This window comes from Triticum urartu, chromosome 5 (assembly GCF_003073215.2).
Source record: "Triticum urartu cultivar G1812 chromosome 5, Tu2.1, whole genome shotgun sequence".
Lineage (NCBI taxonomy): Eukaryota > Viridiplantae > Streptophyta > Magnoliopsida > Poales > Poaceae > Triticum > Triticum urartu.
In genome coordinates this window covers 377725824-377797912 of record NC_053026.1, presented here as the reverse complement: position 1 = coordinate 377797912, position 72089 = coordinate 377725824, and the positions used below count along the sequence as shown (strand labels likewise).

The window sequence follows — 72089 nt, the reverse complement described above, 5'->3', positions numbered from 1 at the left end:
TCCACCTTGCCGGCGCCGCTCCTACGACCTTCTCGTCCACCGCGCCCCGCCGCCACTGTCTACCCTCCTAGATCTGCTTCCACGCCACCGACAGCCATCGCTACCGCAGCACCGTCAAATTCTCAGCAGATGCATACACGGTGCCGCACCAAAGGAGGTATTCTTTTGTATCTGCTCAACTTATTTATCACAGCAAGAAAATAGATTGCCACTGCTTTACTCTGATTTCTTGTCTTGGTTGCGAAGTTGCCTTTGTCTGGTTTGCACCTTCAGATCGTCCATGGCATGCTCAACACCATGCTCGCAATGCTTATGGTTTTCCCCTTTTATATTCCACGCTAGTTAAATTACAGTAGACTAAATTTCAAAATTGGGTCAGTCGATTTTTGACAGCTCGCCGAAGTTCGCCGGTGCGAAGGAAGGGGCTCGGGTGGGGACGGTGGTTGTGGGGGCGGTGGTGGGGCCAGGTCGAACGAAGAAAACTCGACGCAGGTGGGGGCGGGGGTGGGGTGGCGGAGGAACACAGGCGGTGGGGCCGGTGATTCGGCCTGCGGCCCGTGCGGTGTTCTATATGGGAAGCACAGTATGTTCCTTGTTGGGAAGGGGAGCAGGGACATCTGCAGTGAACAGCTGATAGAGCTGGCCTGTACGTGATCGATAGGCTTTCAATTAGTAGCAGCAATACAACACCGTAATTTCCAGCCAGTTCCACTTTCCCGATTTATATATCCTGGTTATGGTGTACCCCTTTTATGTACACTACGATCTGCCTAGTTGTTGTGTGCTCTTGTTATCATGGTTTGGCAATAAACTCTCTATACAGTATATTATGAACCTATCATCTGCCAACTATCCTTACTTCTGGAGCCTTTTTTTGTACTTGTGCCAGATTATATTAATGCACACACCATATTACACCACACATGGGCTCTCTCATCAGAATCCGGTGATAGCACACAAGGGTTTACAGGGGTGCCCCTATATTAGAATATCCTCTGCATTACAAAGATAATCTCACTACTATTTATGTTTTCATGCTTCTCACATATTATACGTAATCATAGTGAATATCAGAATCCGCGCATTAGAAGAATATTGTGGAACACTGCAACGACTTACAAAATTGGCACCAAGGCATTGAGTGCCATTCTGGATGCAATGAAACTCATACGCTCCCCACCTATAGATTCTTGTTCAGAATATGATCCTAATGACTATTCTAACCTCAAGGAGTCAAAGGCAGATGGCCTGTCATGTTCACCCATCAAGGTGCCTGTTCTAATTTGGCAAGGTTTTATTGATTGCGCGTATCTTGCATAAGTTATCTTGCATTTCCTCTACTTTGTAGAACCACCATTTCACTACTAGGAAAAGGGCTATAGATGGAAATGACACTAATGGCGCACCAGACATGTGGTGCGCCATTAGTATATACTAATGGCGCACCATGTGTTGGTGCGCCATTAGTGTCCAAATACTAATGGCGCACCACATCCACTGTGCGCCATTAGTAACAAATTTTTTTAATTTTTTTTCAAAACTACTAATGGCACACTGTGGGAGTGGTGCGCCATTACGTAATGGCGCACCGCTCCCACGGTGCACCATTAGTAAAAAAAATTTAATTTTTTTCAAAACTACTAATGGCGCACCATGGGAGTGGTGCGCCATTACAACTAGTAATGGCGCACCACTCCCACGGTGCGCCATTAGTAAAAAAAATTAATTTTTTTTTCAAGCCATTATTAGAAACTTGGCCAGCACTTCCACCGAATGCACCCCCCCCCCCCCCCCCCCCCCCCCCCCCCCCCGTCGACCGCCTTTTCAGTTTTTTAAAAAAATAAAAAAATGACGGAAATGTCAAAAAAATAAAAGAAAATAAGTTTCCCATGTGATATGTGGTCTAGTTGTTGTGAAAATTTACAAATATGAATTTCGACTTTATTTGTGAAATCTCTCAAGAATTTGTAAAATGGGCATAACTTTTGCGTACGAACTCGGATGAAAAAGTTTTTTATATGAAAAATCATCTACTCGAAAAGTTACATCCGAATTTAACATTTTCAAAATCCCCAAAAACCTAACAGAAAAAAGTTACGGGGCTTCTAAGATCTGGAGCCAAAAAATTCAAAACATTTCAAACTTACTAGTGGCGCACAGTATGCTAGGTGCGCCACTAGTAACAGAAAAAAATTGGTTTTGAAAAAAAATTTGAATTATTTTTCAAAATATGATACGTAATATGATCGGGAAGTTTGAAATATTTTTTCAAAATTTTATCATACTCATGAACATGAACAAAGTCCTAGACATCAGCAAGGTTTAATAGGATTGATATGATAGATATATCAACAAGTGCCTGTGGAGTGAGGTGGTGCTGGGGTTGGATAGAACTATGAAGTTAAGCGTGCTTGGGCTGGAGTAGTGTGAGGATGGGTGACCTTTTGGGAAGTTTGACCACAGAGTGCGATTTGACCTGAGATTAAGCATATTGACTTGAGATTAAGCCATAGTGACCCGAGATTAAGAAAAAAAAATAAAAAAATGATTTTTTTCAAAAAATGAAAAAAATTGAAAAAAATTTATTACTAATGGCGCACTTCTATGTGGTGCGTCATTACTAAGTCAGATAGTAATGGCGCACCTCTAGGCATACTAATGGCGCACCAGTGGTGCGCCATTAGTAAAAAATACTAGTGGCGTGATACTAATGGCGCACCAGTAGTGCGCTATTAGTAGGCAAAACTGGTGCGCCATTAGTAGGCCTTTTCCTAGTAGTGTTTGCTTAGTTTACTCATCATATATGTCAAGATACCATGCCCATCCATTATCAATACATATTCCATCTGTCATCATACTATGTTTTTTCACTCAAATGTTGTTCTTGTGCATCAGACATCAGAAAGGAAGAGTGCGATTTGACCTGAGATTAAGCATATTGACTTGAGATTAAGCCATAGTGACTCGAGATTAAGAAAAAAAAATAAAAAAATGATTTTTTTTCAAAAAATGAAAAAAATTGAAAAAAATTTATTACTAATGGCGCACTTCTATGTGGTGCGCCATTACTAAGTCAGATAGTAATGGCGCACCTCTAGGCATACTAATGGCGCACCAGTGGTGCGCCATTAGTAAAAAATACTAGTGGCGTGATACTAATGGCGCACCAGTAGTGCGCTATTAGTAGGCAAAACTGGTGCGCCATTAGTAGGCCTTTTCCTAGTAGTGTTTGCTTAGTTTACTCATCATATATGTCAAGATACCATGCCCATCCATTATCAATACATATTCCATCTGTCATCATACTATGTTTTTTCACTCAAATGTTGTTCTTGTGCATCAGACATCAGAAAGGAAGAGGGTGATTGCCGAACATGAAGGAGCACCAGCAAAGTCCTTGAAAAACGTGGTGGTGCCGGAGAAATCAGACGGCACCCCACTTATATTGGCTCTACAACCAGTGACACAAAATGTAGGACTGACTCTAGCAGACTGTACCCATACTTCACTAGCTACACCACTAGCCCCACCACATAGGACCTGCACTCCAGCAAAAGGTATGCCAATTTCAGTTGCCATAGCACCAGCCGTACCACAGAAAAATCCCACTCCAGCAAAAAGTATAGCAAGTCCACCAGCCGAAGACATATCCCAACTACAGAGACAACCAATTCCTGCAGATTGGAACCCCATTCCAGTTATTCCCAGTTTAAAAGACAATGCTTTCAATGTTGTTAGGGACTACGTGCATATATTCCCATCATGGGAAGATTATAGTGAAGACAAACACCATTTTCACATCTTCCTGTCCCACTTACGTGTAAGTGCTATAATTCACGGTGATTATTTTCCTATTTTCTGCTGATTGAACACATCAGTGATGTACATTACATTGTTGTAAGTAGGTGAGGGTCAATCTGGATAGTCATGACGAGCAAAGCTTGCTTGAGCTTTTCAAGGAAGCATTGCAGCAGTATCGATGTTACCTGAGGAAATCACACTTTGATGGAAAGTCTATAAACGAATTTCCGGTGAAGTCTCCTGTGCTAAATTCAGAAGACATTGAATGGAAAAACCTTGTTATGCATTGATCTCGTTCCCAGGATGAGGTACTGTCTATGAAATCACATGACGATTTGAACTTCTACTTTTCCGCATGTGCCTTACGGATCATTTTTGCAGGAAATCTGCTCGAAGAAGAATTCCGATTTGACAAGAACGACAAGATATCGCAAATATGCTGCCCACTGCTTTGCTCTTGTTAGTACATGTTGTCCTGTATCACTGTACTTGCATACATACCTGGTTCATTATGTGACAGCAGTATGCATGATAGCTTGCTTATCAATTGTTCGCTCCAAATTATCTGATCTGTATGAATGGTTACATTAGTGTAGAATATATCCAATGCCAATGTTTTTTTAGCTCTGCATTGTTCCTGTAAGTACATGCTGTCCTTTATCAGTGTACTTATAATGACAGGTAGTTGTTCATGTACCATCACTCTGCAGCTTATTTTCCTTTGCCCTCCATTTTCTACACATCAGATCTATATTTACTCTTACCATAAGGTTGGTACTGACAAAGTTTAGTTGTGCATTGCTCTTGGCTGTACCTTTTGCCTGTATCGATGCACTTACATTTATAGCTACTTGGTTATGTAGCATCACTCTTCATCTTATCTTAAATATTCTCCATTTTTTCGTATATTATCACATCTATATTTACTCTTAACAAAATGTAGAATAAAGGCAATGCTTTTGAAGAAGATTCTGTGGTAAACTTCTTGAATTGCCCCCCCCCCCCCCCCCCCCCATCAGCATGGACAAGGCCTTTATAGAGCATGTCTTCACCAATAATGTAAGTTTGTCCATCTCAAGCCTTCAAACTTTGTTGTATATATTTGGTTAGGCATGACTGCAACAGCTGTTTATTTTTGGTGTTTGCAACAAATTTCTTGTTTAATGTTTATTATGTAGTTCATAAACAAAAGTTTGTCCTTTCTCAATTTAAGTTTTCAGTTGTACAACCAAGTTCCTTCTTCATACCATGTAAATTAAACTATACAAAGCAAGTGATCTTCTTTTGCACTGCATGTATGCTTCTATTCTCCATCCGTAATCCAGTGGTGTGGTGAACCTACCCACTACAGCACAATGTCATATTCTGCAATGTCTTAACTATGAACAATGTCATATCATTCTACTATTATTTAAACCGTCTCTTTATTTGCCAATCTGAAATGGTATAAATTGACAGCACACTAACCATTGATACTTATGAGTTCTTGATCTATAATCCAGTGGTGTCGTGAAGCTGCCAACTCCTTCACAATGTCATTTACTGCCATGTCTTGACCTGAACAATACCATATTGTGTTAATGCAAATTTAAACAGTGTCACTTTATTCGTCAGTAAGAAATGTGATGAACTGTCAGCACTAATACTTTTATGTGCGAAACATGTCATCTGTCTGCTTGTTTATCTTTAAGAGTGAGGAAGATATAAGTGTTGAACAAGCGCAGTCTCATCATCTTGCTCAGCTGCTTGCGCTGCAGCTCTCCAGCAGGGCTAACCTTTCTTGAACTCTATTGAAGTGATGTCGGTTTTGTATATTATTTTGTCGGCGTGTTTATTTGCACTGGTGGCGATCTTTGATGCCCAGTGTATGTAATCTGCTGTCCGCTTGTGCTTTATTGTCATAGTGGAGAACTTTGATGCCCAATGGATGTAATATGCCGTAATTTCTTTATTGTATAGTCTAGGTTTTTTCTTATTCACGATGCTGCAGTTATTTTACTGTATATATATCCTGTCTTCGTAGTAAACCGGCCAAACCGTAAAATTATGGTACATAATCGGGTCATCATGCAATCACAATGTAGGTTGGGCCTGAAACATGCCGAACTGCTCACGGGCCGACAGCAATCCTAAATGAACCCCGGCCCATGATTGTGCGAATCAAATCACGGGCTTTTAACAGGCCAAAATTATCTCGGTCCTTGTTTGGCCCAATCAGATATCGGCTGCGAGCAGGCCGGATGCAAACCGGGCCGTAGTTAGGCCCAACTATATGACGGGCTTTTAACAGGCTGAAATTAATATAGGGCTGAAATGTTAAACGGGCCCTTAACATGCCAAAACAAATATCAGGCTGAATTACTAAGTGGGCCTTTAGCAAGTGGGCCCAAAAGCATAGTGTCCAGTTGACGGGCCGAATCTGATATGGGCCATAATTGAGCCCAAAGCCTCTTAAAGGGCCGGACCTGATCTGGGCCGTAATTTGGCCCAGAACGTGGTAGGCTTTAACGGGCCGGATCTCATATGGGCCACTATTAGGCCGGAGCATGGCAGGCCATTAATGGACCGGATCAAATATGGGCCGGCATTTGGCCCAAAACATGGCAGCCAGTTAATGGGCCGGCCTACTAGGGTCCTCAAAATCTTGTGGGCCTACAGCTGGGCCGGCCCATTAATGTCGGCGAAATCTCGTGGGGCCTTTAGCTGGGCCGGCCCATTATGATCCGCAAGAATCTTGTGGGCCTTTACCTAGGGCCGGCCCATTATGGCACACAAAATTTTGTGGGCCTTTACCTGGGCCGGCCCATTATGGCCCGCAAAATCTTGTGGGCCTTTAGCTGGGCCAGCCCATTATGGTCCACAAAATCTCGTGGGCCTTTAGCTGGGCCGGCCCATTATGGTTCGCAAAATCTTGTGGGCCTTCAATTGGACCGGCCCATTTAAACTTGATAGGCCGGTCCACGTGTCAACATATCATAGGCGCATCTCGCCCATTGGATGAGTGACACCTGTGCCAACGCGGACCTGACACGTGTCTCCTCCAGCCAATGATTGATTTTACACGTGGAAAATCCCCATTGGTAGGGGCTGTTAACGGGTTTTCGGATCCAAAACCCGACCCCATATCTTAACGGTGTTCCGTTATGGTGGATGCCATGTGTCGGTCACCCTTGACGAAAGCACTTCTGTGACGCGCGATTTATCGTCATGGAAGTGGACACTTCCGTGATGATAATTTTGGTAATGTCATGGAACACTTCTACGACAGCACAGGTATGACTATCTTGATTCTGTCATAAATTTGTCATGGATGTACATGCATGACAAAAAACGTGACCTACTGTGACAAACACATATCATCACGGAAGTGTATTTTTTTTTGTAGTGTAGTAGTGCTACTATCTACAAATCTAGACTTGTCGAAAAAAGGTTTTTTGACAAAGTTCAAGGTGTTGACTACGATGAGATTTTCTCACTCGTAGCGATGCTTTAGTCTGTCCGAATCATGTTAGCACATTGCCACATTTTATGAAATCTGGCAAATGGATGTCAAAACTACATTCCTTAATGGATTTCTTAAAGAAGAGTAGTATATGATGCAACCAGAAGGTTTTGTCGATCCTAAAGGTGCTAACAAAATATGCAAGCTCCAGCAATCCATCCATGGACTGTTGCAAAGCATCTCAGAGTTGGAATATACGCTTTGATGAGTTGATCAAAGCATATAGTTTTATACAGACTTGCGATGAAGCCTGTATTTACAAGAAAGTGAGTGGGAGCACTACAACCTTTCTGATAAGCATATGTGAATGACATATTGTTGATCGGAAATGATGAAGAATTTTCTGGAAAGCATAAAAGGAGTGTTTGAAAGGAGTTTTTCAAAGAAAGACCTCGATGAAGCTACTTACATATTGAGCATCAAGATCTATAGAGATAGATCAAGACGCTTGATAAGTTTTTTTTCCAATGAGTACATACCTTGACAAATTTTTGTAGTTCAAAATAGAACAGTCAAAGAAGGAGTTCTTGCCTGTGTTGTAAGGTGTGAAATTGAGTCGGACTCAAAGCCCGACCACGGCAGAAGATAGAAAGAGAATGGAAGTCATTCCCTATGCCTCAACCATAGGTTCTATAAAGTATGCCATGCTATGTACCAGATCTATTGTATAACCTACACTAAGTTTGGCAAGGGAATACAATAGTGATCTAGGAGTAGATCACTGGACAGTGGTCAAAATTATCCTTAGTGGAATAAGGATATGTTTCTCGATTATGGAGGTGACAAAAGGTTCATCGTAAAGGGTTATGTCGATGCAAGTTTTGACACTGGTCCAAATGACTCTAAGTCTCAATCTGGATACATATTGAAAGTGGGAGCAATTATCTAGTGTAGCTCCATGCAAAGCATTGTTGACAGAGAAATTTGCAAAATACATACGGATCTGAATATGGCAGACCTGTTGACTAAACTTCTCTCACAAGCAAAACATGATCACACCTTAGTACTCTTTGGGTGTTAATCACATAACGATGTGAACTAGATTATTAACTCTAGTAAACCCTTTGGGTGTTGGTCACATGACAATGTGAACTATGGGTGTTAATCACATGATGATGTGAACTATTGGTGTTAAATAATATGGCGATGTGAACTAGATTATTGACTCTAGTGCAAGTGGCAGACTAAAGGAAATATGCCCTAGAGGCAATAATAAAGTAGTTATTTATATTTCCTTATATCATGATAAATGTTTATTATTCATGCTAGAATTGTATTAACCGGAAACTTAGTACATGTGTGAATACATAGACAAACAGAGTGTCGCTAGTATGCCTCTACTTGACTAGCTCGTTAATCAAAGATGGTTAAGTTTCCTAGCCATAGACATGAGTTTTCATTTTATTAAACGGGATCACATCATTAGAGAATGATGTGATTGACAAGACCCATCCGTTAGCTTAGCACTATGATCGTTTAGTTTGTTGCTATTGCTTTCTTCATGACTTATACATGTTCCTCTGACTATGAGATTATGCAACTCCCAAATATCGGAGGAACACCTTGTGTGCTATCAAACGTCACAACATAACTGGGTGATTATAAAGATGATCTACAGGTGTCTCCGAAGGTGTTTGTTGGGTTAGCATAGATCGAGATTAGGATTTGTCACTCCGTGTATCGCAGAGATATCTCTGGGCCCTCTCAGTAATGCACATCACTATAAGCCTTGCAAGCAATGTGACTAATGAGTTAGTTGTGGGATGATGCATTACGGAACGAGTAAAGAGACTTGCCGGTAACGAGATTGAACTAGGTATTGAGATACCTACGATCGAATCTCGGGCAAGTAACATACCGATGACAAAGAGAACAACGTATGTTGTTATGCAGTTTGACCGATAAAGATCTTCGTAGAATATGTGGGAGCCAATATGAGCATCCAGGTTCCGCTATTGGTTATTGACCGGACACGTGTCTCGGTGATGTCTACATAGTTCTCGAACCCGTAGGGTCCACACGCTTAACGTTCGGTGACGATCGATATTACGAGTTTATGTGTTTTGATGTACCGAAGGTAGTTCAGAGTCCCGTATATGATCACGGACATGACGAGGAGTCTCGAAATGGTCGAGACATAAAGATCGATATATTGGAAGCCTATGTTTAGACATCGAAATGGTTCCGGAAGAATTCGGGCATTTACCGGAGTACCGGGAGGTTACCGGAACCCCCCGGGGAGTCAATGGGCCTTAATGGGACATAGTGGAAACGAGGAGGAGGCGGCCAAGGTGGGGGCGCCCCCCCCCAAGCCCAATCCGAATTGAGAGGGAGGACGGCCCTCCTTTCCTTCTCTCCTTCTCCCCCTTCCTTCCCTCTCCTACTACAACTAGGGAAGGGGGAATCCTACTCCCACCGGGAGTAGGACTCCCCCCTTGGGCACGCCTAGGAGGCCGGCCCTCCCCCCTCCTCCACTCCTTTATATACGGGGGAGGGGGGAACCCCATAGACACACAAGTTGATCATTGATCTTTTAGCCGTGTGCGGTGCCCCCTCCACCATAATCCACCTCGGTCATATCATTGCAGTGCTTAGGCGAAGCCCTGCGCCAGTAGATTCATCATCACCGTCATCACGCCGTCGTGCTGACGAAGCTCTCCCTCAACACTCTACTGGATCGTGAGTTTGTGGGACGTCACCGAGTCGAACGTGTGCATATCACGGACGTGCCATACTTTCGGTACTAGGATCGGTCGATCGTGAAGACCTATGACTACATCAACCGCGTTGACATAACGCTTTCGCTTATGGTCTACGAGGGTACATAGACAACACTCTCCCCTCTCATTGCTATGCATCACCATGATCTTGCGTGTCCGTAGGAATATTTTTGAAATTACTACGTTCCCCAACAATAGGACCCCGCTGCCATGGGAGGGTAGGACAAAAGACGTCATGCAAGTTCTTTCCATAAGCACGTATGACTATTTACAGAATACATGCCTACATTATATTTATGAACTGGAGCTAGTGGCGTATCGCCCTAGGTTATAACTGTCTCATGATGAATATCATCCAACGAGTCACCGATCCAATGCCTACGAATTTATGATATATTGTTCTTGCTAAGTTACTACTTGTCGGCGGTTTGGTGCGACATATGCCAACAGATGGCTTATCATGGTGGGGGCGAGTAGAACGTCGTCGGTGCCTGGAAACGGGATGAGGCAAAGACATGCACGCCGGCGAATCTTACCCAGCTTCGGGGCTCTCCGGGGAGATAATACCCCTACTGCTGCTCTGCGGGGTCTCCGCATGATCACTATGGCCAAGTGTTTACACGGTTGCTCCTTGAGCTGTTTTCTGGTGGTAGGCGATGGCAAGGCTAGCTCTCTCCCTTCTATATGATCTGGTCTAGAGCTAATGGGTTCCAACCCTTTGCATGGGTGCCTTGGGCGGTTTATATAGGCCTACCCCCCAGGGGTACAATGGTAATCCGGCTGGACGCGGGCCCAGCCGTCAGTGCCTCTGGCTTCCGTCTTCTCTGCCGACAGCTGGGGCCCGCCGACTGGCGGGCCCCACCGACTGGCCTGGTACGGAGCCGACAGGCCGCGTCTGCCGCGGGTGGGTCTTTCCGGCTGCTGATTACTGTAGCCGTGCTTCTGATGACGCAGGCTTGATCATGGGTCGTGGCAACAGCCCCACCGTCTGGCGGGCGATCACTGTTGCCACTCCCCATCACATCTTGATTAATGGCGCATGGGCCCCGGGGGGGGGGGGGGGGGGGGGGGGGGGGGCTCGGCCGACTCCCCCGGGCCGACTCCCGACGGGTCCCACTAGTGGTTCTCCTGCCGTCTCCCGAGGTCTCACTGACTGGTGGGGCCTGCTGCCTCCAGGCCGTTCAGACAAGCCGTCGTGGGTGCAGGATTCGGCCCTGCGGTGCTGATGTCAGGGCCGGCATGGCAATAGTGCCACGCCGCACGGAGATCTTCCGGGGTACGGCGTGCTGTGGCCATGCCTGCCATTGGTGAGGGGCGGGCGTGGGCTTCGTTGTAGCCACGCCCCTGCCTCGTCCCCTTTGATGAGGTCATGGGGTTTGTTGGAGTCGCAGGCCGACTCCCTAAAGCCGGCTTCTATGGAAGTCGTCCCTGGGACTCGGCCGTGAGCGGGTAGTCAGCCGCCTTGCCGTCGACTCCTCAGGAGGCGGCTCTTTGTCCTGGGGTCTTGAGGGGCGCAGCCTGCCCCGATGTCTTGAAAGGTTCTGGGACTCGGGTTGTCCTACCTGTGGCCCATTACTCCGACAGTAGTCCCCGAAGCTGGTGAGGCGCCGCGGACGATCGGCCGAGAAGCCTCAGCAGTTTCTCTTTCCGGGTGCTCAACACATGGTCTTTGATTGACTTCCGCCGGGCCGACTAGAAGGAGTCGGACTTGCTCAACTCGGACTCACTCAATTTCGACTCACTCAGTATTTCGAACGTCGTGGCGGGATTTAAGTGGCGTGCTAGATAAGCCTCCAGGACGCCACCCATTCCAGGCCTATCACGCGAGGGCACGTGGCTAGGCCGTCCTGCCAGCCTACGCACGCGACGGGACAAGCCCATAGGTGGGGCCCGCCACTACCGCGCCTCGGCACCCGAGCGGATCCACTGCGGCCCCGGTGGACGGTTGGGATTCCCGTGGAGTTACTCCGTGTAGTAACTTTATCGTGGATCGTGGGGGTCGTGGGGTCGTGGGCGCAGTAAATCCCCAGGTCCGCCCCTTCGGCTTCACAGCCCACGAGGATATAAGTAGGGGGAAGAGGGGGGCACGGGCGCCCCTCCTTCCCACTACTCCTCGTTCTCTTCCTTCTTGCTGTTCCTCGCTCTCCTCCTTCCTCTTCTCTTCTTCGCTCCACCGCGCGCCCAAGCTCCGGCGAACGCTGCGGCAACAGCTCGCGATAAGTTCTTCCTCCGCACCTGGGACGGCTCCGAAGTTCATGAAGACCACATCGAGTTCCTCCGCCGGACTCGTTGGCTCCCCGTCGAGGATCGCGTGCAGGTGCGTCTTGCGCCAAAGGGGGAGATTTCCCCCGCGCCGCAGGAGGGCGAGCGGGTTATCTTCCGCTCGCATTGCCTGCGCGGGTTGGGGCTTTCGGCGAGCAGTTTCTTCCGGTCCTTCCTCGAGTTCTACGGCATCCAGCCGCACCACCTCACCCCCAACGCAGTAGTGCTGCTGTCCGCCTTCGTGGCCATGTGGGAAGGCTTCCTCGGAGTCCTCCCCACCCTCGAGCTCTGGGGGGAGTTTTTCTTCTCCAAGCTCGGCACCCAGGCTGCGGGCGTGCCGGCTCAGTGCGGCGCTTTCATTGTCGTGCGAAGGTCGGGGGCCGACAATCCCTTCCCCTCCATCTCGCTGATCATGTCGGTGAAGATGTGGCAGAGTTCCTACTTCTACGTTAAGAACGCCTCCGCGAGGGGGGACTGGGTCAACCTGCCGGCTTTCGAAGCCGGCCCGCCGGCTGGGCGACTGCCCAACTGGTCGTACCGGGCCAAGTCACTGACGCCTGCGGGAGCTGGCGCCATCACGCGACTCCAAGTGCTGACGCAGTCAGAGGGTCTGACTGGTCCGGACCTGCTGGCCGCCTTCGTTTCGTGCCGAGTTCTCCCACTCCAAGGCCGCCCCCATATGATATGCCAGATGAGTGGGCACCGCGACCCGAGTCGGATGTGCACCAAGGACATGCCTCACGAAGAGGTGGCCTTCATGGTGAACTACCTCTCGGACAGCAGGCTCCTGGAGGATTGGCGGTTCGGCAAGGAGCCGTACTCCCACGCCAACCCCCCGCCCGTGGTGAGTCGCCTTTCCTTTCTTTCTTTGGATTGTCTTCTTCTTGCCGAGTTTTGTTTTGACCAGTCGGCTTTGGTTAGAATCCCCTCCTCCACCCACCAGTCGGCACCTCGGGGCCGGCCCGCGAGTTCCTCGCCGACCGGGCGGAGAGCGACGTTGACGACCCCGATCTTCGGGCGGCGGCTCTGGAAGATGATGCCGAGGGAGGAGGAGGAACAACAGGCGACTTCAGGCCCTCGGCCACTTTTGCCGACTGGCCTGATGACGACGGCGAGGGAGAAGTCGCCCCTCGCCATCGGCCAGGAGCCAACCAGCCTGGAGCAGGCTCTTCTGTCGCGCCGGGCGCTCCAGGCGGCGGAAAGAAGCGTAGGGCCATGCCGACCTTGTTCGGCAGTCGGCCGAAGAATCCCAAGGGTTTGGCTGCGGCGACCCGGCGGGACGAGGCGGCCGCGAAGGCCATCCGCTTCCGTAAGGAAGTGAAGAAGCCGCCATTGGTCTCCACATAAGTATTCTGTCTTCAAAGTTTTATTCTTTCTTTGTGACTTTGTCTAAGTCTCTGCTTGCCCCTCTTGCTTCAGGGCTCCCCTCTCTCTTGAGAGGATCACCGCCGCCTCCGTCATGGGGTCGGCGGAGACGTCCGCCACCACTCGGCGGATTGACCCCGCTGCTGACCTCCGGGAGGCGACGGAGCGGAATGCACAGGAGAAGCGCAACGAAGAAGAGGCCCTCCGCCTGGAGAAGGCGGAGGCCGACAGGGCGGAGGCCTCCGCCAAGAAAAAACTGGCGGAGGCCGAAGCCGCCGCCGCGGCGAAGCAGCAGGCTGAGGAAGCCGCATGCCGCCAGTCGGCGATGCTCGTTACCCCGTTGAACTCTTCTCCGCCGCCTCTGGAGTTCACGGGGCAGACTGGGGAAGCAGGCGGGGAGAACCCCGTCGTGGAGGGGGAGGGCGGCGACCCCTCTACGCCGGATGTGAACGTTCCGCCGCCGCCTCCGCCGCCGTCTGAAGGTGCGCAGGGCGAGCAGCTGGCGGACCCTCCGGTGCCGCCGACCGAAGACGAGGTTGTGGCGAGGCTACTCCTTCAAGTCGGCTCGCCAACGCACTGCCGTCTGGATAAGGCGACTTCGGCACCCCGCCCCCTGGAAGCCGGCGCCGCCAGCTCGGCGATCCCAGACGCCGAGGTGACGAGCGCCGCGCCCATTGGGTGGGTGCGAGGAGGCGGCACAGGGCCGCTGAACCAGGCGCTTCTGGACGTCCAGGTGAAGCTTCGTGCCGAGGGCGACGCTCTCCAGAATTGCACCAAGGCGTACCTGGCGTCGCGGGCAGCCGTCCGGGTATGTTTTTCCTTTTGGCCTTTGTTTTTCTTGTTCATCTCTGTGGGGGCACGCCAGCGCACCCACTGGGTGTAGTCCCCGAGTTTCGGGCTGGCTGCTGAGCAGGCAGCCCGGAACTCCAATTGATGAACTTTGGGTGTTAAATTTTTGTCTGAAACGTTCGTCGCAGGATTACCACAACCTCCGCGTCACTGCCTTCAACCGTAACGTCGAAGAGCTGGGCAAGCGGACCGCCGATCTGTTGGAGAGCCGGAGTAAGTCCTTTTCCTTCTCCGCGGGGGTGCGCTGGCGCACCCGTGGGCTGTAGTCCCCGAGATTCGGGCCGACTGCTGAGCAGTCGGGCTGGATCTCCTCGGCGACCTTCTTTACTGATGACTTGACGCCTTCTTTCTTTCTTCTTCTCAGGGGCCAACACTGCTCTTCAACAGTAGTTGAGCGACGCCAACTCCGCTTTGCGCGCCAAAGAGGAGGAGTGCAGCAAGCTCGCCACGGAGCGCGATCTGCTGGCCACTCAATTGGCAGAGCAGAAGGAGCTACTTGTGAAGATGCAGAGGGAGGCGGAGGAGATGGAAACCGCCCTCCTGGCCGAGTTCACGAGCGAGCGCTCCTCCTGGTCTGACAAGGAGGCGCTGCTGTCCTCCAGCTTCCACGAGATTGAAGACATCGTTGATGGTGAGTTTCTTTATTTTCTTTCTTCGAGCTACCGACTTAAGTCGTGCCGACTCCTGGTTTTTGACTTGCTTCTTCATTTCTTCGTGTCTTTGCAGACTTCTTCCCCGGGCAGTCGCAGGCCGCCGTCCAAGCCATAGAGGCTGATCGTGAAGGTCGGAGGGCGGAGGGCGCAGAGATTGCCGCCGATGCCCCCCGAACTCTTGACGAGCACATCCTGAGCATCGAGGCTCGCCTTCGGCCGGCTCACTGGATGCTGCGCCGGCTTCAGCGTGTCGGTGCCTTGGCGATTGCCGCCCTGTGGCCGGATATGCAGGCTCCGCGCACCCCCAGCCTGACGGCCGACTGGCTGGAGGTCGCGGCTGGTCGTCTTGAGTCCTGGAAGGGCTCTTTGGCCCGAGCTGGAGCATGTTGGGCCTTGGAGTTCGTCAAGGCATGGTATCCGGGGCTGGACCTAGACTGGCTGGCCACGCTTCGGTCGGAGGCCCAGCCGGAGCTGGCAGCCGCGGAAGACGCCCACGTCAAGCGTGCTGCGGTGATCACAAGTACACCGACACCAGCATCTTCGTCCCCGAACGGTCTGAAGACGGCGAGGAGGTACCGCCAGAGTGGTTTGGGATGAACCCAGACTACGGCGCGGACTCGGCGGAGGTGATTGGCTCTAGCGTCGAGGAAGAGGGCGAGGCGGAGGACGGAGGCGAGGCGGAGGCGCCAGAAGAAGGAGCAGACGGCCAGCCCCAGCTCGACCGTGCCTCCAGCAACGAGCCGCGTGCGACCGACCCGACTGCCGCCGGAGGCGATCAAGCCGAGACTAGCCAGCCGGCCGCCCCGACGCCTGGCGCTGGCGCCTCCTCCGACCCTCTGAATCCGTCTGCTGCTTCCTAAGCTGCTGCTGTATCTTTGTTTTGTCTGCTTCAGTAGTCTTTGAAGAACTTGTTAATTCGCACAATTCCACCCGTGGGGTGTATTTTGAACCTCTGCTCGAAAATTCGGCCAAGGGCCTATGTTGTGTAAATATATTTATCTGAGTTCTATCTTTTCTTGCTCATTGCTCTTTTGGCTTTTTTTCCTTTGTCGCTTTCTCTTAGTTGCCTGTCTTGCCAATCGGACAGCCACTCTACGGACTGTTGCTGGATCAAGTGCTTGGCTACTTTGGGAAAGCAAGTACTTAGCCGTTTTTAAGAGTTTTTGAGCAAGTTGGATAGAAGACGGCAATCCGACTATCCGAGAGTCGGTTTGCGAGAAAGGCTGGAAGCCGTCTTGAGCTATGTTCTATGCTTTGAGTCCTTAACCATTTTTCATGCGAACACCCATTCTACCTTACCTCTGCCCACCGTACAGTCGCTCTGCGAGCTGCGGCTTCTGACAGAAGACGGTTTAGGTGTTACACACTACTTGTCCGGCTGCAGGAAGCATTTCATAGTGCAAGGCGGCAAGTCCCCGGGCCGACTTGTCGAGCCCGGTGCCAAGCGGCATGACAAAGAGTATCATACTTGTAGACATAATTTTTGTCATACAGACAAAAGAGGGCAGTCCCCGAGCATGTCTCGGGGGACCCGAAGTCTTGGTACTTTAATACAAAAGATAGCGTGGTACATACTGCATCAACTATAAAATCTTCGGAGGAGATTTGCATTTCATGGCCGCTCTGTCTCCTTGCCGGAGACGTCCATCTTGCATGCTCGGGGCTTCTGAGCGTCGATCAGGTAGTAGGAATCGTTGCCCAGTACTTTGCTGATGATGAAAGGGCCTTCCCAAGGTGCCGACAGCTTGTGTTGGCCAGCTATTCGCTGGATCAGCCGGAGCACAAGGTCGCCTTCTTGGAAAGATCTTGGCCTGACCTTCCTGTTGTGGTATCGGCGCAGGCTCTGCTGGTAGATGCTGGACCGGCTGAGTGCCAACAGTCGGCCCTCTTCCAGCAGATCGACGCCTTCTTGTCGTGCTTCTTCTACTTCCTCCTTGGTGTACATGGTGACTCGTGGGGAGTCGAACTCTATGTCCGTTGGGATGACGGCTTCGGCACCGTAGACGAGGAAGAAGGGCGTGAAGCCGGTTGACTTGTTTGGAGTCGTGCGCAGACTCCAGAGGACGGCTGGCAGCTCGTCGAGCCAGCAGCCGGCCGAGCGCTCTAGAGGCTCGATCAGCCAAGGCTTGATGCCGGACAGGATGAGGCCATTTGCTCGCTCCACTTGGCCGTTTGACTGCAGATGGGCGACGGACGCTAGGTCCAGTCGGATGCCCTATGTTGCGCAGAAACGGGCCAAGGCGCCTTTGGCGAAATTTGTGTCGTTGTTGGTGATGATGCTGTGTGGTATGCCATACCAAATTGTGATATCGGAGATGGAAGTTACGGCAGTCGGACCGTTCAGCTTCTTGATTGGCTTTGCTTCTATCCACTTGGTGAACTTGTCCACTGCGACAAGTAAGTGAGTTAAACCACCTCGTGCTGTTTTGAATGGTCCCACCATGTCTAGACCCCAAACTGCGAAAGGCCAGGCAATGGGGATGGTCTTGAGTGCAGAAGCTGGCTGGTGCGGCTTGGAGCTGAACTTCTGACACCCTTTGCATTTTTGGACCAACTCCTTGGCCTCTTCCAAGGCAATTGGCCAGAAGAAACCATGTCGAAAGGCTTTGGTGACGAGTGCTCTTGAAGCCGCATGGTGGCCGCACTCGCCTTGATGGATGTCTTTGAGAATCGCTTCGCCTTGCTCTGGCTCTACGCAGCGCTGGTAGACACCAGTGACACTGCGCCTGACCAACTCTCTATTGACTATAGTGTAGGCTGCCGCCCGGCGTTGTATTTGCCGAGCTGAAGTTTCATCAGTCGGCAGCTCTTTGTTCACCAGGAATTTGAGGATGGGCTGGGCCCATGAGGGTGCTGCTATTTCTTCGAGTGCCAGAACTGCGACTTGGACGAGGGCGGTTGGGCTGGGAGGCGGCGGGTTGGAGTCAACAGCCGCTTGCTGGGTTGATGAAGTCCCTCGGCCGACTGGCGCGGTCCTTGGGCCGAGTTCTGGAGTCTTCGAGTCCGCCACCGCAGTCCCCGGGCCGGGTTTGGCTATGGCAGCTTTGGGGTCTTCTGCCAAAATCTTCATTCCGACTGCCGGAGCTCTGGAGTCGGATCCGACGTCTTCGGGAGGAGCCGGCACAAAAATGGAGTCTGATTCTGGTGAAGGCTTGACAGACGGCTTGAGGAGGCGTTGAAGGGCGACACCAGATGGTATTGCTTGGCGGGTAGAGCCGATTCGTGCCAATGCATCTGCTTGGTCGTTGTCATTTCTTGGCACATGGAGGAACTCGCACCCTTCGAAATACCCGCTGAGTTGCTGCACGAGGAAATGGTAGCTCGCCATGTTTGCATCTTTCGCGTCCCAGTCGCCAGATGATTGCTGGACCACTAAGTCCGAGTCGCCATAACACAAGATCCGGCGGATGCCAAGCTCTTTGGCAAGCCGGAGCCCGTGAATGAGCGCCTCGTACTCGGCGACGTTATTGGAGGCGGCAAAGTGGATTTGCAGCACATATTTGAGCTTATCTCCTTTGGGAGAGGTGAGGACGACGCCGGCTCCCAAGCCAGTGCGCATCTTGGAGCCGTCGAAATGCACCCGCCAATGGGTGGAATCAGGTGCTGGAGGTAGGTACTGGGTCTCGGCCCAGTCGACGAGGAAGTCGGCCAGTGCTTGTGACTTGATAGCGGTGCGGGGCTGGTAGTGGATGGTGTAAGGAGCCAGCTCCATGGCCCACTTGGCCACTCGACCAAAAGCATCTCGGCTACCGATGATCTCGGCAAGTGGGGCCGTGCAGACCACCGTGATTGGATGCTCTTGAAAGTAAGGCTTCAATTTCTTGGCAGCAAAGTGTACACCATAGCACATCTTCTGGTAGTGGGGGTAGTTCTTCTTGGAGGTCGACAGTACCTCGCTCGGGTAATATACCGGTCTCTGGACAGGTAGCGCCTTGCCTTCCTCCTTGCGTTCCACTACAATGACCGTGCTGACTACTCGGCTGGTGGCGGCAATGTACAGGAGCATAGGTTCCTTGGGAGTCAGAGCCTCCAGGACGGGTGGAGTAGTCAGCATCTTCTTCAACTGGTGAAAAGCTTCGTCCGCCTTATGGTTCCACTCGAAAAAAGAGCTTTCTCGCCTAGCCGACTGATGAATCGGCTGATGGACGCTAAGCAGCCGGTGAACTTCTACACATCCAGCAGTCGGCTGGGTACCTCCATTCTCTCAATGGCCTTGATTTTTACTGGGTTGCATTCTATGCCGCGTTCAGAGACCAAGAAACCTAGGAGTTGGCCGGCTGGTACTCCGAAGACACACTTCTTGAGGTTGAGCTTGATCTGGAACCGGCGCAGGTTCTCAAAAGTCTCCTTGAGGTCTTCCAGCAGTGTCCCATGCTTTTCCGTCTTCACCACCACGTCATCCACGTAAACGTGGGCGTTCCTGCCGAGCTGCTTGAGGAGGCACTTCTGCATGCAACGCTGAAAGGTGGCGCCGGCGTTCCTTAAGCCAAACGTCATGGTGAGGTAGCAGAAGGCTCCAAACGGCGTGATGAAGGCAGTTTTCAGTCTGTCAGCCGGGTTTAGCTTGATCTGGTGATATCCTGAGTATGCATCCAAAAAACTCAACAGCTCGCATCCGGCTGTGGAGTCTATCACCTAATCGATTCTTGGTAAAGCAAATGGGTCCTTGGGGCAGGCCTTGTTGAGGCTCGTGTAGTCAATACACATTCGCCACTGCTTGTTCTTCTTTAGTACCAGGACCGGATTTGCTAGCCATTCTGGAAAGAACACTTCCATAATGAAGCCGGCTGCTAGGAGTTGGGCTATCTCTTCTCTGACAACTCTTCTCTTCTCTTCTGATAAGCGGCGCAGGGGCTGTCTGACCGGCTTTGCATCAGATCGGACATGTAAATTGTGCTCGGCGAATTCCGTTGGTACACTTGGCATGTCTTTGGGGGACCATGCGAAGATGTCCCGATTCTCATGGAGGAAATCGACGAGATCGCCTTCCTATTTGCTGTCGAGGTTTGCACCTATGACGGCGTACCTCTCTGGGTGCTCCGGGTCCAAGGGTATCTTCTTTGTCTCTTTGGCTGGCTTGAACGAACCCTCAGCCTCCGACTCTTTTGGGTTGGGCGATATCTCAGGCTGCTTGCCGGCCATCGCCACAACTCGCTCAAGGAGCCGCTTCTCAGTCGCGATTACCAGGGACTCGGCCAGCCGACTGCTCTCAGCTACGCAAGCAGACGACTTTCGGTAGTCGCCAGCCATAGTCAGAATTCCCCTGGAACTGGGCATCTTCATATTGAGGTAGGCGTAGTGGGGGACCGCCATGAACTTGGCCAAGGCGGGTCGGCCAAGCAGCGCATGGTATGGGCTCTCAAGATCCACCACTTCAAACCAAACAGGCTCTCTACGGAAGTGATCTTTGTCCCCAAAGAGGACGTCTATCAGGATCTTGCCGATTGGCGAGCAGGAAAGCCCAGGAACAATGCCGTGGAACATAGTTCGGCTGTTCTGAAGCTGTCTTTGCTTGATTCCTAACTTCTCCATGGTGTCTTTGTACAAGATATTGATGCTGCTGCCCCCATCTACCAGAACTCGCGAGAAATGCGCGGCTCGTCTGTCCGTAGCAAAGGTGGCGTCCAGGACCAAGGCGTAGGAGCCCGGACTCGGCATCACTTCTGGGTAGTCAGCCCTGCTCCAGCTGATGGGCTTCTTAGACCAGTGCATGAACTCTGGCGTCTCTGACACTACTGCATTCACCTCTTGTCGCTGCAGCCGCCTGCTACGTCGATCATCAGCCACACTGGTGAACACCACATAGGCTCCATGCTCTTCAGGTATTCGTCTTGTACTGCGCCGACTGGCCTGACAGCCGGCTGCTGGGGCGGAGGCGGAGGCGGCTGCCTAGCAGGCGGGGGAGGCAGGAGGTCGTCTCCCTTGGCAATCCTGGTGAGCCAGTGGCACTTCCGGGTGGTGTGATTCGACGGCTTTGCGCCGCTGTGGAACTTGCGAGGTTCATCCAAGGTCTGCTCATAGGAGAAGGCAGGCAACCAGTTTGGCTTGCCGCCTTTCTGTCGCTTGGGCGGGGGCTGCTCATCTGGCTACTGGGCTTCAACGGTCGCGACCTGCCGGCTACTGGAAGCCGGCTGCGGGGCCTTGCGCTTGTTGTCGCCCTGCTGTTGTTGCCGGTCGGCGTCCGCCGCCGGAGTTCTTGGAGCTTGAGGAGCCACTTTGCCAGTTGTGCTGATTTGAATTTCTGCCTTCATGGAGGAGTCGGCCGTGGCGTATTTGTCTGCTATGATCAGCAGCTCGTCGAGGGTTTCTGGCTCATCGCAAAGGAGCTTGTGCTTGAGGAGGGTGCCTGCTCTGCACCCGGCTGTGAAGTACTCGATGGCCTGCACCTCGTGCACGCCCTCGCAGGAGTTCCGGAGCTCGGCCCAACGCGTGAGGTAATCGCGAGTCGACTCGTCGGGGCCTTGCACGCACAAGGAGAGCTGACGAGGCTTGGGGGACGCTTGTACGTGCTGGTGAAGTTGCGGACAAACGCTTCGGTGAAGTCGACCTAGCTGTTGATGCTGCGGGGCTTTAGGCTGTTCAGCCATGTCCGGGCCGTGCCCTGGAGCATGAGCAGAACGTACTTTACGGCAACACGCTTGTTGTCGTTTGCTATGCTGACAGCCGTGGAGTAGTCGACTAGTCAGTCTTCCGGCTTCACGGAGCCGGTATACTTGGGCGTGTCTCTTGGGAGCGTGAACCCTCTGGGAAAGGGTTCGTCCCGAATGCGGGGCCCGAAACAAGGCGGACCCAGCTCGTCTTCTTCTTCCAGCGCTAAGGATCGGTGGAGTCGGTCGATCCGGTGGCGGGCGTCGTTCTCTCCAACTCCCTCTCGGCGGCCAAGCCGATCACCGAGAGTCGGATGGTCAATAGGCAGCAGGGAGACTCGCCTCTCCTTGCGGGGAGGGGGAGGCGGATAGTCGTCCCGTCGTTCCACTGCTCTTGGGCGGCCGTCTCGGTCGCGCTCTATGGTAATGAGAGTCCGACTGTGGTTGACAGTCGGCTCCTTGTCTCTTCTTCCTCGGGCGCCGCCAGTCGGCGTCCAAGACGTCGCGCCTTGATCTCAGTGAAGGTCGTCGACGGGCCGTTGAGGCGCCTCCGTGCGGCAGCCGGCCTCGTTCTGCGCGGCAGCCGTGTCGAGAAGCCGCTAGACTCGCTCCATCATGAGGCGGCGTTCTTCACCCTCGAAATTGTCCATCCCGTCCGCCGCTGCCTGGGCGGCTCGGATGTTCTCTGCTGGTGTAGCGTACACAGGGCGGCTTGCCCCAAACAGGTTGGCGATGACTACGCCACGCTGCCGGACCGCGCCAAGGCGGCTGGGCCCCGCCGGGGCCGGCGAGCCGCCGACGGCGCGATCCATCTCCCGCTGGTAGGCTTCTGACAAGCGCCTCATGCTGCCCAGCTTCTTCGCGCCTTCAACGAGCTAAAGGCGGCGCGCCTCCAACGTCTCTGTGTCAGCATCTTCCGGAATGGGCGCAGTTAGGTCTTGCAACGCCGCGCCGAGCGAGTCGTGCGCTCCTCCACCGGGGAGCTCGTCATGACTGATGACTAGCACCTCAGTGACGGTGCTTCCGTTGCTCTTTGCGTGGGGGAGAGGTTCGTCGTAGGCCACCACATTGGTGGGGAACGCGTCGAGCGACGCGGTGTCGGAGTCGACCAGCATCGGGTCGGTGGAGCCTACGGACTCCAAGTCTACGGCAGGCTCGTCGGAAACGTGGAGTTGATCGAGGAGGCCCGCGAGGAGGTTCTTGGGGCCGCCCGTGCATGCGTTGGATGCAGGTTCGTCGGAGAGGCGGACCTCGCTGACAAGTTCGGCCAAGGAGCTGACCGCATAGACGATCTCGACGCCGCTTAGCGCATCGACGCAAACTCCGTCTGGCGTGCCTGGCTGGCTGCGCTCGCCAGGGAGGAAAAGGGTTCCCGTCTAGAGCAGATCTCCGGACGGTGGTGCACCAGGCCCCACGGTGGGCGCCAAATGTCGGGGGTTTGGTGCGACATATGCCAACGGATGGCTTATCATGGCGGGGGCGAGTAGAACGTCGCCGGTGCCTGGAAACGGGATGAGGCGAAGACATGCACGCCGGCGAATCTTACCCAGCTTCGGGGCTCTCCGGGGAGATAATACCCCTACTGCTGCTCTGCGGGGTCTCCGCATGATCACTATGGCCAAGTGTTTACACGGTTGCTCATTGAGCTGTTTTCTGGTGGTAGGAGAGGGCAAGGCTAGCTCTCTCCCTTCTATATGATCTGGTCTAGAGCTAATGGGTTCCAACCCTTTGCATGGGTGCCCTGGGGTTTATATAGGCCTACCCCCCCAGGGGTACAATGGTAATCCGGCTGGATGCGGGCCCAGCCGTCAGTGCCTCTAGCTTGCGTCTTCTCTGCCGACCGCTGGGGCCCACCGACTGGCGGGCCCCGCCGGCTGGCCTAGTACGGAGCCGACAGGCCGCGTCCGCCGCGGGCGGGTCTTGCCGGCTACTGATTACTGTAGCAGTGCTTCCGATGATGCGGGCTTGATCATGGGGTCGTGGCAACAGCCCCGCCGCCTTGCGGGCGATCACTGTTGCCACTCCCCATCACATCTTGATCAATGGCGCGTGGGCCCCGGGGGGGGGGGGGGGGGGGGGGGCTCGGCCGACTCCCCAGGGCCGACTCCCGACGGGTCCGACTGGTGGTTCTCCTTCCGTCTCCCAAGGTCTCACTGACTGGTGGGGCCTGCTGCCTCCAGGCCGTTCAGACAAGCCGTCGTGGGTGTAGGATTCGGCCTTGCGGTGCTGATGTCAGGGCCGGCATGGCAACAGTGCCACGCCGCACGGAGATCTTCCGGGGTACGGCGTGCTGTGGCCATGCTTGCCCTTGGTGAGGGGCGGGGGTGGACTTCGCTATAGCCACGCCCCTGCCTCGTCCCCTTTGATGATGTCATGGGGTTTGTTGGAGTCGCAGGCCGACTCCCCAAAGCCGGCTTCTCTGGAAGTCGTCCCTGGGACTCGGTCGTGAGCGGGCAGTCGGCCGCCTTGCCGTCGACTCCTCAGGAGGCGGCTCTTTGTCCTGGGGTCTTGAGGGGCGCAGCCTGCCCCGATGTCTTGAAAGGTTCTGGGACTCGGGTTGGCCTACCCATGGCCCATTACTCCGACACTACTGTTGCTACTACTATCGTTACTGCTACAATATCACTGCTATCACTGTTACTGCTACCGTTTCAACTGTTGCTATCGTCAAAACTATCATATTACTGTGCTACTAATCACAGTCTCCAGATAATTAATCTCTAGGTGTTGTTGAATTGACAACTCAGCTGCTAATACCTTCAAATATTCTTTGGCTCCCCTTGTGTCGAATCTATAAATTTGGGTTGAATACTCTACCCTCAAAAACTGTTGTGATCCCCTATACTTGGGGGTTATCAGTCCTGCCAAGTTTAGAGCCGCATATTGAACGCTTTTGCAAGGTGGATATCATTACATCGTACTATTATTACATAATAGTTGGGGATACATACCATGGCATACAATGCCACATGAATACATCAAAACATCATACATGAGAACAACATCTGACTACGGATCAAACACAAAAAGAAGCTCAGACGACATCCACCCTACTAGCCCAGGCTGCCGACTAGGAACCTAACCCCTGATCGAACAAGAAGCAAAAGAACTCGAAAACAAGCAAGCATCGCTCTCACGTCGGATCATCGCATTACCTGTAACTGTAATTGTTGTTGTAGTAATCTGTGAGCCACGAGGACTTAGCAATCCCATTACCATGGGTATCAAGACTAGCAAAGCTTAATGGATATGGAAAGGATGAGTGGTGATGTTGCAGCAAGCGACTAAGCATTGTATGGTGGCTAACTTACGAGTACAAGAGTAAGATGAGAAACTACACAAGCGGTCGCAAACTAGTAATGATCAAGAAGTGATCCTGAACTACTTATGTTCAAACATAACCCCACCGTGTTCTCTTCTCAAACCCACTCAAAAAGAGACGGTCACGGTTGCGCACGTGGTTGGTGTATTTTAATTCGGATCTGGTGTCAAGTTCTCTAGAACCGGATATTAAAAATTCCCATCTGCCACATAACCTCGGGCACGGCTCTCGAAAGTTTAAACCCTGCAAGGGTGTCCCAACTTAGCCCATGACAAGCTCACGATCCGCGGAGAAAATCCTCCATCGCAGGACATCCAATCAAACTCGGGATCCCGGTGCACAAGACATTTCGACAATGGTAAAACAAAACTACCAAGACCTCCCGGCGTGCTGACACCCTGATAGTAGCCGCGTGTTTCTCGTCTCAAGCCACGACGGATGAGCTATGGTTACCACGACCAAAAACCCCAAGTATCCAAGGGGTGGCATCGCAAGTTACTCCCGATTGGACCAACACTCATGAGTAGCACTGGCCCGGGGTTGATTAAGAATCCTCGGGTACTGGTAAGTCCCTATGCAAGTTTTAGTTGTTATTAGACAAATGGTAAAACCAATGTTGGGCCTTGCTGGAAGAGTTTTATTCAAAGAGAACTATCAAGAGGGGCCCATAAACCCTCATCATGTTAGTGATGCAAAATCAAGGACCATAACACCAGTATGACGGAAACTAGAGCAGCAAGAGTGGAACAAAACACCAGGCAAAAGGCCGAGCCTTCCACCCTTTACCAAGTATGTAAATGCATTAATTAAATAAGAGATATTGTGATATCCCAAGATATCCAGGTCCCAACATGGAACAACCTGCACTGCACCTGCAACTAGCAATGCTATAAGAGGGGCTGAGCAAAGCGATAACATAGACAAACAACGGTTTGCTAGGATGGTGGAAAAGGTTAGAGGTTGTTTCATGGCAAATTGGGAGTCTAGATAAACAAGTGGTGGGTTGCGCGACATAGCGGTAGCATCGAGACAACTAGCATAGCAAAGATAGTAGTGGTATCCAGGGTAACGGTCATCTTGCCTGAAATCCCACTAGGAAGAAGATCGAGTCCATGAAGAAGATGAGCGGGCATAGACGAACCAAGCGTAGTCGAACGAATCCTCACGATCGCAATGAAACAGGAACTATCGAGAAGTAGAACAACCGGAAAGAAGCAAACAACATAGTAAACAATCAACACATGAACAAGGCATGATGCTCAACCAAGTATGATGCATGACAAGGCTACATGGTGCTACTCATGGTAAGAGATGATGCATACAAGAACATCACATCAAATCAAGTTTAAATGAGACCGGAAACAACACATAACAATTTCGGAAAGTCCCCATGTGCATAGTTCAAATTTGCTCCTGTTCTGCCTAAACCATATTTTAGAGTTGTTAAATAGAAAAAGCAAGTGCATCATGTTAATCTATGCGTTTTTCTAGACAAGTTACATATATAGTTTATTTAATTCGGAGCTACGATTAATTAGTTATGAAATAAACCATTTTAACATGCCATTCAAGCAAAATAATGCAAACAGTAAGTTTAAACATTTTAAACATGGATGCAAGTTGTAGATTATGAAAGTACAGGAAAATCTGAGCATTTTACATATATGACATGATCTATTTGGATGCATGGATATTTAGTTATTCACAATTCAAAATGATGGCATTTTCTGTAATTATGCATGCACTCGAAAATACTAAAACCACGGAGAAGGAAAAAAACTACACAAGCCAAATGCAACACAGTGCAGCGGCCCAGGAGGAGATTTGGCCCAGCAACTGAGTGTGTGTGCAAAACTAAAAGAAGCAGAGAAAAACATAGCGCGCTGACCAACTCACCTAGAAGGTGCTTGTGATGGATACTGGACTTGATACTATATGAACAAGAACAAAGCTTGATCTGTTGAGGTAAAAATTGATGGAAAAGAATGTTCCGCCCGTGGGGATTTGATACCTTGTCGCCTGGGTGCCAATGAGCTCGGCTAACGAGTAGGACCTGAACTGAATTTGTGGAAAAATGACAGTAGAGTTCTTACTAAACCAGTAGCCTGAGCGAACCTAACGAAACAACAGAAACAAAGGGCTGGCCTTGGATGTGCACGCGACAGACTGATACGTCTTCGTCGTATCTACTTTTCCAAACACTTTTGCCCTTGTTTTGGACTCTAACTTGAATGATTTGCATGGAACTAACCCAGACTGACGCTGTTTTCAGCAGAATTGCCATGGTGTTATTTATGTGCAGAAACAAAAGTTCTCGGAATGACCTGAAACTCCATGGAACTTATTTTTAGAAATTAAAAATATTGGCGAAAGAATCAAGGCGAGGGGCCCACCACCTGTCCACGAGGGTGGGGGTGCGCCTGCCCCCCTGGGCGCGCCCCCTGCCTTGTGGGCCCCCTGGAGCTCCACCGACCTCAACTCCAACTCCATATAGTCGTGTTCGGGGAGAAAAAAATCAGAGAGAAGGATTCATCGCATTTTATGATACGGAGCCGCCGCCAAGCCCTAAAACCACTCGGGAGGGCTGATCTGGAGTCCGTTCGGGGCTCCGGAGAGGGGAATCCGTCGTCGTCGTCATCATCAACCATCCTCCATCACCAATTTCATGATGCTCACCGTCGTGCATGAGTAATTCCATCGTAGGCTTGCTGGATGGTGATGGGTTGGATGAGATTTATCATGTAATCGAGTTAGTTTTGTTAGGGATGGATCCCTAGTATCCACTATGTTCCGATATTGATGTTGCTATGACTTTGCTATGCTTAATGCTTGTCACTTGGGCCCGAGTGCCATGATTTCAGATCTGAACCTATTATGTTTTCATGAATATATGTGAGTTCTTGATCCTATGTTGCAAGTCTATAGTCACCTACTATGTGTTATGATCCGGCAACCCCGAAGTGACAATAATCGGGACCACTCCCGGTGATGATCGTAGTTTGAGGAGTTCATGTATTCACTATGTGTTAATGCTTTGGTCTGGTACTCTATTAAAAGGAGGCCTTAATATCCCTTAGTTTCCATTAGGACCCCACTGCCACGGGAGGGGTGCCTACGAGCTTTTCACATATTGTTTTCCGCTTATTTACTTTTCCGTTGCTACTGTTACAATCACTACAAAACCCAAAAATATTACTTTTGTTATCGTTACCGTTACTCCCATATTACTTTGCTACTAAATAATTTGCTGCAGATACTAAGTTATCCAGGTGTGGTTGAATTGACAACTCAACTGCTAATACTTGAGAATATTCTTTGGCTCCCCTTGTGTGAAATCAATAAATTTGGGTTGAATACTCTACCCTCGAAAACTATTGCGATCCCCTATACTTGTGGGTTATCAAGACTATTTTCTGGCGCCATTGCCAGGGAGCATAGCTCTATTCTTTGAGTCACTTGGGATTTATATCTGCTGGTCACTATGAAGAACTTGAAAGAAGAGAAAACAAAAATTTATCCCTCAACTATGAGGGGAGATAAGGAACTGCCATCTAGCTCTGCACTTGATTCACCTTCTGTTTTGAGTAAGCTTGCGACACCTAAACCTGCTTCTGCTATTAATTCTGATATGTCGCATGTTATTGATGATGCCACTTTTTCTATGCATGATACTTATGATGAAACTACTTCTAGGCTTGATACTACTGTGCCACTTGGTGAATTTCTTGATGAACAACTTGCTAGGGCTAGAGAGAATGAAATTATTGAAACTGATAATATTGATGATAGTGATGATGAAGGCTCTCCTAATAAATATGAATTGCCTGCTGTGCATGAGGGCTATGTTATGGATGAAGAGACTAAAAGAGACTTTCTTGCTTGCAATGATAGAAGTGATGTTAAGAAATTATTAGCTAAGCTTAAACAAAAAACTTTGAATGCTGGAATGAAATATGATCCTGCTTATGCTACTTCACCTATCTTTGTTACTGATAAGGATTATGAATTCTCTGTTGATCCTGATATAATTACTTTGGTTGAATCTGATCCTTTTTATGGCTATGAATCTAAAACTGTTGTGGCACATCTTAGTAAATTAAATGATATAGTCACCATGTTCACTAATGATGAGAGAACTTGCTACTTTTATATCCTTAAAATGTTTCCATTCTCACTAAAGGGTGATGCTAAGATATGGTTTAATTCTCTTGATCCTGGTTGTGTGCGTAGTCCCCAGGATATGATTTACTACTTCTCTGCTAAATATTTCCCTTCTCATAAGAAACAAGCTGCTTTAAGGGATATATATATAATTTTGTGCAAATTGAAGAAGAGAGTCTCCCACAAGCTTGGGGGAGGCTTCTCCAATTACATAATGCTTTGTCTGATCATCCTCTTAAGAAAAATGAAATACTTGAAATCTTTTATAATGGACTAACCGATGCTTCCAGAGACCACCTGGATAGTTGTGTTGGTTCTGTTTTCAGGGAAAGAACACTAGATGAAGCTGAAATTGTATTGAATAATATGTTGACAAATGAAAATAATTGGACACTTCCTGAGCCAGCTCCTGATCCAACTCCTGAGCCTATTCCTAAACCAACTCCGAAGAAAAGGGGTGTTCTATTTCTCAGTCCTGAAGATATGCAAGAGGCAAAGAAATCTATGAAAGAGAAAGGTATTAAAGCTGAAGATGTTAAGAATTTACCTCCTGTTGAAGAAATACATGGTCTTAATTTACCGCCTGTTGAAGAAATATATGATCTTAATCCTTCACCTATTGAAGATACTCATGGTCTTGATAACCCGACACAGGTAGTAAAGGTAAATTCTCTCTATAGATATGATAAAGCTGAAATCCCTCCTATTAAGTTTGCTAGCCAATGTTTGGATGAGTTTGATAACTTTATGGTTAATCAAGAAGATTTTAATGCTCATTTTGGTAGACAATTAAAACAAAATGCTTATATGATTGAACACTTGGGTGATTATATGTCTAGAGTTAAAGGTGAACTTAAAATCATTAGTAAACATGCTTCTATGGTTACCACTCAAGTAGAACAAGTACTTAAAGCTCAAAATGATTTGCTCAATGAATTGAATAGTAAGAAAAATGACTATGCTATTAGAGTGGCTACTAGAACTGGTAAAATGACTCAGGAACCTTTGTATCCTGAAGGCCATCCTAAGAGAATTGAGCAAGATTCTCAGAGAAATAATATTGATGCACCTAGTCCTTCTAAAAAGAAGAAAAAGAAAAATGATAGGACTTTGCATGCTTCTAGTGAACCTATTGCTGAACCACCTGAGAATCCAAATGATATTTCTATTTCTGATGTTGAAACACAATCTGGTAACGAACCTGAACCTAGTGATAATTAATGTTAATGATGATGTTCATGATGATGCTCAACCTAGCAATAATAATGATGTAGAAAATGAACCTGCAGTTGATCTTGATAACCCACAATCAAAGAATCAACGTTAAGATAAGAGAGACTTTGTTGCTAGGAAACACGGTAAAGAAAGAGAACCATGGGTTCAAAAACCCATGCCTTTTCCTCCCAAACCATCCAAGAAAAAGGATGATGAGGATTTTGAGCGCTTTGCTGAAATGATTAGACCTATCTTTTTGCGTATGCGATTGACTGATATGCTCAAAATGAATCCTTATGCTAAGTATATGGAAGATATTGTTACAAATAAAAGAAAGATACCAGAAGCTGAAATTTCCACCATGCTTGCTAATTACACTTTTAAGGGTGGAATACCTATGAAACTAGGAGATCCAGGAGTACCCACTATACCATGCTCCATTAAAAAAACTATGTTAAAACTGCTTTATGTGATCTTGGAGCCGGTGTTAGTGTTATGCCTCTCTCTTTATATGGTAGACTTGATTTGAATAAGTTGACACCTACTGAAATATCTTTGCAAATGGCTAATAAATCAACTGCTATACCTGTCGGTATTTGTGAGGATGTGCCTGTTGTAGTTGCAAATGTTACTATTTTAACGGACTTTGTTATTCTTGATATTCCCTAGGACGATAGTATGTCTATTATTCTTGGAAGACCCTTTTTGAATACTGCAGGGGCTGTTATTGATTGCAACAAAGGCAATGTCACTTTTCATGTTAATGGTAATGAGCATACGGTACACTTTCTAAGGAAACAACCTCAAGTTCATAGTATCAATTCTATTGGAAAAATCCCATCGATTATTATTGGAGGTTTTGAATTTCCTCTTCCTACTGTCAAAAAGGGATATGATATTCTTATTATTGGGGATGTGCATATCCCCGTTGAGGTAACATAGTGTTATTCGAAATTTCTCCGGTTCCATGTTATTCGGAATTAGTTTGTTAACAAGACTTGATCAACCTTGTTAGTGGATTCCTTTTGATGAGCATGAGATGGATGAAGTTAGAAAATACAACCTTCTATACCCTCTCTCTACTTTCTGTTATTTAGTTGAAATAAAGTAAAAATAGTATTTTCTGTTTGCTTTCTGAATTATTCGTGCAATATAAAAATACCCCGAAAATAAAAGTTCTCCAAATGCCATGCCAATTTAATATGATTTTTTCTGGATTATTTGAGAATATCTGCCACTAAGAACATAGCAGGGGGAGCAAGCACCTGGCCACGAGGGTCCAAGGCGCGCCCACCCCCCCCCCCCCCCCCCCCCGGGCGCGCCCCCTGCCTTGTGGGCCCATGGTGGGCCCCCTCCACTTATGCCAGCCACCACACACTTCTTCTTCCTCCCAAAAAAATCAACATCCAGCTCAAGACCGAGTTCTAGCTCACTTTGCTGCGATTTTTGATCTCCTTGCTCAAAGCACCCCTCACGAAACTGCTTTGGGGGATTGTTCCTTGGTATGTGACTCCTCCATTGGTCCAATTAGTTTTTGTTCTAGCGCTTTATTCATTGCAAATTTGTGTTGCCTAGGTGACCATGTTTTTGAGCTTGCATGTCGAGTTTATATGGTTCCAAGTAGTTCTAATGCATGATATAGGCCCTAGGCACTTGTAGGAGTAGTTGCTATCAATTTTGTTGAGCTTGGTTCACTTTTATTTGAAGTTACTAAAAAAATTAGAATTTTTCAGAAAATAATGAAGAGATTTTTGAGGGGCTCATCGAGCCGAAGCTCGAAGGAAAAGCGAAGTGAAGAAGCAGAGAGGCCCAAATATAATCTGCCTCGCACCGCGGAGGTTCGGCCGTGTGAATGGCCTTCTGATGATTTCTTGAGAGCAGCCGGGATTTATGATGATTATTATGAGTTGGCTGAGAATGCAGGCCTCACCGACTTCCTCCGCGACCAACGCGAACAGTTTCTCTTACTCACCAATACTTTTGTGCAAAACTTCTACTATTATCCTAAGGAATCACCTCCTTCAGTAGAGTTTCATTTATATGATGTGGTTAAGAACATGTCACTATATGAAATTTGCAGGGTTTGCAAAATACCTTTCAAGGGTAGTTTAGAGGAACCACATCGTAGAGATGTGGACGGGTTTGTTGATACTATTACTGTAGGGGAAACTAGGAAGGTTTCCGATGCAAGAATCACTAGCATACATTTTCCTGTTTTATGCTACTTTGCAATATTTGCTAGTCGTTGCTTAATTGGTCACGGAAACTGTGGAAACCTTAGTGTTCCTGATATTATTATTTTGTTCCATGGTTTATTCTACGATAACTCTGTTAGTATGGGCGGTATTATTGCCAAACGGTTAAGTCTGAACCGTACAAAGGGCCCCATCTTTGGAGGTGTCTATGCTTCACGCCTTGCTGCATTTTATAACATACCTATTAGGCACTATGAAAAAGAAGAAAAATTGATGCCCACTATTTATTTAGATTATAAGAGTATGGTAGCGCATGATTTTATTGTTAAGAACAGGGAAAGGGTGCTTAAATACAAATTGTTCTTTGATAAACATCACCCTGAGACTATTACCTTGCCTGCTCCTTCCTTGTTTGATTTATCTGCGGGCCAGTATCTCGTTCCGCTGATGGCCATTCACGCCTACCGGAACCCTACGTTAGCCACAGAGCCAGAGCCGGAACCACAATTTGATCCTCCACGACAGTCTAATTACCAGTGGGATCCGGAGATGATTGCCAACCAGTGGCAATCAGAGTCTTCCTCATCTCAGTACGACCCCAACTACAACTTTGGATATCCGCCAGGCCATCCGTGGCACTAGACCAACTTAGGCCAAAATCCTAAGCTTGGGGGAGTACGTATCTCTCACTGAAATTACATTTATGTTTGCATACTCATTGCTAGATGTCGATGCTCATACTTTTTCACTGTAATATCCATGCTAGTTTATTTTCTTTTTATGCTTTCTTCTTGTGTGCTTGAAAAATCTTAAGAAAACCCAAAAAAATAGTTGTAGCTTTTAGTTAGTTTACTTTCTTGCTGTAGTAGTAATAATTAAAAAGAAAACCCAAAAAGATTTCTCGTTCTTCTTTTTCTTGTTGGGAGCTTTCCCGTGTAAATAGTTTTATTTCTTTTATTTGGGGGTCGATAGGAGAAGACCATGATTAAATTGTTGAAGTGGCTCTTATATGCATTGTTGTTGATTTAACCAAGAGCCCATATTGCCTTGTCTTCTCCTGTTTATTGAATGCTCGCAGATTCCAGCTTAGTCCAATGCACGTGCACTATTATTATTATTCACATCGTTCGGTCGTGCAAGTGAAAGGCAATAATGACGATATATGATGGACTGATTGAGACGAGAGAAGCTAGTATGGACTCGACCTCTCTTGTTCTTGTAAATATGATTAGTTCATCGTTCCTGATTCAGCCTATTATGAATAAACATGTTTGCAATGACAATTAGAGATTATAGTGCTTATGGCTTGCTTGATTAGCTATGAGTTATATTGGTTTACCTTGCGTGCCAACATGCTATTGAAATGGTTGTGATGTGGTATAGTGGGGTGGTATCCTCCTTTGAATGATTCAAGTGACTCGACTTGGCACATGTTCACACGTGTAGTTGAAACAAAATCAACATAGCCTTCACGATATTTATGTTCATGGTGGATTATATCCTACTCATGCTTGCACTCAATGTTTATTAATTTTAATGCATGTTCATGACTGTTGTCGCTCTCTAGTTGGTCGCTTCCCAGTCTTTTGCTAGCCTTCACTTGTACTAAGCGGGAATACTGCTTGTGCATCCAATCCCTTAAACCCCAAAGTTATGCCATATGAGCCCACTATACCTTCCTATATACGGTATCTACCTGCCGTTCCAAGTAAATTTGTATGTGCCAAACTCTAAACCTTCAAATGAAATTCTGTTTTGTATGCTCGAATAGCTCATGCATCAACTAGGGTTGTCCGTATCTTCCATGCTAGGCGGGTTATTCTCAAGAGGAGTGGACTCCGCCCCTCACTCACGAGAAAATGGCTAGTCACCGGGATGCCCAGTCCCATGCTTCATGCAAATCAAATCAAATTAATTGCAAACAAAACTCCCCCGGGGCTGTTGCTAGTTGGAGGCACTCGTTGTTTCAAGCAAGCCATGGATTGATGCTTGTTGGTGGAGGGGGAGTATAAACTTTACCATTCTATTTGGGAACCGCCTATAATGTGTGTAGCATGGAAGATATCGCCATCTCTCGGTTGTTATGTTGATAATGAAAGTATGTCGCACAAAATATTATTTATCTCTACTTTAAAATCGAGCTCTCGCACCTCTGCAAATCCTTGCTTCCCTCTGCGAAGGGCCTATCTATTTAATTTTATTTTGAGTCATCACCCTCTTATTAAAAAGCACCAGCTGGAGAGCACCGCTGTCATTTGCATGCATTACTATTAATTTATGTTGGGTATGACTATGAATGGATCTCTTTTACCATGAATTACAATGTCTAGTCAGTCCTTGATCTTTAAAGGTGATGTGCATTTATGTTTTGCGGTCTCAGAAAGGGCTAGCGAGATACCATCTTATTATATCATATTATGATTGTTTTGAGAAAGTGTTGTCATCCGAGATTTATTATTATTGCTTGCTAGTTGATTATGCCATTGATATGAGTAAACATGAGACCTAAATGTTATTGTGAATATGGTTAGTCATAATCTTTGCTGAAAAATTGAATGCTGGCTTTACATATTTACAACAACAAGAGCAAATAGAGTTTGTAAAAGTTTTTCTTTATCACTTACAATTTATCAACTGAATTGCTTGAGGACAAGCAAACGTTTAAGCTTGGGGGAGTTGATACGTCTCCGTCTTGTCTACTTTTCCAAACACTGTTGCCCTTGTTTTGGACTCTAACTTGCATGATTTGAATGGAACTAACCCGGACTGACGTTCTTTTCAGCAAAATTGCCATGGTGTTATTTATGTGCAGAAACAAAAGTTCTCGAAATGACCTGAAACTCCACGGAACTTATTTTTGAAAATGTTAAAAATATTGGCGAAAGAATAAAGGCCAGGGGGCCCACCACCTGTCCACGGGGGTGGGGGCGCGCCTGCCCCCCCTGGGCGCGCCCCTACCTCGTGGCACCCCTGGAGCTCCACCGACCTCAACTCCAACTCCATATATTTGTGTTCGGGGAGAAAAAAATCAGAGAGAAGGATTCATCGCGTATTACGATACGGAGCCGCCGCCAAGCCCTAAAACTGCTCAGGAGGGCTGATTTGGAGTCCGTTCAGGGCTCCGGAGAGGGGAATCCGTCGCCGTCGTCATCATCAACCATCCTCCATCACCAATTTCATGATGATCGCCGCCGTGCGTGAGTAATTCCATTGTAGGCTTGCTGGACGGTGATGGGTTGGATGAGATTTATCATGTAATCGAGTTAGTTTTGTTAGGGTTGGATCCCTAGTATCCACTATGTTCTGAGATTGATGTTGCTATGACTTTGCTATGCTTAATGCTTGTCACTAGGGCCCGAGTGCCATGATTTCCGATCTGAACCTATTATGTTTTCATCAATATATGTGAGTTCTTGATCATATCTTGCAAGTCTATAGTCACCTACTATGTGTTATGATCCGGCAACCCCGAAGTGACAATAATCGGGACCACTCCCGGTGATGACCGTATTTTGAGGAGTTCATGTATTCACTATGTGTTAATGCTTTGGTCCAGTACTCTATTAAAAGGAGGCCTTAGTATCCCTTAGTTTCCATTAGGACCCCGCTGCCACGGGAGGGTAGGACAAAAGATGTCATGCAAGTTCTTTTCCATAAGCACATATGACTATATTCGGAATACATGCCTACATTACATTGATGAATTGGAGCTAGTTCTGTGTCACCCTATGTTATGATTGTTACATGATGAACCGCATCCGGCATAATTCTCCATCACCGATCCAATGCTTACGAGCTTTTCACATATTGTTTTCTGCTTATTTACTTTTCCGTTTCTACTGTTACAATCACTACAAAACCCAAAAATATTACTTTTGTTATCGTTACCATTACTTCCATATTAATTTGCTACTAAATACTTTGCTGCAGATACTAAGTTATCCAGGTGTGGTTGAATTGACAACTCAACTGCTAATACTTGAGAATATTCTTTGGCTCCCCTTGTGTCGAATCAATAAATTTGGGTTGAATACTATACCTCGAAAACTATTGCGATCCCCTATACTTGTGGGTTATCACGGACCTCAACAACTAGCAGTAGGTGCTAGCCTGGGTGCCTTAGGGCCGTGCGGGGTGGTCGCGTGTAGGTGTGAAACTGAGGGTGTATGTGCAGTGCATGCCACGAAATAAGAACGTGAACCAAAACGCTAAGCTTCAGTCATGGAAGCACGGGGATCTCGCTGGCATTGGCAGCGAGCTAACGCGGCGGTGCCAGCGGGCGTGCGGAAAAAGGTGACGGTATAGCTACAGGATGCGTGCGTGCAGCGACTCGAGCTTGAGCCCTCGCTCGACTCGGGCGCGGCACGGCTCGGTGAGCGATGACAGCAGCTTGGCGTGTACAGAGTGAGAAGCGGGGCAAGCAGTGGGCGTGCGGCTATGTGGGCGGACAAAGGCAGCGTCTGGCGAGGTGTGCAAGTGCAGCAAGGGCGGCAGCAAGGTGTGCGGGTATGCGGAAAACAAAGCTTCGACTTCAAATGGCCATGGAAATAGCACGGCAATAGCGGCTCGGATGCCACGGGATTGATGGCTACGGCAACGAAACTCGAACCAAAGAGGGGCTGGGAGGAGCTGCTGCTCACCGAGGGGATGCTGAATGAGTTGAACGAGGTCGGCGGTGCCTGGGGACGGCGAGAAGATGCGCTGGTCAAGGTGGTGGACTTGGCGGCCCTTCCAGTCCATGAAGCAAAGGAAGAAGACGTTGAGGAGGAGGTCGATCCGTGGCTCGAATGGGTGCTTGCGAGGCCGAGGGAGACGCGGAAGCAGAAGGACGTGCCGAGATAATCAAGTCGAAGAGTAGCTCGGCCTCCTCTTGGCCATGGCATCGGCGGGCGCGTGGGTGTCCTTACCTTGGCCGCGGCGAGGGTAGGAAAGGGGAGAATGGATAGAGGAGGAGGTCTAGGGCACCAGGGCGGTCTTATAGGGAGGACAGGGTCCCTCCGGCCGTCAAATCGACCGGACTGTCGACGCCGCGTCCATGGATGCCCGGCCGTACAGAAGAAGAAGATGATCCATAGGAGTTTGTTGCTGGTGGGCTAGCTGGGCTGATGGAGGTAAGTGAGGTGGGCTGGTTGAAGGGAAATGGCCCACGTGGCTTCGGATAAGGTGAGGCCTTTCCTTTTCTTTTAATTCTGCCCATAAATAGATAGCCATCAAAAGGGAAAAGTCCAGGGATATTGGGGATGAATTTGAAAGAAGTGACAATATCTCTAGACTCCCAGAATTATGAAGGATTTTAATAAATTGATCTGGAAATTTTTAGATGTAGGAAAATAATTCAAGTTTAAATTGAATTCAAACTTGAGACATTTTTGAACCCAACGAAATCAACCTAAAATGAGCTAAATTTTGACAGAGGGGTTAAATGCAAGGTGTAGGGTTTACAGAAAATAAGCGAACAATTATGGAGGAGGGGAAAAGGTCACTTGCCAAAATGAAAGAAAGAAGAAGGAAGCAGGAGGTGATGATGCATGATCATACATGGAGCATTCAACAAACATAATGTAGGGGCAATGCACATGAGGGACTTGGAACAACATGGATGACACAATGCTATAATATGATGCATCAGGCAAAGGATGGCATAATGCAAAATGACAAGAGGCTCAATACAACAAAATGAAATCGCACAATGCAATATAATAAGAGATGAACATGATGCAATAAACAAAATATGGCAATGGCACTCATCGTGATCATGGCATAAACACATCGGAATGAAATATGCAAAACAATTATGGTAATGCAACAAACACAATAAACACACAACAATAACTAAAACAAAGGAAGGCATCTGGAGCATCGGTCTCGCGGCATCACAACACTCCCCCACTAACAAGAGATCTCGTCCCGAGATCTTTGGAATGAGACGGAAGAGGAATAGAGAAACAAGGTCGCTTCTTGGACAAATGAGTGAAAGCAAAGAACCTTGAGAGGTTAAGCAATTCCAAAGAAAGAATACCACGGAGATGAACGTCGTTGAAACACTCTGTTAGAAAAGAGGAACAAGGAACATTACGAGAACCATGTAGTTTGAAGGATATGAAAACACATAGATATAACGAGATAGCCAAGGATCAAGAATGAAAGAATTTGGACAACTCTCCGGTTGAGCGAGAATGGAAGGAATATGTATTTGAATAGATGTAATGATAATTGACGAGAGCAACAACATCATGCCTCCAGAACAACTGAAAGAATGGAATGAGAAGAACGAAGAGCAAGATAACAACTTCTACCACAATTGAATTTGAAAGCATCCTCAGAAGGAAGGATTGAACGGAGTTGTTGAGAAAATCAACAACAAAAGAATTGATTTGTGTGGGCTTATGTAAACATCTCAAAACTTGAGGTGAATTTCTGCCACTACCAAATGATTGAACAGCTGAGAAGAATGAAGAAATGCAAAACTTCACTTCAAAATAATACAGAGAATTATTTGCACCTCGAGAAGCAAGAAGAAGAATACTTGAGCTTCGCCTACAAGAATCTTGATGAACACTTGAGGAATGAATTAAATCATGATGAACCACCATGAAGAACTCCGATAACAAAAGGATTATGAGATAGAAATGAAGGATGAAAATAACAAGATGATGCCTTGCAATGATTTAGATGGAGCTTCGAGACGAGACAAGAGAGAAAAACTTGGAACTCCAGAAAAGAAAAGATGAACAACTAAGGACCAAGAGATTATTCATCATGAACAAGCTCCGAAGGAAGGGATTACTTGACCATGATGAAGTAAGAATAAGAATTACGTTATGCTTATCCTCATCAAATGTAATTGATGACAAATAGATCTGGCATGCAACTTATTCCTCTTGAAAAAGGATTGAGGAGAGAAAATAGCGCAAACTTGGGAAGGTCTTCATGAACCACCGGTAGGATTGGAAAGAAATGAATGAATTGATACGATAATAACGGAAAAGGTATCTTGAAGGAACCACCATGAAGAATTTCAAAATGAAAGAAGAAAGAGAATTCCTCGTCGGGAAGAATTAGAAAAGGCACGAAGATACTTGAGGGAAATTAGAGACAAGATAACAAAAAGATCGCGAACTGATTAAAGAATACTTGACACATGCGCTGGGATAATTGGATAACGCTAGCTGGAATGTGAGGACGAAGAATTCTTCTAGAATGATGGCCTTCGGTGAAACAAAACGGAGAACAACTCCTGACATACTCCGGATGGGTAAGAAAGGAATTCTCACACTGAAAAACAATTATGAGGATGACATTAAGCTAGAACCACGAATCTTCGAGAAAACGAACCAGATTTGGAGGAAAACTCTTCTTCGGTATTCAAAGCTGAGAACGATGATGTGGAACACCACCATGAATAATTCCGACACTCCAGAAGAATGAAAAGAGAAAAAGGTTGAGCCAAAGATGAAAATGATTGAAAGTGATATTGGAGAACGCATCTGGCTTACGTCGAACTTTGAAAGGAATTAGAGAATAACTTCGGAAAAAATTAGAAGAGCCAAGTAAGATCCTGGGGATAAACCTGTGGGTTAGGGCCCACTGAATAGAAATCAGCGTTGAAAAGGATTGTTGAATGAGATATGATGCGCCGAAACAATTGAAAGACTTGTATGACGTGACAACCTCGAAATAATTGAACTCAAACACGAATCTTCTGAGATGTCTTCAACACTCCAGGACGACTAAATGGTGAGAGGAGAAACGAGCAAGGGGGAACACTTTGCCAAGGAAAATAATAAGATCAATCCGAAAAAACTTGAATTGAATCCATGGGAAAGGAAAAACGAGACGAACCAAAGATGAGCTCGATGAGAATTCACCGGTTGACACAACTGAGGAAAGACTGAAGAGGCTCCACACGAATGAAATTGATGCTCGAATAGAGGCTCAGAATCTGGGAAAAAAGAGGTCGGAGGGCGGGAAAAACAAAGGCAACTTGGAACGGGGAGCCGACGAATAACTTGAAGAGAAAAGCACCGGTTCAAATAATTGAGGAAAGAATGCAAAGGCTTCGCACGAGTAGGATGGATACTCGATTATGGACTCTGGCTCCGAGAAGAAAAAGGGTGGGCGGCTGGGAAAAGAAAGACAAGTTTGGACGACATTGTTTATCTTCGGATGGGGAAACAACATCATTGAAAAAGAACTGAGGATTCGTCTTGAAAAAGACAAAGAGGTTCAAATCAACTTGAAGAGAAGTGCACCGGTTGAAAAAGGGATTGAGAACACAACGATGAAAAGAAGCCTGCATGATCCTAAAAAAATTTGAAGGGAAGAGGAGAAAGTCAAAATACCTACATCAAGATTCCTCACTAGACCGATGAAGAAGCAAAGGAGTAAAAAGAATTCCTACTCTATGATATAACTAGACTCCGAAAAAGTTTTCTTCTAGACTCAACAACGACCAAACTACGATCAATCAAGGGGGCTCCTATGGTCGGTCGAGGCTACCAACTTGTCACGCCCAATATGCAATCCTATCCGAGAGGAACTCGATGGTCCCACCAAGGATAGAGCTGCATATTGAAACGCTTTTGCAAGGTGGATATCATTACATCGTACTATTACATAATAGTTGGGGATACATACAAAGGCATACAATGCCACATGAATACATCAAAACATCATACATGAGAACAAAATCCGACTACGGATGAAACACAAACAGAAGCTCAAACGACATCCAACCTACTAGCCCAGGCTGCCGACCATGAACCTAACCCCTGATCGAAGAAGAAGCAGAAGAACTCAAAAAAAAGCAAGCATCGCTCTCACGTCGGATCATCGCATTACCTGTACTGCAAATGTTGTTGTAGTAATCTGTGAGCCACGAGGACTCAGCAATCCCATTACCATGGGTATCAAGACTAGCAAAGCTTCAAGGATAAGTTGTGAGGTTGCAACAAGCGAATAAGCATTGTATGGTGGCTAACTTACGAGTACAAGAGTAAGATGAGAAACTACGCAAACGGCTGCAAACTAGTAATGATCAAGAAGTGATCCTGAACTACTTACGTTCAAACATAACCCCACCGTGTTCTCTTCTCGAACTCACTCGAAAAGAGACGATCACGGTTACGCACGCGGTTGGTGTATTTTAATTCAGATCTGGTGTCAAGTTCTCTAAAACCGGATATTAAAAATTTCCATCTGCCACATGACCGCGGGCACGACTCTCGAAAGTTTAAACCCTGCAATGATGTCCCAACTTAGCCCATGACAAGCTCACGGTCCGCGAAGACAATCCTCCATCGCGGGACATCCGATAAAACTCGGGATCCCGGTGCACAAGACATTTCGACAATGGTAAAATAAAACCAGCAAGACCTCCCGGCGTGCCGACACCCTGATAGTAGCCGCACATATCTCATCTCAGGCCACTACGGATGATCTATGGTTATAGCGACCAAAAACCCCAAGTTGCCAAGGGGTGACGCCGCAAGCTACTCTAGTTTGGACCACACTCATGAGGAGCACTGGCCCGGGGGTTGATTCAGTATCCTCGGGTACCGGTAAGTCCCTATGCAAGTTTTAGTTGTTATTAGGCAAATGGTAAAACCAATGTTGGGCCTTGCTGGAAGAGTTTTATTCAAAACGAACTTTCAAGAGGGGCCCATAAACCCTCATCGTGTTAGGGATGCAAAATCAAGGAACATAACATCGGTTTGATGGAAACTAGGGCGGCAAGAGTGGAACAAAACACCAGGCAAAAGACCGAGCCTTCCACCCTTTACCCACTATATAAATGCATTAATTAAATAAGATATATTGTGATATCCCAAGATATCCATGTCCCAACATGGAACAACCTGCACTGCACTTGCAACTAGCAACGCTAGAAGAGGGGCTGAGCAAAGCAGTAGCATAGCCAAACAATGGTTGGCTAGGATGGTGGAAAAGGTTAGAGGTTGTTTCATGGCATATTGGGAGGCTCGATAAACAAGTGGTGGGTAGCGCAACATAGCGATAGCATCGAGACAACTAGCATAGCAAAGATAGTAGTGGTATCCAGGGTAATGGTCATCTTGCCTGAAATCCCGCTAGGAAGAAGATCGAGTCCATGAAGAAGACGAACAGGCGTAGACGAACCAAGAGTGGTCAAATGAATCCTCACGATCGCAACGAAATAAGAACTATCGAGAAGTAGCACAACCGGAAAGAAGCAAACAACATAGTAAACAATCAACACATGAACATGGCATGATGCTCAACCAAGTATGATGCATGACAAGGCTACATGGTGCTACTCATGGCAAGAGATAATGTATACAAGAACATCACATCAAATCAAGTTTAAATGAGACAGGAAACAACACATAACAATTCCAGAAAGTCCCCATGTCCATAGTTTGAATTTTCTCCTGTTCTGCCTAAACCATATTTTAGAGTTGTTAAACAGCAAAAGTAAGTGCATCATGTTAATCTATGCGTTTTTCTAGACAAGTTATATATATAGTTTATTTAATTCGGAGCTATGATTAATTAGTTATGGAATAAACCATTTTAACATGTCATTCATGCAAAATAATGCAAACAACAAGTTTAAACATTTTAAACAAGGATGAAAGTTTTAGTTTACGAAAGTATAGGAAAATCTGAGCATTTTACATATATGACATGATCTATTTGGATCATGGATATTTAGTTATTCACAATTCAAAATGATGGCATTTTCTGTAATTATGCATGCACTGGAAAATACTAAAACCGCGGAGAAGGAAAAAAAATTACGCGAGCCAAATGCAACACAGTGCAGTGGCCCAGGAGGAGATTTGGCCCAGCGGCTGAGTGTGTGTGCAAAACTAAAAGAAACAGATAAAAACAGGGGCAAAAGAATTGGGGGCACCCTGGGATTTGATCCCAGGACCTCACAGTTGAAAACAGAGCGTGCTCACAAACTCGCCTAGATGGATATTGGACTTGATACTATATGAACAAGAACAAAGCTTGATCTGGTGAGGCAAAAATTGATGGAAAAGAATGTTGCGCCCGTGGAGATTTGATACCTGGTCGCCTGGGTGCCAGCGAGCTCGGCTAACGAGTAGGACCTGAACTGAATTTGTGGAAAAATGACAGAAGAGTTCTTATTGAACCAATAGCCCGAGCGAACCTAACCAAACAACAAAGACAAAGGGACGGCCTTGGCTGTGCTCGCGACGGACCTCAACAACGAGCAGCAGGTGCTAGCCTGGGTGCCTTGGGGCCGCGCAGGGTGCTCGCGTGCAGGTGTGGAAGCGAGGGTGTATGTGCAGTGCATGCCACAAAATCAGAAGATGAACCAAAATGCTAAGCTTCAGTCATGCAAGCACGGGGATCTCGCCGGCGTTGGCAGCGAGCAAATGTGGCGGTGCCGGCGGGCGGGCGGAAAAAGGTGACGGTAGCTACGGGATGCGCGCATGCAGCGACTCGAGCTTGAGCCCTCGCTCGACTCAGGCATGGCATAGCTCGGCGAGCGACGACAGCAGCTTGGCGTGTACGGGGTGAGAAGCGGGGCAAGAAGCGGGTGTGCGGTTGTGTGGGCGGACAGAGGCAATGTCTGCCGAGGTGTGCAAGTGCAGCAAGGGCGGCAGCAAGGTGTGCGGGTGCGTAGAGAACAAAGCCTCTACTTCGAATGGCCATGGCGATAGCACGATAACAGCGGCTCGGACACCACGGGATCGCCGGGTACGGCTACGAAACTCGAACCAAAGAGGGGCTAGGAGGAGCGGCTGCTCACCGAGGGGATGCTGATGGAGTTGAACAAGGTCGGCGGTGCCTGGGGACGGCGAGAAGACGTGCTGGTCGAGGCGGTGGACTTGGCAGGGCTTTGGGTCCATGAAGTAGAGGAAGCAGGGGAAGAAGACGTCAAGGAGGAGGTCGATCCGTGGCTCGAATGGGTGCTTGGGAGGCCGAGGGAGACGTGGAACAAGAAGGCCGGGCCAAGCTGATCAAGTCGAAGAGGAGCTCGGCCTCCTCTTGGCCATGGCGTCGGCGGGCGCGTGGGTGTCCTTACCTTGGCGGCGGCACTACTAGGAAAAGGCCTACTAGTGGCGCACCAGTTTTGCCTACTAATGGCGCACTACTGGTGCGCCACTAGTACCATGCCACTAGTATTATATACTAATGGCGCACCACAGGTGCGCCATTAGTATACCAGATACTAATGGCGCACCATGTGGTGCGCCATTAGTATACCATTCGGTGCTCCACTGGTATTCCCTCCAGGTGCGCCACTAATAACCTTATAGGTGCGCCACTAGTAATAAAGGAAGGTGCGCCACTAATAAGGGCTTAAATGCGCCACTAGTAATGTATTTGGAAAATAAAAAATCTAAATTTACAGAAAACAACCTATAAGGAAAAATAATTGAAAAACAAAAAATGAAATAGAATCATAATTTTTATTATAGTAAGAATATTATAATGTCTTTACAAGTTTCCAATAAAAGGAAAATTGCAAGGAAATAAAATAAAATCCTAAAACCAATCTTCTAGTAATCTTTTCTTCTTTTTCTTCACTTTATCCCTGCAAAATGTAACAAAATAAACAGAAACACAAACAAACTATTTATAACATGTCAATACTGTCATTTTCTATGCAGAACTAGATATGAGCATATATTTCCATAATTACATGGTGTGAATATTGTATGAGTAAGATTATAATGGAAATGAATTTTGATAGGAGCCCACTTTCGACGAGTATTTATCTGACAGAGCTAAGTAATCAGGGCATTTACCTTTTGACAATATTATTATACTATACTACCAATATACTACTCCACTTGGATTTTTTAGATGAGTAGATCTGAGATAGACATTTGTTCAAGTGGCTATAGGTAGGCTTGAAGAATTCTCATCGGTTCAAGTGGCTATAGGTAGTCGCACAGCTGGAATATAGACTACTAGTACTATTTGAAAAGAAAATAAGAGTAAATCTGAACGTACTAGTCAGATCCGATCACATTGAGCTAGAAAGAAAATTCATCAGGAAACAGATGGCCGGTGACTTACCTCCAGACGTTGAGGATCTCGTTGTGCCCGACGAAGATGCTGCAGAGCGCGTCGTGGATGGACTGCTCACAGCGATAGCTGCCGCAGATGAACTTGTTGTCCTGCAGGTAGTCCAGTAGCCAGGAATTAAAGATAGGAGGGCTAGAACTGAAAGAACTAACATCTTAGAAAGCAACAGGAGATAATTCATATATGCAAAATACATATGAAGTGGTCTTCACCAAATTTGTTGAAACATGAATGAAATGTTTTAGCAGTACCAATGATACATGTCAAATTAATTGTTCCTGTCATGACAATGTAAAAGTAGTACTTGCATGCCAATGAAGACTTGGTAGTGTCAGATTCTATGAGGTTCAGGACATGTGTAATTGTGCCAAGTTCACTTGTAATGCCATTATTCATGATCTGAACTTTATCCTCCACAAAATAAAATAACAGTTGATCCATGCGAATGATACTTAATTTTGAAGCTACTGTTAATTTATAAAATGAATATAAAGTGAGTTTATAAATTCAGAAATAGAAAATTCAGTTAGGCTACTGTTAACTAAATTTTGGAGTGTGTACTTAACAAAGGCTTCATTTGAATGTACAGTCAAATTAAAAAAATGTGTTCATGGGGCAGCAGCACTAAGAACTGAAAGAAAAAGGTGCAGAAAAAAGCTACTGAAAAACAATATCAGAAGTAGTGCAGACGTTGTTGAGGCGCTGACTGAACCATTGATAGTACTACCACTCTTCTTTTTTGCGTCCATTAGCGTGACAGTGAGGTTACAACCCTACCATCGACGACGACGACTAGGTTGCTGCTGCTGCTGTCCCAGAAACAGAGACAGAGGGAGATCCATTCAAGCTAAAACCGTTGGAAACAAGAAGACTGCTATTGCAAAACTATTCTCTACAGATATGTGTGAGATATCTTAGGTAATTTTTTTAAGAAACAAACGCAACAGTGTAGACCCTGCTTGACTCCGTTGTTTATTTGTTTTGCTTGAGCTGCATGCAGGAAAGAGAGCTCCCTTTGAATGCAACACATATAGCTTGAAACGGAAAAACCTATATGCATCGCTCTGCACAAGTATTTCAAAGACACACGACGCAATTCATTTATCGTGGCAATGCTTACTGGAAGTCTGATGCAGCCAACATACTAAAACTAAGCTGCACTATCCAGAGGTTACAAGATTTGGTGTATATATAGTCATAATAGCACGTGGAATTCTTCCATGGCTTATTAGTTGTCTGCACTATGTGCAGAACAGGACCAGATTCTTGGACTGAATTTCATGGATTTTATATTATTCACATCTGCCAAAATGAAACCTGGTAGTGGTAGATACACGATTTCAGGTGCTGGACTCAGTTGAATTTACTTCCCCCTTCCCTGCTATGGAGTGCGAGCTACATAGGATGAGGATCATCAATTAACTGTCTACTGCACTTGTTGAATTGGATCATAAGACCAGAAATAAATCATCTATGAACTGAAACCTTCATTCCCCCCTTCAAAAATACCAAGCGACCAACTGTAGAGCTCAGCTACGGCAGACGGGCAGAGAGATTTCTACGCCATACACGGGATCGGGACTGGGGGTACGGAAGGATCCACGGGCAAGAGCCCTGGTTCTGCCTTGAGCTCCCTTGCTCCCTAGGGCATCGTCGTACTGATGCAAGGGGTGAATCGGGGCAGAGCGGAGAGGGCGTACCTGACTGTTGGGCAGACGAATCGGAGCTTCCCGATCGGGCCGCGCGACATGGATGACCTTTGGTGCCGGCGGCATGGATGACCTTCATCCGCGCGATGGGCTCCTCCAGCTCCAGAATCTGAAGAACCAAATCCGCCCTCTAGATCAGACAACACATCCCCACCCACATCGCAGTTGAGGAGGAGGATGAAGGAGGGCACGGAGTACCTGGAGGTAGCGGCCCATGAGGTCCCACTGGTTGCCGCGGTTGCCGATGTCCGCGCGCACCTTCTACATGATGAGCGAGGAGAGCCGGTCCAGCACCTCCTCGTACTCCCACGCCGCTGCACCACCTGCACATCAATCCCCACCCCGCCGCACGAACGCGGCAGCCATCAGTACAGTACCCAGCCCAACACGCACCACTAGTGTCACTCCACGAAGCTAGCAAGCCCCGATCGGGTCGCGTCGCTCACCTGCGTGCTCCATGGCGCGGGGGACGAGGAGGACTCCATGGCGCGGGGGAGGAAGCGGCGGGTGCGGGAGGAGGCGAGCGGCGAGGAGAGGAGTAGGCGGCACCGGAGGCTGGCGGCGGCGACGAGAGGGGGGTGAGGCATGGGCGGCGGGGCAAGATGCGGCCGGGGCTTCCCGATCTAGATCGAAGTCGAGGGAGGTGGGTGGGTGTGTCAGGAGGAAGGGGAGGGGAGAGAACATGACTAGAGGGAGGGGATAAGGGGTGATAGCAATGGCGCACTGGTAGGGGTGCACCATACGTATAGATAGCAATGGCGCATCTCTTACTGGTGCGCCATTACTAGTTAAAACTAGTAATGGCGCACTATCCCCTGATGCGCCATTAGTATTTTTGAAAAAAATAAAAAAATTACTAGTGGCGCATCGTGGATGTGATGCGCCATTAGTATTTGGACACTAATGGCGCACCAACACATGGTGCGCCATTAGTATATAGTAGTGGCGCACCACATGTGTGGTGCGCCATTAGTGTCCATATTATCAATAGCCCTTTTCCTAGTGGTGCGGCGAGGGCAGGAAAGGGGAGAATTGATAGAGGAGGAGGTCTAGGGCACCGGGGCGGTCTTATAGGGAGGCCAGGGATCCCTCCGGACATCAAATCGATCGGACTGTCGACGTGGCGTCCATGGATGCCCTGTCGTATAGAAGAGGAAGACGATCCACAGGAGTTTGTTGCTGGTGGGCTAGCTGGGCTGATGGAGGTAAGTGAGGTGGGCTGGTTGAAGGGAAATGGCCCAAGTGGCTTCGGATAAGGTGAGGCCTTTCCTTTTCTTTTAATTGTGCCCATAAATAGACAACCGTCAAAAGGGAAAAGCCAGGGATATTGGGGATGAATTTGAAAGAAGTGAGAATATCTCTAGACTCCTGGAATTATGAAGGATTTTAATAAATTGATCTGGCAATTTTTAGAGGTAGGAAAATAATTGAAGTTTGAATTTGAGCCATTTTTGAACACAACCAAATCAACCTCAAATGAGCTAATTTTGACAAAGGGGTTAAAGGCAAGGTATAGGGTTTATAGAAAATAAGCGAACATTTACGGAGGAGGGAAAAAGGTCACTTGTCAAAATGAAAGAAAGAAGAAGGAAGGAGGAGGTGATGATGCATGATCATACATGGAGCATTCAACAAACATAATGTAGGGGAAATGCACATGAGGGACTTGGAACAACATGGATGACACAATGCTATAATATGATGCATCAGGCAAAGGATGGCATAATGCAAAATGACAAGAGGCTCAATCCAACAAAATGAAATGGCACAGTGCAATATAATAAGAGATGAACATGATGCAATAAACAAAATATGGCAATGGCACTTAGCATGATCATGGCATAAACACATCGGAATGAAATATGCAAAACAATTATGACAATGCAACAAACACAATAAACACACGACAACAACTAAAACAAAGGAAGGCATCTGGAGCATCGGTCTCGGGGCGTCACAGAACACTTCATTCACACAAAACTTAACCAAAATTTTAGTGGCGGGGTTAGTGAATATGGCAATGAAATCCCATCATGTACTGCTCTAACATTAGTGTATAATTATAATCAAATATTATCCATTGTATGCTATCAAAATTCTGTGGCCCCAAGTCAATGAGGCTTCAAAAAGAATTCAAACATACACAAATTGTGAAGCTATAACAGCAATTTGTGAAAACAGGACAGTCTATAAAGATTTGAACATCCACCATACTTCTGTAACTCTACAAATTCTGAAAAATTAGGACCAAATAAAAAAATTGTATAGCAAGACTGTGCAAAAAGTTTCAGAAACGTGTGACACTCCAGTAAAAAAATGTAAAATCACGCACTACAGCCAAAGTTTCTGTTTTGCACCGCACATACCAACAAGCTCCCACATGTACAAGGGAATAATTGTTTTTGTTCAAAAGTTTCTGTAATTGAGATTCACAAAGTTTCCATGGGCATGAACAAAGTTCAAGGCTAGCTCCCACTTTAACAATGCTCGTCTCTCTCACTTTCACTTTTCTTTTTGAAAAAGTTTTAGGTTCCCCTCTATTTTTTAAAAAACTTTATAAAAGCACTCAACAGAAATAAATGACTCTCTAAACCTTCCGGGTTGTCTCCCTGGAAGCGCTTTCTTTAAAGCCATTAAGCTAGGCATATGGTGCTCAAGTAATGAATTCACCCGGATCCCAAGGTATATCAAAGCCAAATTTAATTAGCAATGATTTGGCATTTAGTAGTGAGCAAAAGGCAACATATATCATGCAATGACTAAGTCTAACTCTCTTCCTATGCATCGGCATGTCATACAAGAACAATTCATGCACATCAAGTAAAGGCCAATGCATAGTATAAGCAATTTCTTGCAATTTTGTTGTGTTGGAAACATAGAGAGGCGGATGTAGTTCCTCTCTCATAATAATTGCAAGTAGGAGCAGCAAGCACATGCATATTATATTCATCAAAAACATCATGTGTAGTAGTAAAACGCAACCCATCAATATAATCCTTAACAAGTGCAAACTTCTTTGAAATAGTGTAGTTGGGAGAACTCAAAAAGCTAATAGGACTATCATGTGTGGGTACAACAGAAACAATCTCATGTTTAACATAATGTATTATAGCAAGTTCATCTCCATAAGAATAATTCATATTGGCATCTTGGCCACAAGCATAGCAAGCATCATCAAAAAGGGATATTTCAAACGAATCAACGGGATCATAGCAATTATCATAGCATTCATCCTTCGGTAAGCATGAAGGGAAATTAAACAATGTATGGGGTAAAGAGTTACTCTCATTAGAAGGTGGGCACGTGTGATCAATCCATTCTTCCTCCTTTTGTTCTTCGCTCTCCTCCTCATCTTTTTCATCCAATGAGCTCACAATGTCATCAATTTCTTCTTCCATAGACTCCTGCAAAATATTAGTCTCTTCTTGGACAGCAGAGTAGTGCTCAATATATGGTTTAACATAGGCATTAGAAGCATAGTTGTCATAGAAATATTTAAGTATGGCAAAATTTTCAGATTTGTAAAGAGTAGCATCATACTTTTCAATCAAAGAATCAATTTCATAAGCACCCTTAAAAGCAAAAAATTATTAAATTTGCTGAACATTATAGTAATTATAAACACCATTAGCATTAGAAAATACGATTCCATTGTCGCTAAACACACATTGGTAAGGAAGGTGTTTCTTAGGGTCCTGAGAACAACAAGTGAAATCATATATTTCACATAAATTCCAATCATAGCATTGCATAGTATTAATTTGATGCCATACAAGTTTCCCTTTTTCAGATAAGCGGTGTCGCACATAACAAGCATGATCATCTAATGATTTGCCCTCAACTAAGCTAGTTGGGGTTTCAGCACGAGCACATAAGGATTGAAGATGATCCAAGTAAAAAGATTCAGCAGTACGATAGATTTTGGGTGGTTCTTCAACCATTGGTTTTGTAGGTACAACTAATTTTTTTGGTATTTTGCGTTTCCTACCCGTGACTAAAGATAAAAAACAAGAGCAAAAAAATAAAAACTACTTAGTGATAAAGAAAACAAGCACACACGAGAATATTCACCCCACACTATTGCTCCCCGGCAACGACGCCAGAAAAAGGTCTTGATAACCCACAAGTGTAGGGGATTGTTTGTAGCCTTTTCAATAAGTAAGAGTGTCAAAACCAATGAGGAGCTAAAGGTAAAACAAATATTACCTCAAGTTCTATCGACCACTGATACAACTCTACGCACACTTAGTGTTTTCTTTACCAGGAACAAGAATAAAACTAGAAGTAGTTAGCGAGAATAAAACATAAAATAAATTGCAAGACAATAAAAGTAGTGTAGTAGCAAGCTTTTTGTAACACAAGAGAAGGATTTGTCCCAAGGCAGTCGATAAAAAGTACCAGTAATCACTCTTGCTATTTTATATGAGGGAGAGGCATGAGCTAACACACTTTCCATACTTGGATCATATGCACTTATGATTGGAACTCTAGCAAGCATCCGCAACTACTAAAGATCATTAAGGTCATAAAACCCAACCATAGCATTAAGTATCAAGTCCTCTTTACTCACATATGTCATACCCCCCTTACTTGGGTTTAAGCTTCTGTCACTCTAGCAACCCACCATAACCATGAACATATTGCAACACCCTACAGCAGGGGCCCCTCACATTTGCGTGAGAACGGAGAGCACCGTAGCACAGCACCAAAATAAAATATACAATCATACCAACCAAGATCATGATTATGCCATAGGACAAAATAAATCTACTCAAGCATCATAGGATAACCACATATCATTGGATAATAGTATGTAGTGTTGAGCACCATGTTTAAGTAGAGAATTACAGTGGGAATAGAGAGGTTACACCGCTGCATAGAGGGGGAGAAAGTTGGTGTTGATGGTAGCAAGATTGTTGATGTAGATCATCGTCACGATCCTAGCCCAAGTGGCACTCCGGTGCTACCGGGAGAGAGGGGGAGAGAGCCCCCCTCCTTCTTCTTCCTTGGCCTCCTCCCTAGGTGGGAGGAGGGTTCCCCTCTAGTCCATGGCCTCCATGGCTATGGAGGGGCGAGAGTCCCTCCGAGATTGGATTTGTCTCTCTGTTCTCTTCTATTTCGCGTTCACCAGATCTGGCCGAAACCGTTTCTTATATTCTGGGAGATCCGTAACTCTGATTGCATTGAAATTTTAACACGATTTTTTCCGGATATAAGCTTCCTTGTGCCCGAAGTAGAGCTCCAACTGATGTACGAGGTGGGCATAAGACACCTGGGCGCGCCTGGGCCCCCAGGCGCACCCTCGCGGGTTGTGGTCACTGTGGGCCCCCTCTTTCGATGATTCCAACTCCCAAACATCACAAACATTCCAAAATAATTCTCCATAAAATTTTATTGCATTTGGACTTCATTTGATATGGATTTTCTATGAAAAAACATGCAAAACACAGGAACTAGCAATGGGCACTGGATCAATATGTTACTCCAATAAATCATATAAAAAGTTGCCAAAAGTAAGTACAAGTTGAATAATATTGGCATGGAACAATCAAAAAATATAGATACGATGGAGACGTATAAGGGTCTTTCATTGAAAAATCCTTATTCAAGTATCCTTTTATGCTATTCAGAAAATCTATATCATTTCCAATCAACAATATGTTATCCACATATAATATCAGAAATGCTACAGAGCTCCCACTCACTTTCTTGTAAATACAGGCTTCACCGTAAGTCTGTATAAAACCATATGTTGTGATCACCTCATCAAAGCGTATATTCCAACTCTGAGATGCTTGAACCAGTCCATAGATGGATCGCTAGAGCTTGCATACTTTGTTAGCACCATTAGGATCGACAAAACCTTCTAGTTGCATCATATACAACTCTTCTTTAAGAAATCCATTAAGGAATGCAGTTTTGACATCCATTTGCCAGATTTCATAAAATGCGGAAATTGCTAACATGATTCGGACAGACTTAAGCATCGTTACGGGTGAGAAAGTCTCATCATAGTCAACCCCATGAACTTGTCGAAAACCTTTTGGAACAAGTCAAGCTTTGTAGACAGTGATATTACCATTAGCGTCCATCTTCCTCTTGAAGATCCATTTATTCTCAATGTCTTGCCGATCATCATGCAAGTCCACCAAAGTCCCCACTTTGTTCTCATACATAGATCCTATCTCAGATTTCATGGCCACAAGCCATTTTTTGGAATCTAGGCTTATCATATCTTCTTCATAGTTTGTAGGTTCATCTTGGTCTAATAACATGACTTCCAGGACTGGATTACCGTACCACTCTAGTACGGAATGTGTTCTGGTTAACCAACGAAGTTCAGTAGTAACTTCATCTGAAGTTTGATGATCATCATCGTTAGCTTCTCTCTAGTTTGTGTAGGCATCACGGGAATGGTTTTATCTGATGTACTACTTTCCTATTCAAGAGAAGGTACAATTACCTCATCAAGTTCTACTTTCCTCCCACTCACCTCTTTCGAGAGAAACTCCTTCTCTAGAAAGGACCCATTTAGCAATAAAGATCTTGCCTTCAGATCTGTGGTAGAAGGTGTACCCACTAGTTTCTTTATGGTATCCTATGAAGACGCACTTCTTTGATTTCGGTTTGAGCTTATTAGGCTGAAGCCTTTTGACATAAGTGTCGCAACCCCAAACTTTAAGAAATGACGGCTTTGGTTTCTAGCCAAACCATAGTTCATACGGTGTTGTCTCAATAGATTTAGACGGTGCCCTATTTAACGTGAATGCGGCTATCTCTAATGCATAACCCCAAAATGATAAAGGAAAATCGGTAAGAGACATCATAGAACGCACCATATCTAACAGAGTACGGCTACGACGTTCGGACACACCATTACGGTGTGGTGTTCCAAGTGGAGTGAGTTGTGAAACTATTCCACATTGTTGTAAATAAAGGCCAAACTAGTAACTCAAATATTCGCCTCCGCGATCAGATCATAGAAACTTTATTTTCTTGTTACGATGATTCTCCACTTCACTCTGAAATTCTTTGAACTTTTCAAATGTTTCAGACTTGTGTTTCATCAAGTAGATATACCCATACCTACTCAAATCATCTGTGAAGGTGAGAAAATAACATTACCCATCGCATGCTTCAACACTCATCGGACCGCATACATCGGTATGTATTATTTCCAATAAGTCATTAGCTCGCTCCATTGTTCCGAAGAACGGTGTTTTAGTCATCTTGCCCATGAGGCATGGTTCGAAAGTATCAAATGATTCATAATTAAGTGATTCCAAAAGTCCATCCGCATGGAGTTTCTTTGTGCGTTTTACACCAATATGACCTAAACGGCACTGCCACAAATATATTGCACTATCATTATCAACTTTGCATCTTTTCGCATCAATATTATGAATATGTGTATCACTACGGTCGAGATTCAATCAGAATAGACCATTCCTCAAGGGTGCATGACCATAAAAGATATTACTCATTTAATTAGAACAACCATTATTCTCTGAGTTAAATGAATAACCATATCGTATTAAACAAGATCCAAATATATTGTTCATGCTCAACGCAGACACCAAATAACAATTATTTAGGTCTAAAACTAATCCCGAAGGTAGACGTAGAGGTATCGTGCCAACGGCGATCACATCGACCTTGGAATCACTCCTGACGCGCATCGTCACCTCATCCTTAGACAATCTTTGTTTATTCCATAGCTCCTGTTTCGAGTTACAAATATGAGCAATCGAACCAGTATAAAATACCCAGGTGCTACTACAAGCATTAATAAGGAACACATCAATAACATGTATATCAAATATACCTTTGTTCACTTTGCCATCCTTCTTATCCGCCGAATACTTGCGGCAGTTCTGCTTCCAGTCACCACTCCCTTTGTAGTAGAAGCACTCAGTTTCAGGCTTAGGTCCCTCTTTGGGATTTTTCATGGGAGTGGCAACTTGTTTGCCGTTCTTCTTGAAGTTCCCTTTCTTTCCTTTTCCCTTTTTCTTGAAACTAGTGGTCTTATTAACCATCAACACTTGATGCTCCTTCTTGATTTCTACCTTCGCTGATTTTAGCATTGCGAAGAGCTCGGGAATTGTTTTCTCCATCCCTTGCATATTATAGTTCATCATGAAGCCTTTGTAGATTGGTGGCAGTGATTGAAGAACTCTGTCAATAACACTCTCAACTGGAAGATCAATTCCCAGCTGTGTCAAGTGGTTATGATACCCAGACATTTTGAGTATATGTTCACTGACAGAACTTTTCTCCTCCATCTTGCAGCTATAGAACTTGTTGGAGACTTCATATCTCTCAACCCGGGCATTAGCTTGAAATATCAATTTCAGCTCCTGGAACATCTCATATGCTCGATAACGTTCAAAATGTCTTTAAAGTCCCGGTTTTAAGCCGTAAAGCATGGCACACTGAACTATAGAGTAGTCTTCAGATCGAGCTTGCCAGATGTTCATAACATCTTCATCAGCTCCTGTAGCAGGTCTGTCACCTAGCGGTGGATTGAGGACAGAATTCTTTTGTGCGGCAATGAGGATAATCCTCAAGTTAGTCCATGTAGTTGCTACCATCATCTTTCAACTTAGCTTTCTCTAGGAACGTGTTTAAATTTAGGGGAACGATAGCACGGGCCATTGATCTACAACATAGATATGCAAAACTATTATGACTAAGTTCATGATAAATTAAGTTCAATTAATCAAATTACTAATGAACTCCCACTTAAATTAACATCCATCAAGTTATCTAAGTGATACGTGATCCAAATCAACTAACCCATGTCCGATCATCACATGAGATGGGGTAGTCATCAATGGTGAACATGTCTATGTTGATCATATCTACTATATGACTCACATTCGACCTTTCGGTCTCCAGTGTTCCGAGACCATGTTTGTACATGCTAGGCTCGTCAAGTTTAACCCAAGTATTCCGCGTGTGTAAATCTGGCTTACACTTGTTGTATGTGAACGTAGAGTCTATCACACCCGATCATCACGAGGTGCTTTGAAATGAAAAACTTTAGCAACGGTGCATACTCAGGGAGAACACTTTTATCTTGAAATTTAGTGAAGGGATCATCTTATAATGCTACCGCCGTTCTAAGCAAAATAAGATGCATAAAGGATAAACGTCACATGCAATCAAAAATATGTGAGATGGTATGTCCATCATCATCTTGTGCTTTTGATCTCCATCTTCAAAGCATCGTCATGATCTCCATCATCACCGGCTCGACACCTTGACCTCCATCGTTGCGTCGGGGTCGTCTCGTCAACTATTGCTTCTAAAATTATTGCTACTCATAGCATAAAGTAAAGAAATTACATGGCGCTTGCATTTCATACAATAATTAAGAGACAACTCTAAGGCTCCTGCCAGTTGTCGATATTACAAAACATGATCATCTCATACAACAACGCATATCACATCACGTCTTGACCATATGACATCACAACATGCCCTGCAAAACAAGTTAGACGTCCTCTACTTTGTTGTTGCAAGTTTTACGTGGGTGCTACGGGCTTCTAGCAAGAACCGTTCTTACCTACAGCAAAAACCACAACGGTGATTTATCAAGTTTGCTATTTTAACCTTCTTCAAGGACCGGCCATAGTCAAATTCGATTCAACTAAAGTAGGAGAAATAGACACCCGCCAGCCACCTATATGCAAAACAAGTTGCATGTCTGTCGGTGGAACCGGTCTCATGTACGTGGACATGTAAGGTTGGTTCGGGCTGCTTCATCACAATAATGCCGAATCAAAATAAGATGTTGGTGGTAAGCAGTATGACTATCACCGCCCATAACTCTTTGTGTTCTACTCGTGCATATCATCTACGCATAGACTTGGCTCATGATTCCACTGTTGGGGAACATTGCATGGAAAACAAAAAAAATCTACGCACATGCAAGATCTATCCATGGAGAAGCATAGCAATGGGAGGGGAGAGTGTGTCTACGTACCCTCGTACCATAAGCGAAAGCGTTTGGTAACGTGGTTGATGTAGTCGAACTTCTTTGCGATCCAACCGATCAAGTACCGAACGTACGGCACCTCCGCATTCAGCACACGTTCAGCTCGGTTACGTCCTGGCCTTCTTGATCTAGCAAGATGGGAGAAGTAGTAGATGAGTCCTGGCAGCACGATGGCGTGGTGACGGTGATTGTGATGCTATCGACGCAGGGCTTCGGCTAAGCACTATGAAAATATGACAGAGGGACGAAAATGTGGAGAGGGGCACTGCACACGGACAAGACAATGTTGTGTGTCCTTGTGTGGCACCCCTCCCCAATATATATGTGTGGGGGAGAGGGAGGCAGCCAGGCGCACCAAAAAAGGTGGCCGGCCAGCCCTAGGGCTCTGATACGTCCATTTTGCATCATGTTTTCCTACTATTATTTATAATGTTTTTATGCATAATAATGCCTTTTTGAGTAATTCTAATACCTTTTCTCTCATAATATGCAAGGTTTACATCAAGAGGGAGAATACCGGCAGCTGGAAATCTAGACCTTAAAAAGCAACGTTAGGCTGCCTATTCAGCACAACTCCAAATGAGCTGAAACTTCACAAGGATTTTTTTATGGAATATATAAGAATTATTGGAGCAAATAAGAACCTGAGGGGCCCCACCAGGTGGGCACAACCCACCTGGGCGCGTCAGGGAGCTCAGGCGCGCTCTGGTGGGTTGTGCCCTCCTTGGCCCACCTCTGGTGCCCATCTTCTGGTATATAAGTTATTTTGACCTAAAATAATTAAGGAGAGGACTTTCGGGACGAAGCACCGCCGTCTCGAGCTGGAACTTAGTGGTTTCATGTGAATGTCGACTACATGACACTTCACCATATCTAGGCCTAAGGGAATGCATTGTGGAGTAGTTATTAGATGGGTTGCTAGAGTGACAGAAGCTTAAACCCTAGTTTATGCGCTACTTCGTAAGGGACCGATTTGGATCTGAATGTTTAATGCTATGGTTAGATTTTATCTTAATACTTTTCTCGTAGTTGCGGATGCTTGCGAGGGGGTTAATCATAAGTAGGAGGTTTGTTCAAGTAAGAACATCAACTAAGCACCGGTCCACCCACATATCAAATTATCAAAGTAGTGAACACAAATCAAGCCAATATGGTGAAAGTGACTAGATGAAATTTCCGTGTACCCTCAAGAACACTTTGCTTATTATAAGAAACCATGTTGGCATCTCCTTTGCCACAAAAGGATTGGGCTACCTTGCTGGATACTATTTGCCGTTACCATTACTTTCTCATTACAAATTATCTTGCTGTCAAACTATCTGCTACTTACAATTTCAGTGCTTGCAGACATTACCTTGCTGAAAACCACTTGTCATTTCCTTATCGAAAGGACTATGATTGGGCTATCCATCACAAGTGCTTTTACTTCAAGAACTGTTTGCAAAGTTCCATGACCCATTTAGCAGGTTTATTAGTTTACAATTAATAGTTCCAGTATTACGCAAATTCACATTTCATATCGAACAACTATTTGCCAATTTCATATTAGGCACATAGATATATTTTAGCATCATAGTACGATAGCTACCGGAAAACAGCACAGTACAGCATATAGACAGTTCAACTTGATAAGAACAATATTACTACAATGTATTCATTTCCCTAATCGAGATCATCCAGGCTCGCCTTATCCACCTCTGCTTTCAGTTCAATAAGAACATGTTTTGCACTGGCCAACTGGGGAAGTGCCTCCTCCTTCGCCAACACCATCTTAGCAAATCTGAGCTCATTCTCCACCTTCCTCTTTTTATCCCGCATCTTCAAATATTCTTCAGCGTTGACAACACTTTTTCTAATCCTACCTCTGTTCTCTGCCTGATACATGCTCCAGAGCTTTGCTAGGCACATCTTCAAAGACTGTGGCCACTCTTGATCAACCCACTCCAAGAAAGAACATTTCCGTTCATCCTATAATATTTAAAACTAGATCAGTAACAATTGTAGGGAAAATGGGTTTATAGCAACATACAAAATCATCAATATTTATTTTCAAAAACTGAAGAAACAAGTTAATTATGACATATCTTCTCAAAAAGATCAATGTGCAAATGAATTATTTGCTACTGAGACAACAACCAAATTCTGAAACATCAGAAGCTATAATTAACTACAACAATGCTACAAGTTCTTACTCATGTACTATAATTAACAAATTGAACATTTTTAGGGGAAGGTAAATATAACTGCAACAGCATCGTGACAGTATTTGGATGACAACAAATTGATACTAACAGGTGTGTACATGCACAAATTTAGTAACATAGAACTAATAGCACTAAGGCCGTCCACTATGTATGCCAAAATCGGTCTAAAGATAACTGTTGCTACATCTCGCACTGGTGCCCTGCACGGGTGAGCCGATACAGCAGAAAAAATCAGGGACCCGAACTCCGGAGCACCTAGTTGCTCCGACGCCCAGTTCCTTCGTGCCATAAAGATATAGTATTTTACTGCTTGGCTCCTTGGATGTGTGGACAATTGGCTCCACAAACTGCTAAAGCGGTGCCAATGGCACCGCTGATGAGATGGCAACATTTTTATATACTAGGTATAAACTGTGACACTGTCTAAGGATGCGTTTGGTTGAAGGTGTGGCATGAATGGGTTGGACCTGTGACAGTTTCTGACTCACATCTAACAAATGATTTTTAACAACGAAAGTGGGTCTAACCTTCTCTACACATGCTAGAAACTTCCTCCCACTATCCACAGATTCAAACGCAACTAGCTTCACGCATGGAGATTGATGGTGACAACGAGCAGACAGATCTTTGTCCACCCCGCTCCATTCATTGCAACGGATGGTCCTAGGGAACTACAAGAGGAAGAAATGACTCAAAATCGACCGCAGGGCCAGTAAAAATACTTCATTCCAAGTCTTAGCCCGAGAGAGAAAAGAGAGGCATACCCGGGTGGTGAAGGAGTCATCATCGGAGGAGGAACCGCTGGAGAGGTCTTTGAAGAAGACCATGGCGACCCCGACGGTAGGATGCGAGACAGAGAGAACGAGGAAGCAAGCGAGGATGCAGCTATAGCTTAGGAAGGAAGGAAGGAAGGAAGGAAGGAAGGGGGAAACAGGGGAAATGTGACTTGTGGTCAGGGAGAAAAGGGGATGGGGAGGGTAGATATTTCGGTAGTAGGCCAAAAATTTCGAAATGTGGAGGGAAACTTTGCGCGCGGTGCCACCGGACGAAATTCACTTTGAACGATAGTGTTCATCGCAAACGATTCTTGTGCTTAACACGCATGGGATGAGTTTGATAATTCAAATTTTGGTGGAAATTTCCCCGGGTGCGTCATTGCATAATTTAACATCGCTTGCTAATTTGGGCACACAAATGAGCGTACAACACATAGACCAGACTTACTGAATCGAGCAATTTTAGTAATTAAACAGATCCAGTTCACCTAAACATTGCTCTAACAAAAGACCAGCATTAAAAACAAAGCCTAAGTATGAATAATTTTAACAAATCCGCCGCCGCACCGGCCTATGCATCGCCGGTGTGAGATGAGACGTCGATGACTTGTCCTGGCGACATGCCACTGTTGGTGGACTCCGCGTCCTCCCCTGCTGAAGTCGACCGCGTCCTCATCCTCGTCCTCATCCTCGGCGCCGCCCTCAAGGTTGTGGTACTCGTAGTAGTGGATATGCCAGAGCTCGCGTTGGTACTCCACCGCCGATTCCTCGATGGCAGACTCTTCTCTACCTCGACCTGGGCCACGCGCAACTCCTCCTCCCGACGCTCCTCGATCTCCGCCGCCTCCTACATCTCCAGCTCCTACTCGACGACCTCATGAGGAAGCAGGTGCTCCATGGCCGCCACCGCCCTTTCGGACGTGGGTTGCATGCTGGATTCCGAGGTGGCCTGGAATATCTTGGTGTGGATGGCCTCAACCTGGGGTAAGGTGACATCGGCGTTACGGACGGCAGCTTGCGCACTCTCGACGTTTGCAGCCATCTTGGCTACTGCAACTACCGTGTCGGCTGCCGTAAACACCCTCTCGACGGAAGCGGCCACGCTCAATGCGGATGCGGCGGCACTCTCGTCGTAGGCGGCCGCACTCTCGGCGCAGGCGGCGGCGCTCGAGTGGGGGGGCGGCCATCGTACGGGCCTTCATGAAGCGTTTCCATGGCGTCATATTTGTAAGAAGGGGTGCGGGAATGGGGATCGGGATTTGTGGATTCGGGGGTTGCCGGCACTGGAGCAGACGAGTCGGCAAAGCTTAAGGAGGAAGACTTAAAAAGACCCAGAAATTTTCATCACAAACGATTCCTACAAAACAACTGTGTGTGATGTTGTAGATATTTTTTATTAGGTGTGAAAGACGAATTTGGAGTAAAGTGGCAACGGATGGTGTTTTAAATGTAGGAGAAAAATTGTAGAACTAATACAACTGTCATGTCAAATTTTGGAAAATTTCAGGGGTCATTTGACATTTTAAGACATTTAAGTGATTTTCTAGCCATTTAACGACCGTAATTGAAATTTGAACTACATGTACATGCAATAGTTAACCATAATAGTTTGAAAAGTCATATTTTGTGTACTTGTGTGCGATTTAATTCCATGTGCAGTAAATTGGAAGGAATTTTCAAACATATTGGTCTAACAGTTATGACACAATTAAGCATAGAGTGCCATGGCATTTAAATTCCAAAAAAATTAAAAGATCATAAACACATGAAACCTTGGTTGATGTAATGTCATGCCACCAAGATGATGTGGTAAAAAATTTGGCATGCTTGACGAAAGTTTGGACACATACCCCTCACAAACCGGAGCAACTCACTAGAAGGCTCGTGGTTCCGAGAGGGAACAATGCATGTTTGATGACGAACGGGATATAGCTTCCTCTTACGGCCTTCAAAATTTTTCTACGTGTAACGTGCACTAATACAACTGTCATGTGAAAATTTGGAAAATTTCAGGGGTCAGTTGACCTTTTGAAGACATTTAAATGATTCTCTAGGCATTTAATGACCATAATTCAAATTTGAATTACATCTACATGCAAGGGCTAAACATAACGGTTTGAAAAATCATATTTGTGTACTTGTGTGCGACTTAATTCCATGTGCAGCAAACTAAAAAAAATTCAAACATACTCGTCTCACGCCATGGACACAAGCATGGAGTGCCATGGCATTTTAATTCCAAAAAATTAAAAAATGATAAGAAAAACATGAAACCTTGCTTGATGTAATGTCATGCCACCAAGATGATGTGGTAAAAAAATTATCCTATTTGATGAAAGTTTGGACGCACACCCCGCACAAACCGAAGCAACTCACTAGAAGGCTCGTGGTTCCGAGAGGGAACAATGCATGTTTGATGACGAACAGGAGATAGCTTCCTCTAACGGCCTTCCAATTTTTTTCAACGTGTGACGTGCACTAATACAACTGTCATGTGAAAATTTGGAAAATTTTAGGGGTCGATCAGTTGACCTTTTGAAGACATTTAAGTGATTTTCTAGCCATTTAATGACCGTAATTCAAATTAGAACTACATGTACATGCAGCAGCTAACCATAACAGTTTGAAAAATCATACTTGTGTACTTGTGTGCGAGTTAATTCCATGTGCAGCAAATTAGAAGGAATTTTCAAACATATTGGTCTCACGGCATGGACACTACAAGCATGGAGTGCCATGACATTTTAATTCCAAAAAATTAAAAATGATCAAAAAAACATGAAACCATGCTTGATGTAATGTCATGCCACCGACATGATGTGGTAAAAAATTGTACTGTTTGACAAAAGTTTGGACACACACCCCTCACAAACCGGAGCAACTCACTAGAAGGCTCGTGGTTCCGAGAGGGAACAATGCATGTTTGATGACGAACGGGAGATAGCTTCCTCTTACGGACTTCAAATTTTTTATACGTGTAACGTGCACTAATACAACTGTCATGTCAAAATTTGGAAAAATTCAAGGGTCATTTGTCCTTTTGAAGACATTTAATTGTTTTTCTAGCCATTTAATGACCGTAATTCATATTTGAACTACATCTACATGCAACAGCTAACCATAACGGTTTGAAAAATCATATTTGTGTACTTGTGTGCGAGTTAATTCCATGCGCAGTAAATTAGAAGGAATTTTCAAACATATTGGTCTCACGGCATGGACTTCCATGGCATTTTAATTCCAAAATGTTAAAAAATGATCAGAAAAACATGAAACTTACTTGATGTAATGTCATACCACCAAGTTGATGTGGTAAAAAAATTTGCATGTTTGACGAAAGTTTGGACACACCCCCCTTACAAACCGGAGCAACTCACTAGAAGGCTCGTGGTTCCGAGAGGGAACAATGCATGTTAGATGACGAACGGGAGATAGCTTCCTCTTACGGCCTTCAAAAAATTTCTACGTGTAACATGCACTAATACAACTGTCATGTGAAAATTTGGAAAATTTTAGGGGTCATTTGACCTTTTGAAGACATTTAAGTGATTTTCTAGCCATTAATGACCGTAATGCAAATTTGAACTACATCTACATGCAACGGCTAACCATAATGGTTTGAAAATCATATTTGTGTACTTGTGTGCGAGTTAAAAAATCATCAGATGATGTAAATATCTGATGTTCAAAAAAGAAAATGTGAAATCTGGCAAGACAACCAGCCCCACACGATTGGCACTCTATTTTGCGCCTCGAGGTTTGGAAGGTGAGTGGCTGGCTTTATTAATCAGACACAGTTCAGCATTAGGAACCGTCAGCTATTATGTTCCTCATGAATTTTGCTGCGGGAATCGTGTGTAATTCACACTACAGTACTCGTAAATTCCGACGACCGGCGTGTGTACTGTTCCCGTCGATCTAGATTTCGGCCGCCAATAAATACTACCTTGCTCATGTCGTCCCGCCTGCATTCTCATCTAGATACTCCCCTTGCTCACCCTCTCTCTCAAATCTCTACCATGGCGTCGCCAGTCTGCCCACGCACCGACGAGGAGTCGCCGCCCCCCGAGGACGCTCACTCGAAGAGCAGCGACGAGGACACCTACGCGCCGTTGAACGAGGTTGCGCCGGACCCCCCCCCCCAACTTTGGATTGGTTTTGGGGCCAGTACGATCTTTGTCTTTGGAAGTCGCTGCCGCCACTGAGAAAGCCAGGCAAGTGGCTTTCAAGAAGGAGATGGCAGAGGAGGTGTTGGAACATGCGGTACGCTACGCTAGCGCCAAATAAAATTTTCTACCGCGCACCCAAGATCATGCCGCTGGAAATAGATCACGGGATCGGGTTTACCACTAGACGCGCAGTCACCGCAGCGGAAGTAGAGTTGGTGATGCGTGTAGCCGATCTCCCGGGCCGTCTCCTCCTCGCGTTGTCGATCTCCCGCGAACAGCGAAGACCCGTGAACGGTGATCTCCCGCGAACGGCACCTTGCGGTTCCCTCGAACGGTTCATCCAAGCACCGCAGATGCGATGCCTCCAAGGTATCCACACGTACGGGGAGCAGCGTCGAGTGGTGGACTGCTAGGTCTGGTGGCTAACCAGGGTTCAATCCCATCAACCCTAAGCGGTGTGCCCACTCCCCTTTATATAGACCTCCAAGGTGGGCTCACCACTTGAGCCCACTAGGAGTCCACATCCATTTTCCACTCAGATCCAATCCGAATGGGCTGCAACCCCTTAAGTGTGCAACCCTATAGGTTCACGTACACATGGACACGACCAGAGTCGATAGTTGGTAGCGGCTCCTAGCAGAACGTGCCAACTCCCATGTGGGCGTAAAGTCGTTTGACGAACCTCAACAATGTGGCATATGCAACATTCCTTTTGCCTCACGATATTTGTTGTCGAGCTCAAGGCGAGTACTTGTCACCCTTGTGTTAGCTCGACCTCTCTTCTCGAAACCATGATACAGATTCCCGAACTCGGTTAACACTTAACCCAAGTCGCATGGCCATGCTTTTCGAATCTGATCACTCGAGAGGGCCCAGAGAATATCTCTCCAAATAGGAGGGGCAAATTCCATCTTGGTCAACCATGTCTCGCGGCATGTCTCAAGACTCGCCCGAAAGATACCTTTATAACTACCCATTTACGGAGTAGTGTTTGATAGACCCTAAGTGAGTCGATCCTCATCCCGAGAACATGCAAGGACCTTAGGTCTAGGACATGGCATAGACATTGCACTTGAGACTAACAGATGACTATATCTCGCTACGTCTCAAAGTGGGTCTGTCCGGCTCGGTGATCTCCATCCCCGAGCCCATACTATCGGTTTAGCATCTCCATGCACATGACTTGTGAAACATAGTCATCAACCGAGTCGTATACTAGTCAAGGATATGTGTCCGCATAACCTTATCAACTAGGGACCATTAAAACAATCATCATACAATACATAGTTCCACAAACAAGTCACATACTTATTGATACATATCATTGATGATGTTCAAGGACAATACAAAGGACTCATGAATACATATGGAAATGTCATCATCACATGATTGCCTTTAGGGCATATTTCCAACAGAAGGATGCCAGGTACTAGGTGGCCTGTGAAGCCCGTGATGCCACCTGGAAAAAGAAGGCGGCGGAGCTTTGGGGGCGGGCGCGTCGTCGTGCGGAGGAGGTGTACGAAGACGGGTACTTCATGAGGAAGGCCAAAGGCGCTAGGCGCCTCGTCGCTGCATGGAGCTAGGTCGATAAGCTCCAGCGTGCCACTGCCGAGGAGCCCCGATGGGCGCCCAACGAAATGGCAAGATCGTTCGCGCTCGTCCGCCTGCAAGAGGCAGATCGACACGTCAAGCACTACGAGGCGGAGGAGGCAGTGTACTGCCTCCGCTCTGGGAAGACGCCACACACCAGGGAGCTGCTAGCGAGGGGCTGCCAGAATAATACTGGCCCCAGGAGGGATTATTAGTTTTAGTATTGTTTGTTTTCAATTTTATGCATTGTACCTTGTAGTTAAGTATCATCACATATATGCAATGATATTATATATATTCTGTGATGAACTAATGAATAATTAATATTATATATATTGTGAATTCCATTTTCTATCTGTTTTTGTATACTAATTTGAATCTGTCTGTTATCATCCACGTATACAGAATGGAAAGCGTATAAACACACACTGAAACAGAACATATAAGAACGGAGAACAGAGTACACACATTAAAAAAGAAGAATAAACAGAGCAATACTATGATTGCTGTGAATACATAGCTATCCACGTCGAAACGACTCAACAAAATAAAACGCGTTCATGAGACCATGACCAGCAGCCCTTGCCTACGGTAGGTCTTGGCTCTGCCTGAACTCGTGCAAGCGTTCGTGCAATCGATCGACACGCTCGTGGTACATCTGGACCACGATCTCGAGCTCCAAGTTGGCTATTTCATTGGAGATCACCACCTCGAGGATGCGATGGCCATGTTCCTCTACTGCACCCAGGTGGATACCTGGACCAAGGAGGCGGTCGAGCCTACCGACCAGTGCGTTGGCATCGAGCGGGCTGTGGACAAGGCGAACAGCGCGACCCATGCGCACGGCGCGGCCGGCGTCCGGTGGAAGTACGGCAGGGTCAGCCTCTAGTGCAAGTATGGCGCAGAGGGCCTGTGCCCACTCCTGGTGAGGAATGGGGGTACTGACGGGACGTGTACCCAACTATGATGCCCTGTCGACAGCAGGCAAGCGCCGATGGATCCGCTCTTACTGTACGGCGCACCGCGCCTCTCGCTCTACGGTGCTCCAATGGTCTCGTCGTGCGGTGAGCCGCAACTTATCGGCGCGGACGCGCCTAGCTTGCTTTGTGGTGCACCATAGATCACGTTGTGCATCAAGCTGCAGCCTTTCGGTGCTGACATGCCTATTTTGATCCGCGGCACTGAAGTGCCATGCGCCAAGAGTCTGCTCAACCCTGACGATGACGCGCATCACGACGTCGTCCATCGCATTGCCGGGGAGCGCCGCGGCCTCAACGGCCCCTCACGCACGGCACGTTGCAACAGCAACGACGGAAACGGTCTGGATCTTCCCGGCGACCAGGACCAACAATCTGACTTCACGAGAAGACAAAGCATCCGACATCCACACCCGGTTGTAATCTTTCTCTCTTCCTCTAATTAATACTGATCCATACGCGTACATGCATGCATATTTTTTTCCTCGATCCGCTCAGCTGCAATTTCACTGGATCGGTTAGGCACCCGTGCCATTAACTGCGTACATAACGCGGCAGCCGATGAATGCTGTAACTGCGGCCAGTGCTGAACGCATCCATGCATGAGTAGTATTTTCCTTGATCCTCTCTGTTGCATGTTCACTGGATCGGTTAGGCTCCCACACCATTAACTGCGCACATAACGCAGCAGCCAATGCATGCATGCCGTAACTGCAGTCAGTGCTGAACGGGGGATTAATTTTTGGCATGCAAAACCGAAGCGTGCAGTACGGTGCAACCATAATTGCATGCTAATACCATTTGCTATTACCACTCTTCAAAAGCGCACATAATTAGCATTAATTTGTTGCCTTAATGTCCGAGTAACATGCAGGATTCACTCGGAAAGAGCTGGCCATGCCTCCACATGCGGCGCATTTGTCCGTCAGAGCCGCCACGGTCAGGTTCATCATGCCTGCCAGCGCTGCCAAGTCCGTCGACGTGATGCTCCATGCTGAGTGCGCCATCGGAGACCGTGATGTCAGCGAGATCCACATCCCGAGCTGCTCTCCGGCGCCGGCCAACGGCCTCGTTCACGTCAAGGCGTCAAGTCCATCGCCTACTAGGTTTACTCAGAAAAATATTGCATTCAGCACGCTCAACTCAGCACCCATGCGCAGCGGCTCTTCTCTCCAAACAGCTGCTCGACGGCGGCCTTCTCGACGAAGAAACGGGCCCAACACGGTGCCCGCACATGGCGGCTCTTCCCCTAGGCAACAGTTACCCTGTTGCAGCACCCTCGGTGGCGGACACAGACCCGACGCAGCTAGAGGTGCACCGGGAGCCCCTGCTCTTCCTCCTTCCAGCAGGCCTCGCCACTGCCCGAGAGGTTTTGGATGTGGTCAACTCCATCAATGCTTGGCAATGGCATCTAGAGCGGTAGGCGTTGGTGAATCCCCGACGGTTCTTCCGTTCGACTCCAAGCGCTCACCGACAGCCTGTACGATGGAGCCAACACCACACCGCCGCAACCGGAAGCTGGCTCCGCCCTCTCACACGACAGCGTCTCCCGTGCTGGAGGCACAAACCAGAAGCGGCATGAGGACCAGGAGTTGGCCATGCCGCCATGCTCAACAACTTCTCCCTCCGACGCACACGACAGTGCTAGGCGGCTCATCTCTCATGTATCGTCTGCCCAGCGCGACGCAGGCGCACACATTCCCTCCGGCATCATCATCTTGGCAGCAACTCCCTCCAGTCGACATGGTCACTCGGATGGGACTAGCTCACTTGGACCAAACCGGATCACGCACTCGGCCGGAGCGCCATCGCTCGACTGGGCATGTCCTCTCACCCGGCCATAGTGCACGCGGTCACAAAGCTGCTCGCGTCATCATCAACTTGTCCGACTCAGCCGCCCCGCGCATTGTCACTCCGTGCGACGCATCTTCATCACTTGGCTGCCCCAAGTATCGTCACTCCACGGGATGCGTCTACAACACTCGGACACTCCGTGCGTCGCCACTCCACTGGACACGTCTACATCATTCGGACCCCCCACGCGTCGCCACTCCGCTGGATGCCCCTACATAACTCGGACGCCCTGGGCATCACCACTCCGCAGGATGCCTCTACATCACTCAGCCACGCCGTGCGTCGCCACTCCGCAGGATGCGTCTACATCACTCGGATGCCCCGTGTGTCGCCACTCCGCAGGATGCGTCTTCATCACTCGGACGCCACGCACGTCGCCACTCCCTGGATGCGTCTACATCACTCGGATGCCCCACGCGTCGCCACTCCGCAGGATGTGTTTACATCACTCGGACGCCCTACGCGTTGCCACTCCGCAGGATGTGTCTACTGTTGGGGAACGTTGTAATTTCAAATAAATTACTACGCACATGCAAGATCATGGTGATGCATAGCAACGAGAGGGGAGAGTGTTGTCCACGTACCCTCGTAGACCAAAAGCGGAAGCGTTATGACAACGCGGTTGATGTAGTTGTACGTCTTCACAATCCGACCGATCCAAGTACCGAACACACGGCACCTCCGAGTTCTGCACACGTTCAGCTCGGCGACGTCCCACGAAGTCACGATCTAGCAGAGCTTCGCAGGAGAGTTCCGTCAGCACGACGGCGTGATGATGGTGATGATGATGCTACCGATGCAGGGCTTCACCTAAGCACCGCTACGATATTACCGAGGTGGATTATGGTGGAGGAGGGCACCGCACACAGCTAAAAGATCAACTGATCAACTTGTGTGTCCATGGGGTGCCCCCCTCCTCCGGATAAGGAGTGGAGGAGGGGGAGGGCCGGCCCTCTATGGCATGTCGTGGAGGAGTCCTACTCCCACCGGAAGTAGGATTGCCCCCCCCCCTTCCCTAGTTGAACTAGGAGAAAAGGAAGGGGGAGAGAGGGAGGAAGGAAAGGGGGGCGCCGCCCCCCTCTCCCCTCCTAGTCCAATTCGGACAAGAGGGGGAGGGGGTGCGCGGCCTGCCCTGGCCTCCCCTCTCTCTCTCCACTATGGCCCAATAAGGCCCATACACTTACCGGGGGGTTCCGGTAACCTCCCGGTACTCCGGTAAAATCCCGATTTCACTCGGAACTATTCCGGTGTCCAAATATAAGCTTCCAATATATCGATCTTTATGTCTCGACCATTTCGAGACTCCTCTTCATGTCCGTGCTCATATCCGGGACTCCGAACTACCTTCGGTGCATCAAAACACATAAACTCGTAATACCGATCATCACCGAACGTTAAGCGTGCGGACCCTACGGGTTCGAGAACTATGTAGACATGACCGAGACACGTCTCCGGTCAATAAACAATAGCGGAACCTGGATGCTCATATTGGCTCCTACATATTCTACGAAGATCTTTATAGGTCAAACCGCATAACAACATATGTTGTTCCCTTTGTGATCGATATGTTACTTGCCCGAGATTCGATCGTCGGTATCTCAATACCTAGTTCAATCTCGTTACCGGCAAGTCTCTTTACTCGTTCCGTAATACATCATCCTGCAACTAACTCATTAGTTGCATTGCTTGCAAGGCTTATAGTGATGTGTATTACCGAGAGGGCCCGGAGATACCTCTCCGACAATCGGAGTGACAAATCCTAATCTCGATCTATGCCAACTCAACAAGTACCATCAGAGACACCTGTAGAGCACCTTTATAATCACCCAGTTACGTTTGTGACGTTTGGTAGCACACAAAGTGTTCCTCCAGTATTCGGGAGTTGCATAATCTCATAGTCATAGGAACAAGTATAAGTCATGAGGAAAGCAATAGCAATATACTAAACGATCGAATGCTAAGCTAACGGAATGGGTCAAGTCAATCACATCATTCTCTAATGATGTGATCCCATTAATCAAATGACAACTCATGTCTATGGCTAGGAAACTTAACCATCTTTGATTCAACGAGCTAGTCAAGTAGAGGCATACTAGTGACACTCTGTTTGTCTATGTATTCACACATGTACTAAGTTTCCGGTTAATACAATTCTAGCATGAATAATAAACTTTTATCATGATATATGGAAATATAAATAACAACTTTATTATTGCCTCTAGGGCATATTTCCTCCAGTCTCCCACTTGCACTAGAGTCAATAATCTAGATTATACAGTAATGGTTCTAACACCCATGGAGTCTTGGTGCTGATCATGTTTTGCTCGGGGAAGAGGCTTAGTCAATGGGTCTGCAACATTCAGAACTGTATGTATTTTGCAAACTTCTATGTCTCCCTCCTTGACTAGATCGCGGATGGAATTGAAGCGTCTCTTGATGTGCTCGGTTCTCTTGTGAAATCTGGATTATTTCGCCAAGGCAATAGCTCCAGTATTGTCACAAAAGATTTTCATTGGAACCGATGCACTAGGTATGACACCTAGATCAGATATGAACTCTTTCATCCAGACTCCTTCATTTGCTGCTTCCGAAGCAGCTATGTACTCCGCTTCACATGTAGATCCCGCCATGACGCTCTGCTTAGAACTGCACCAAATGACAGCTCCACCGTTCAACATAACCACGTATCCGGTTTGTGACTTAGAGTCATCCGGATCAGTGTCAAAACTTGCATCGACATAACCATTTACGACGAGCTCTTTGTCACCTCCATAAACGAGAAATATATCCTTAGTCCTTTTCAGGTATTTCAGTATGTTCTTGACCGATGTCCAGTGATCCACTCCTGGATTACTTTGGTACCTCCCTGCTAAGCTAATAGCAAGGCACACATCAGGTCTCGTACACAGCATTGCATACATGATAGAGCCTATGGCTGAAGCATAGGGAACATCTTTCATTTTCTCTCTATCTTCTGCATTGGTCGGGCATTGAGTCTGACTCAAATTCACACCTTGTAACATAGGCAAGAACTGTTTCTTTGCTTGATCCATTTTGAACTTATTCAAAACTTTATTAAGGTATGTGCTTTGTGAAAGTCCAATTAAGTGTCTTGATCTATCTATATA

The 72089-nt window shown here is 46.7% G+C and overlaps 1 long non-coding RNA gene across 1 annotated transcript; it reads right to left on the bottom strand.

Annotated features, from left to right (window-relative positions):
• Positions 1-46232: 46232 nt before the first annotated feature.
• On the bottom strand, positions 46233-47713 carry LOC125556037. Its single transcript, XR_007304979.1, has 3 exons — positions 47590-47713; positions 47383-47500; positions 46233-46488 (listed from the first exon to the last, which is right to left on the bottom strand). It is a non-coding gene; the product is annotated as an uncharacterized LOC125556037 (long non-coding RNA).
• Between the last annotated feature and the right edge of the window lie 24376 nt (positions 47714-72089).